Genomic DNA, 72,089 nt, shown 5'->3' on the forward strand with positions numbered 1-72,089 from the left:
CTTGGGAGCGAAACACCGGCAGACCTAGATGGCGTCATCGAGGGCGACCAACGTCTACTGCTCGATGGTGAAGTTTGCGTCGCATGAGGGATCACTAGACTACACGGAGGTAAAGCGAAAGTGATACTGACAAATGTCTGGCAAGAGTTAAATCACATAAACAAGGGCACGACGCGCGCATATATCGAGGAATCTGACGAAACCATCAATGCATTTGTCCTCTCGAATTCTGCCACATCTACCCCGACGATCATAGTTCCCAAACCAGACTTCGACATAAATTCCTGTCTGCCCGTGACTAAGCAGGAACATCTCAGAAGTCTTCTCCGCCATTACAATGACTGCGTTTCGATGTCATCAAGGATTCGAGAAACAGTAGTTGTAAAGTATCGCGTATTAACGGAAGAATGCGCTCGACCATTCCGCCAGAGCCCTTACCGAGTTTCGACGCTAGAACGTGAAGCTATACGGCAATATGTCGACGAAATGCTGTGCGACGACACTATCCAGCAGTCGCAAAGCCCATGGGCATCTCCCTTAGCCTTGGTGAAGAAAAAGGACGGAACCCTACGTTTCTGCGTTGATTATCGTTGGCTGAACAAAATGACGAAGAACGACGTATACCCCCTTCCACAGATACAAGGCTCATTGGATTGGCTCTGCAACGCTAAATACTTCACGTCGATGAATCTCAAGTCTGACTGCTGGCAAATCCCTAGCTCACCGGTGTCGTCTGGCATAGTGGTGGCGGTATATGCGATAAGAGTGTGGTTCCGGAATTTCAGGGCGAGGCGGTATCGACATCAACACCTCCACCAAATGATACGGATTTTATTGACGGTTCGCGGTGAGCCATAGGCACGGTAGCGTTGTGTAGAGCACAGAGCAGCCGAGCAGGCCCATGCAAACGCAACCTTGAGCTGCAGTGCCAAGGCTTCCTTTCTCGAAGGAGTGTTTGTGGTTTTTAGATATCTGAGTGGATTTCAACCATAGGCAGCTTGACCTTCAGGCTACCAGTTGATCAACTCATTCTGCAAATGTAATAAATTTGCTCCTTGTGACAACTCCCGTATTCGGTTCACACCTGGTATTTTTGCCTGGCCTAAGCGATCATTGCTTTAGTGACTGCAGTATTCAGGCCTCTACATCCAACAAGAGGCAGGCCAAATATATTAAATATTATAAAAGCGCGAATTTCTCTGCCATAAATAACGAACTTGCAGATTTAAACATTGACACTGTGTCAAGCTTTCGCAGTCGCACCATTTAAGAAAATTGGTATCTCTTTAAAAAAAATTGCCTACTTGATCGATCCTAAAACATTCCTAAAAATTCTTTGTTTCTTCTTCCGAAGCTCCTTGTTTTAACACCAATCTGAAACTCTTCTTAAACAAAAAGAATATTCCGCTAAGTAAAAGTCGCGATGGCACGCGTACAACTGCGCTCATCACGAATACAACAATGCTAATGTGCAGGCAAGAGGCTTATCCCACAATTGTTCCTACTTGAAGATAACCCTCGGCAGTCTCGTAACATAGTTTGTCGTATCAACTCTAACACGATTCACCTGCTCAATAGCAATGGCTATACTGTTCCTAATGTTGACTGCTTCGATGTGCTTAATTATATTTTCGTTCAGTGCTTTTCTGACTAAGAGCCTTATCTGTGCCAACAATCTTATACCCGTAATAGTCATCTGATACCCGTAATAACTCCGCTTTAATCCACGTTACTAGTGGTCCGCTATCTTTGCACGCATGTAACTCGCTCTCATGGAACAGTGACGTTGAAAATGTAGTTAACGACACTAATCGCATGCTTGGATTTCAACGTCTAAATTTTTGATCCATTCCCTTCGATTAACGAGTACATATTGTACAATTCTAGTTAGATGAAAATTAGAATATGCTTGCTCTATTTCGGACCTATCTAGCCCAGCATTAACTACCGCCCCTGAATCCGCTGAGAACCGCGCTCCCCAATATGTGATATCTAGTTATTCACACTACACTAGCGTTTCTTAATATATAAATAAATCAATAAAAATAAGTACAAGGCTTATGATCTGTAAGAGCATAAGATGGCTGGCCCACCAACAAATGCCAAAAGTGCTTGTTGGAGGAGTATATAGCCAGCAGCTCGTTGGAAAAAAAAGAAAACTCTGTAGCGAGTCTCGGCATGTTGGAGCTTCCGAAAGAGAGAGCCCAGTGAATGCCACTCGGAGTGGACTCGCTGCTTCAGAACAGCGCCAACGGTGACACTGGAAGCATCCACCATGATGTGAGTAGGGACATTGGTTCGCGGGTGGATGAGGAGCACTGAAACGGCGACCGCTTGTATAGCAACCCTGAAAGCAGCTTCACCTTCGGGAGACCAGGAAATCGCGGAGGAGGAGCCCTTGGTCGTGCGAAGAAGGTCGATCAATGGGTGAAGAAGCTGGCTGAGCGTAGTGCGGGATAAAGCGTCGGGAGAAATTCACTACGTCCAGGAGCTCACGCAGCTGGCTTAGGATAGTGAATCCTGGGAAGGATTGCACGGCCTGGACGCGGGAGGACAACGGACGAATTCCCAGCGCCGAGTTGTGGTGAACAGGGACTCGAGCTCTGAAGACGCAAACACGTATTTCTCGTGGTTGACAACCAGGCCGAGTTGTTGAAGGCTTTGAAACAGTTTTCGGAGGTTACGCTGATCATATTGTGGATTGAGACTCGCGACGGGGCGGTCGTCTATGTAGGCAAATGCAGCCGGAAGTCTGCGCCGTATTTCGCCAATGAATATTTGGAACGTTTGAGTTGTGTTACTTAGCCCACAGGGCAATCGCCCATACTCAAACGGGCCGAAGGGTGTAGTAATGGCCGTCTTCGGGATATCGGCAGGCTCAGCGGAAGTTTGGTGATAGGCCTTGACACCCACTTTTCTAAAGATTTTGCATCCTTCCAAGTGGATGCAAAAAAGCGGAAAGCTACCGTGGCAACCAATTGCTATGCAACCAGGTCTCAGTGACGCCGATAACATTCGGGGAATGCGATAGCACCAAAGAGGAAAAGCTTGAATATTTGTTAGATAGGCTTCTTGCCTTAAGATTAATTATGCAAAGTTTATCATGCATGTCATTGTTAAGTCAAGGATTGTTTCCCTGGGAGAGCGGTAAATAATGGTGAGTGATATCATCATGAGCTTTCACAAGAGAGTTGGAAACGTCCCAATTGCAGAGCTGATTATCAACAAACGCAAAAGCCAAATTTTGTGGGACAACAGTCGAAAATATACTCAATAGATGTGACCGATTAGTGCAAGTTAAATCTGTACAAACTGAAAGCGGGTCTGTAACCATTATTACCTTAGATATCTTTGGACCCAATTTTCGGATGGCCAGAATTATCGATAGGAACTCAGCAAGGAATACTGCGGTGTAATCGCCTAGAAGAGAACAAGACCAGTTAAGCTGAATTGAAAAGATGCCAACGCCGGCCTTTTATAGATTGTGTGATGCGCCCGGTGAAATCATCAAGTGAGACGGAAATTGATTAAGATGATCTTGAAGGAGCCCTTCAAGGATGCGTGCAGGAAGAAGTTTTGTATGTTTTGGGAAAATATCATCTAACGTCAGTGTTACCTTGAACGAATTAGGTTTAGCAGTAATCAGGTTCGGTAGACGAATTTGAAGTTTCAATAACAGCCCCTTTACGAAAACAACTTGTGGCTGTTGGTAACGCTGCCAACCTGTTATGAAAAATATTTCAGCAGAATTGTTGAAAACGGGTTGCAAATGAAAGTGGATACATAAAATGCTTTAGGAAGGTACGGACAGTAAGTTGCTTAAATCTGGATTCAAGCGGGATAATTCCAGACTCCAAATATAGTTAATTGTTAACCACGAAACATGTCAGCGCAAGGCAAAAGCACAGCTCTTGCCTTTCCAGTAATATTAAATGCCGTAGTTTGTGTGCTGCACATCCTGAAAAAAAATAACAGCCAAATTCGAGAATGGGGTGGACGTAAAGCTTATAAATCATAGCAACATAGCTCTACGCATCCCTGTGTTTTTATTACTGAACCGGCGCAACAATGCCGTTGCACGTTCCCCTTCCCTAGGATTTGATTCGATTTGTTGCTGCCAGTTTAGCTTACCATCATAAGTTTTCCCTAAATAGTTCAAAGCAGCAACTTGCAGTGTCGGTTCACTTCAGTAATGTAGAGAAATAAAAACGGGATTGGGCAATGGAAACACAAGTAACGACCATTTCGTGACATTAGGCGAAAAAGACAGTCCGTCCAGCCAGAACTCTAGTTCAAACAAATATGATTGCAAAATTTAGTATAACGTATTCATATGCCGTGATGATGAGAGAAATCCAATGTCATGAGCACAGAGCACATCCTGATGAACTGGAACAGAAGGTAACAAAACGTTAAGCAAAAGTGGTGAAAGAACTAATCCCTGTGGAGCGCCTCTCGTCTGCTTATAGATACCCGATGTCACCCCATTCTTGACACAAAAGAGTTCTCTACGCGAAAAGAACTCTTGCATCTAGGTCACTAAATAGTGTGGAATAGTCCACCTAACTAATCTAGAAATTAAAATTCGGTGTTTGACACCCTCATAAGCTTTCGCAATACCTAAAGTTACTAATGCTGATACATCACCTGTGAGGCGACTGCGGCTTCATAAATCAATGTGAGCTGTCCACATGGAACATTGAGGTCTAAATCCTATTTGTCTCGAGCGCAGAAGACCCTGAGAAGTGAAGTCATTGAGCCGTACATAGATTGCTTTTTCTGCAATTTCGACTACATTCCTATTAGGGCACTTGGCCGAATATTGACCAAGATAAATCCGATGTTTTTATTTTTAAGTAAAATGATAACTTTTGCAATTTTTCAAGAGGTCAGGTTCCATGTATATTGTAGCGAACAGTTAAATGTACTCCATAGTTCCTTTAGAAAAGAGTTAACAATAGTTTAATCATAGCAGTTGTGATACGGCCTGGTCCAGGAGCCTATTGCTGTGTAGTTAAGAGGACATCGGTTATTTCTTACATGGATACTTTTACAATCTCAAATGCCGAACATTTAAACCTCCAAGTTCTGGGACACTGAAGGAAAGCGTGCTTCAAGACCTCTTGAGATCTCACTTAGTAAATCTGCCGTTTCTTTGGGGGATAGAGCAGCATAATTAAAACATACCGACTGTGGAACAATTTTTTTCCCTCGTAGACACCGAAGAAAGTGCTTAGCTTTTTTCTGGTTTCGACAAAGTTGAATGTAGCGCATATTTTTGTTCGTCTTTAGCTATCGTCACAGCTCTTTTGAACAGAGCTGCATAGAATTAGAGTCCATCCAACTTATCGGTAAATGGGTATGCTGGAGACTGACTTTTCCACGTTGATTTCTTTCGCCTATAATCCCATGTGCAAGCTTCATTCAACCAAGATGAGATTGACTGTGAAGTGCCAGACATAACTGCAAACTCAGCGGACTGAATAGCAGATTTTAAAAGGAATACCGCAGAGTGAGCTCTCCGTTGCTCATCAAAAGTGGTCAGCGCTGATAAACCGGCATTTATAGCAGATTTATAACTTTTAAATAATGAAACCTCATTGCCATACAATTGGAGCCTGATGTGAATGCAAAATTTCAAATGTAATAGGTAAGTGATCGCTACTTGTTCTATTGTCAAAGGTGTCCCAAGATGTGGGGGGAAACTGACATATGAGCAGAAGAGAAAGTCCGGCCTAACCAGGAAAAGAGTCGCCGACGTAGAAAAGTAATTCGACGTGAATTATGACATTGAAAATGGCTGTCATGCGTCCAATCCCACAGCCTGTTTCCTAAAGGATCCGTTTTAAGTCCCCGAGAAGTATGATGAGAATTAAAGTTTCTTGCCAGGGGCATTGGATTAGAACGCTTCCACCGCTCAAACCGTAGCCATGGACACCACAGGAACCGTCGCCGCCACCCTGCCACCTGTGGCATCCCCTATCCTTCAACAAGGCCCACACTAAAACTGACACAACATTGTGGCAGTGGAACTGCCGAGGCTACCTCCATAAACAACCGGTTCTCCGTCAACACCTCCGTACTACTTCATCTTAACCCGACGTAATCTTGCTCTAGGAAACGCACAATACTTCGGTCAGCCTTCCAGGATATCACTCTTTCACTGCGAACAACGCTCCACACGGAGTCTCCACACTTGTTCGAAAAAGAATTACCGCAATCGAACACGATTTCAACGATCGGCGCACCGAACACCTCATCATTGAGCTCATCCCGCACAGAAAACGAAAGGAAGGAATATTTATCCTGAATATCTACAATACTCCACGTCAACGCCATAGCCGATTTCTAACCCTCTACAAAAAGGCCCTTAACATCGCTGGCAGCAGCCCCCTTATCATCGGAGCTGAATTCAATCTGCCGCACACAGGATGGGGCTTACAGACACAGCTCTGCTGCAGGTCGTAACTTATGGCAAGACTCCCATGATCTCGGGCTTACACTCATTACTGACCCAGCCTTCCCCACTCGCCTCGGCACTTCTACTGGACGAGACACGACGCCAGACCTCACTTTCACCAAAAACGCAGACAGCGCCCATTGGCGCAACACCCAACACGACGTCGGGAGTGATCACTCTATCATCGAAATTACTCTCCCACACCTAACAGCCGTTATGAAAAGAACAAGGGACTTTACTTGGACGGACTGGGATGCGTTTCGTAAACGCCGTGTAACAGCAACGACGGACACTCCCATTACCGACATAGAATCATGGTCGTGCGATCTACTGTCTGATACTAAATTGGCCACCCGCATTATCACAACAGAAGCCCCGACTGAGCGCATGGACAGTAGACTCGCCCACCTTATCGAGGCCAAATCATCCATCCTCTCTAGATGGAAGGGACAACGGCTAAATAGAAGACTCAGACAGAAGGTCGCACTTCTCAGCAAGGAAATTGAAGCACACTGCCGCTTTCTAAGTCAACAACAATGGACAGAGCTCTGTCACTCTCTAGAGGGGCAACTCCACCACCCCCGCTCGTGGAAAATCCTCAAACATTTGATTGATAGCACCACCACCCGCTCATATCAACAAGATCGCCTCACCAAGCTTTTATTCACAGAAAGCAAGACGCATGGCCAGGGCCACGTTAAGAATAGCATATGTCAAAAGTACATCCCATCTGGGCCCACTCAACCTCACGGCTCATACAGAGGGACCTCCAACCCTGCCCTTGATGAAGATTTCAGCGTGGCAGAGATTCATGCTGCCCTACATAAGCTGAACAGCCGTTCGGCGCCAGGCCCAGATGGCGTTACGAATAAAACACTAAGAAATCTAGATGACCCCTCGGTGCAACAACTCACCGAATACATCAACAACTGCTGGCGCCAGGGATCCATTCCCCCGACATGGAAAATGGCTAAAGTAAAAAAGTAATTCTCATACCCAAACCCGGTAAGCCATCTAGCCTCGCCAATCTCCGGCCCATATCGCTAACTTCATGTGTAGGCAAGGTCATGGAGCACGCACTCCTAACCCGTGTAAACACTCACCTCGAAGACACATGTGCTTACCCCCCCTCGATAATTGGCTTTAGACAGCATCTTTCCACCCAAGACGCTATGCTCCCACTTCAGCATCGAATCCTAGATGGCAAATCCTGTCACACGAAGGCGATCTTGGGCCTCAACCTCGAGCGCGCCTTCAATATTATAAGGCACTCCACCATCCTCGAGCGCATCTCCTTGCTCAACCTTGGAGAACGCACTTATAACTACGTAAGGGACTTTCTATACAATCGGAAGGCCTTCCTGTCGTTCGGAGACATTCGATCGGAAGAACTCTCCCTCGGCAGCACGGGCACACCGCAAGGCTCTGTCATTTCCCCAATACTGTTTAATCTGGTTATGCTCGGATTAGCACAAGAACTACAACAACTCGACGGCATTGAACACACCATATACGCCGACAACATTACAACCCGGGCTCCTAAGGGCAGTGGCGGCCAAATCGAAACTGCCCTACAAGACGCCATTGACGTCGTAGAAAATTATCTTGAAGGCACGGGACTCCGCTGTTCCCCTGAAAAGTCGGAGCTTCTCCTACGCTCCGTGGACGCCCCCCGTGGGGCTCCACGACTAAACGCCAATACGAGAAAATAGAGCTCAACCTGAGGGAGGGCAGACCTATACCCGTGGTCCCTTGTATCCGCGTTCTTGGTATGACCATAGAAGCCAACGGAGCTAACTCTACGGCCATCTCAAAGATCCTTCGGCAGACTGCCACTACATCCAGACTGCTGAAACGAGTGACCAACCGGCGAGGGGGTATGAAGGAAGACAGCCTCATCCGCCTTGTCCAATCTTTTATCGTCTGTCACATTACTTATGTTGCGCCCTTTCTCAACTGGTAAAAAGCTGAAAAGACTAAACTGGACATCATAATTAGAGGAGCCTATAAGCAGGCCTTAGGACTAACCAACCACACCAGCACGGAACTTCTACTACAATAAGGTATCCACAACACGCTAGACGAGTTAATCGAGGCCCAACGTCGATCTCAACTAGAGCGGCGTAGTCTCGCGGAAACGGGCCGCAGCATTCTAAACAAGCTTAATATCACCTACCACCGTCAACATGGAGAGAAACATCCAATACCACGCGACATTCAGCAATGGATACACGCCGACCCTATTCCGAAAAACATGCACCCAGACTACAACAAAGAACGCAGGAAGGCACGAGCTACTTCCCTCATAAAAGCTTACGCCAACACCGCGGGCGTCACCTTCATCGACGCAGCTGAGTACCAAGATGGACGGCGCTTTGCGGCAGTTACCACAGAAGGCGGCTTGCTCCGACATGCTGCCAGCATCATTGCCAAAAATGCCGAGACTGCCGAGGAAGTGGCCATCGCCCTGGCCACTCTTGACCCATCCTGTCACAGCATACTGAGCGATTCTCGCGCAGCAGTCAACAACTACATCAAAGGTCGTATTTCTGATAAATCACTCCGTATCTCACGACAAGCCCCGCATTCGTCTGAAAATCAAATCACCCTCGTCTGGATCCCAGCACACGCCGGCGTTGTCCACCCGCACCTCACCAACCTCAACGATGTTACGCACTCCGTAGCACGAGGACTAGTCAATCGTGCCGGAGACTGTGCAGGTGCACCCGCAGGACGCGACCGCCTTACAAGATACAACGACCTTGTAAAGTCATTTTACCTAACAAGAAGAACCTTCCCCACTCCTCACCGCAAGTTAAACAGGGCACAGGCAACCACCCTTCGCCTGTTACAGACGAATACATACCCTTCCCTCACACGCTATCACACTATATACCCCGACATCTACCCAAGCCAGATGTGCAAGGTCTGTAAAACTGAATCGGCAACACTCCCCCACATGCTATGGGAGTACAAACATCAATACCAAGAGCCTAATCCCGTGACCCTCTCGTCGAGATGACATGCCGCCCTGCGCAGCTCCCATCTCGACGACCAACTCTGGCCGACCCAGCAGGCCTACGAAGCGGCGAAGAGGCAAGACCTCGACGTCCCATCGTGGGAAGCCTAGGCCCAGCCGACTGAACTGCTTGTACTCATTAAAGTTCACTCTCTCTCTCTCTCTCTCTCTCTCTCTAAAATTTCGCGGCCCGGACGCACATCTTCAAAAATTACAGTTACTGTTCGGTACATTTTTGATAAGAGTAATGCTAGCAGCTCACCGGCTATACTTGGGCGATCTGAACGAAATGTTCGAAAATTATTATTAGTAAATCTTTGACATGACGAAAGCCATGATTCGTGAAGTAAAATAACATTTGAAATTAGTTTGTGCACTAGATAAAGAAGGTCAACGTAACTGGAGGACATGGAGCCGCAATTACACTCAATAAATATTAATGAAGCTATGTCGATCCTAAAATGGATGGCTTCACAGCAGAAGTCAATGCATCCTGCAAGTAGTGAAAAACTCTATTTCCCTTTTTTCAGCTTAGATTCATGAGAATTATGGGATAAATTTGCGAACCTCTTACGTCTCTTCCTGATGGTGTCAAGCTTCATGTGCCCAAAGCAATGGCTAGTTCCCGTAGATACTGATAATGGAGAACACACGGAAGTATCAGGCGGAACTTCTGCCTGACCATCAAAGTTTGTTTCGTTTGAATTTTGCGCAGTAATACTAGTTGTAGGGCGGCGGAGCTGCTGCAGGAAAGTGTTATAGGTGGAGGCGGTTGAATTTGGCTCTCCCGATCTCGGTTATAACTTCGGCAAAGGTATTCAGGAGTCGCTGCACAGCTATTGGGATTGCCTTGTCAATAGGTGCAGCTGCTTCAGCTGACACTGTGACTTCTACAATCTAAGAAAAAAGAGAGTAAAAAGTGAGTCACGGCAACGTGACTATTTTTTCTTCCGAAGACCCATTTTCGCGCGAGTAGAGTCACAAAACAAGAGTCAACATTTGTGTGTGGGTCGTTTGACTCTCAATAGCATGCGAAGAGTCGTCGTGGAGGATCGCGACTCCTGTGATATTCGAGATGAGTCTGCCGAGAGAAAGATTATAATGCAGGAGAAGAAAGACCAGATAATGTCTTCTGTTTTAGGTAGGCCCTCGGGTTCCTGTCCTGGTTGTAATGCGGTTTATCATTCTTTCGTCCTTGTCATGTTCTGCAATTACATCGAACTCTAAGTATCGATTTGCCTTGAGCATGTTTGCTAATATCTCACACGCTTAAGCGATAGCAGGTTTCCTATGCTAAGGAAGACGCGGATTTGTCACCACTGGTTTCTGACCATGAGTAAATCCAAAAAAATATTGGCTACTAAAGAGAGCGCACCAACGACATAATAAGTTCAGTAGTCGCGCTCAACAGTGTCGATTCTAAATGTAATTGCGCTACGTCAAATTAAATGTTGAGGACTTAGGTTCCAAAATCAAGATCCTGTTATGAGGCGCACGGTAATGGAAAACTGCAGATTTATTTTCAGCAGCTCGAGATATTTAACGTGCACGGAATGCACAGTATACGCGCGTTTTCGCATTCTGCCCCCATTGCAATGCGACTCCTGCGGTTGTGATTGGACCCGTCATTTCGAGCGCAGCAGCGCAACACCAAAGCCACCGGGCTACCGCAGTGCGTTGCGCTCCGCGACGAGAAACAAACATTAGCGTGCGCAGCACTGCTTTTGAACCCCCTAGAAATATAAAAACAAAAATGCAGCAGTTTCCCCCCAATGCTGGATGAACCACCGCACGAACAACTGCATGAACCAAGGTTCGTAGTTTCATCGGCTGAACAAACTGCACTAACCATTCGCTTACTCTTTAAATTAGCAAGCACTGGGTCACGCGCGCACGTTAAAACATGAACAGATCTCACTCAATTACAGCGAAAACGGTGTGATGAAGGGCGCTAACAGAGCGGACAGAATGCTTCTGCAGCCTCTTCCTTCAAAGCGTCCCCGAAACATGAAATGGCAACGCCCCTCAGCTTAACACCCATCGGAAATTATCTCCAAGACAGAGCGAGAGTAGTGCCAGACTAGGCTAGAGCAACGGCAAGAGGAGAAGCTTGCTAAACCAGCGCCTCCCTTCCCCGACTTTCGCGCGTTTCATCACGTGAACACCTATAGATATTTGGGGCACCCATCCGGGCACTATACATCTCGGCTCACCATCGAACACTTCTTTAACGCACACAACCAACGGCACAGGATAGGATTTTATCGCACTTGACTTTACACGTGAGCTCACAGCAACACCGACAGATTTATTTCGGCGATTTTGTCCATATAATTGCTATCGCAAAATTCGCAATAAATATAAAACATTACTAAGCACCAACCACGCTGCTTCTCCATGTCGTGATAGAGCGGTGAACGATATTTCTAGAAAATGTGTGGCTAGATCTCCGCCAAATGACTACGCTCGCATTTGGGGACAGCGGCACACAGTCGCAAGAACTTGTAGAGTAAATACCGGAGTTTTTTTTATTTTTTATGCGAAGCATATTACTAGAGCTCACGTCGCTCGCGGCGTCGCGGCGGTATATAAGCAGCTGCGCTTGCCTCTGCTAGACACTCACGCGGTGAGATGACTCCTGGAGACAGAGCAGCTCGTTGGGATGAGAAGCGAAGGCTGCGGCGTGCTACAGAGACTGTTTCTAGGTGGCTTTGCTACGGCGCAGCGACTACGCGCGCCGCATCGGACGCGGTGAGCGTCGAGCAACGCAGCGTTCGGCGCGACAACGAAATGTCCGCCTGAGCAAGCGCCGCACGCCTGAGCCGACGACACCGGCTTTTCTGCGACACGAGCTGCTTAACGCTGTCGCGTTAAAATAAAGGCTAGTATGCTTCGCATTCTGGGCTTAACCTTAGCTAAGCCACAGCCATTTTTAAATTTATTTATGAATACTGCGATCTTGTACACAAGATCATAGCAGGTGGGAAACATTGTGTTAAGATACCGAATTACAGACACAAAGAAAACAAAATTGCACATAGAAATTCAACAAGAGAATACAGCGACAAGGTCAATTAACAACAATCAATTCAAATGCTCTTGAAATGAATGTAATGATGTCTGTCTGACAACATCATCCGTGAGGTTATTCCAATCAGTGATGGTCATTGGAAAAAAGGAATATTTAAAACAATTAACTCGCGGATTTAATGGTGTTATAGAAAGAGAATGGCGATTTCTAGTTTGGTACCCCGAGGAATAGGTAAGGATATTGGAGGTGTTAACTTTGAGATTATTATTAATTAATTGATAGAAAAACTTTAAGCGACATATGCGATTTCTGTTAGGAAAAGAGGGTAAACCGCTTTTTTTGAGGTCACTGACTGATGCTCGCCCGTGAGTGTTATATATAAACCTTACTGCTTTCTTTTGGATTCTTTCAAGTTTATTTATGTTTCCTTTGCAAAAAGGGTCCCAGATAATTACTGCATATTCTAAGATTCGTCTAATAATAGTGTTGTAGGCAAGGAGGCGTGTACCAGGGGTTGCTAACTTAAGCGAGCGTCGTAAGAAAAAAAAAAAGCTTTCGGAGAGCGTTTGCTGAAACACAGTCGACATGCCTGGTCCAAGAAAGGTTATCAGAGATCCATAGACCTAGATACTTATATTCGGTGACTTCATGAAGAAAATTATTATTAGCAGTGTAGTAATATAGAAGAGGGATCTTTTTAAGTGTTATTCTCATAAATACGGTTTTTTCAAAGTTAATTGACGTTTGCCACTTCTCACACCAAGAAACTATTTTTGCAAAATCATTATTCAGCCTAATTTGATCATCAGTCGAACTTATTTTCTCATACAGCACGCAGTAGTCCGCATATAACTTAATACGTACTGACAGGTTTTTAACAATATCATTAATAAACATTAAAAACAGTAGGGGGCCGAGGACGGATCCCTGGGGAACACCAGAATCGACAGGAACGTAATTGGAGCAAGTTCTATGCAGTTCGACAAACTGACGGCGATCAGATAGGTACGATTGTATCCATGTTAATATCTGTTTATTATTTATAAGAAAACTGAGTTTGTGAAGTAGTTTCTTGTGCGAAACCTTATCGAAAGTCCATAAAGATAACATCAGTTTGTTTTCCTTCGTCGATTGCTGTCGCAAAATCATGGATTGGTTCGACCAGTTGAGTGCATGTGCAATTTTCAATATACGTCTTCTCTCCACTTTTATGCAAAGGCTTAATTCTAGCAGTTTTCCCAATCAGACGGTAGAACACCTTCTTTCAATGATCGAGTGAATAGGACGCACAAATACTTTGAACACCACTCTGCATACTGTTTCAGGAAGGCATTCGGAATATCATCTGGTCCAGGTGATTTCTTAATATCCAGTTTTAATAATAGATTAAAAACACCCTCTTCAGAAATTATAACATCAGGCATGGAAGGAAGGGACATGCTAAAGAGTGGGAGACGCCCGTCATCTTTCGCGAAAACTTTCTTAAAGGTGTTATTAAATGCTGCTGAAACCTGGACATTGTCACTTAGATGTTGTCCATTTATAATAAATGCATCGGTAGAACGAGAAACTGGTGCAATAGACCGCCAAAACTTTTCAGGTGCAATTTTTATAAAACCCGGAAGTTGTTTATTGTAGTATTTTTCTTTATGTTTCAGAATGCACTGTTTTAATTTCTCTGAAACTTCATGAATTTTTGCCTCTAAAAAGGCTGAGCTTGATTTTTTTATTCTTTTCGTTAATCGCTTTAGCTTGCGCTGCAATTGCAAAGTTTCTCGCGTAGTCCAAGGATTGTGATTGTCTGACTTCTTGCATATCACTGGTACAAAACGCTAAGTGCAGTCACGAACAATGTTTTTGAAAACAAGCCACAGGTCATCCACGCTACAAGTGCTGTGCAGAAAACTATAATGAAGATCTAAGATATCAATAATCGATTCATTGTCAGCATGGGCAAAATTCGGAAAGTGTCGAATATCACCCCTTCGGTCCAATAATATGTCTTCTATTACCAAGATTACGGCTTGATGATCAGAAATACCGGCCACTACATTACATGAAAGGTTTTCTTTGATATTGCCTCGTACCAAGAATAAATCCAATATTGATGAAGAATCTTGTTGGATTCGAGTAGGGTTCTTCACAATTTGTAAGAGATCGAAATGAAACATGATATCAAGCAGAGCATCTCCTACAGGGTGCGGAGATTGAACAGAAAAAGTAGCCCAGTTTATGTTTGGTAAGTTAAAATCTCCAGCTAAAATTAACTTATAGTCTGGTTTCGTGTAGCAATAAAGATATTTCTTAACTTCATCGAAGACAGCGACAGAGGAACCGGGAGGCCTATAAATAGCACCCAGGATATATCGGAAATTGTTAGCATATACTTTACAAAAGTCAGCTTCAACTGTAGCAATATCAGGCAGTTTTAAAATCTGAAATGTGCTTTTGAACAGTATAGGCACTCCGCCACCTCTTCTGTCGCGGTCTTTCCGAAATAGTTTATAGTTTCTTGGCACAAACTCGGAATCAAATATTTCTGCATCTAACCATGTCTCTGTTAGCACGGCTATGTCCGGATTATGCGTTAACAGCATACCTTCCAGATGGGAGACCTTGTTCACAACGCTACGACAGTTAATACTAATTATTGTTAATGTCCTCCTATTTTCCTTTTGTGGTCATTTCTTTCTTTCAGAAATTTTGTAGCGAGCATTGTTCGCTGAGTCCCAAGCAAACATCATACCATCTACACACAGCTTGTTAAAAAAAAAAGCTTGACCTTAGCTCCGTTTGATCTCTCTTCCGCTGAGCTTTGCCATAACTTCCTACTAATATTTCGAACGGCGAAAGAAAAGTCTTCCATGATCGAAAATTCTGTTCCCTTGAGCTTATAGGAAGCTTTTAGGACGGAACCCTTTTCGCGGTAGTCTAAAAACTTAATGATTACTGGGCGACCATTTTTGCTCTTTCTTGCAAGCCTGTGGCATCTCTCTATGCCTTTAACAGTAACATCTAGATTTTCTTGGAACACCGTCTCGTTCACCTTCGTGATAATAGATTCAGCAGTTTCATCGCTCTCTTCTTTTACTCCGAAAATGATCAAGTTATTCCTCCGGCTCGTGTTTTCTAGTTCATCAACCTTGTCTTGCAGGTATGTCACGTTATCTTCCAGCTCAGTCGTTGTTGATTTTAACTCGCAAATTCGCTCTTTTAGTTCATTCAAGGAAGCCATCTGAACCTCTAACAACTTCATCTTTTCGTTCAGTCGTGCGATATCTGCTTCAATCTTTCCTTGATTTGTAAAAATGTTGTTGATGGAAGCTGTCATATTACTCTGGCCCGAAAGAATCATCTCCAACATTTCCTTATCAGTAGGACCTGGATTTGACTCGAGGTCGCCACAGTTCAAAAGGCTCTTCCTAAATGAACACACATCCGAAAGTAAATTTCTTATACTAAGTGGGCAAGGCAGCAGCAGTAGGAAACTGTCATCACTTCGATAACATATGGCATGTAAGTATGCACTAACCTGCACGACAAAGCAGAATGGGTTGACCATTGTGTCCTATGTGCTGCTGCCGAGCCCACTGATTGCGAACGCCATGCTGCTGCTTCTTATACCCGCTGGTGGAAGCCTATGATGCGACGTCCCTGATGCCGGCGCAGGCGTAGTAGCCACAATGAGTGGCTGGAAGATGTCTACGGGGCAATCAATGTCTCGTGCAGATACGTCGATGACCAGGCGCTGCATGGCAATTCCTTCTTCTGCGCAGGTACGCGGTGCTTGCATTTGTAGCCAGGAAGCTAGAACCTGCACGACAAAGCAGAATGGGTTGACCATTGTGTCTGATGTGCTGCTGCCGAGCCCACTGATTCCGAACGCCAGGCTGCTGCTTCTTATACCCGCTGGTGGAAGCCTATGATGCGACGTCACTGATGCCGGCGCAGGCGTAGTAGCCACACTGAGTGGCTGGAAGATGTTGTCTACGGGGCAATCAATGTCTAGTGCAGATACGTCGATGACCAGGCGCTGCATGGCAGTTCCTCATGTATGTAGTATTCCTTAAGTTATGGCAGCTTCAAATTCACTAGATTATTCAGTAACATGGGAGGCTTTGTAGTTCTACCTTACATCAGAGCAAACTGCACTCGACAGAAATCAAGGGCAGCCGCACCGTTTTAGCTACGCAAATTACGGACAAATACGCCGCGTCTTCTCACTTCGAGCACGATCCGATAGCCCAACGATAGATATTTCAAGACGCATGTTAAATCCATGGCTGTTTCATTCGTGAACCTTAGTTACGTGACGCAAAATTATCAGTGAGCAACAGAGTTTTCATTTCAACATAAGGAAAGAAAACCTAAACTAGGGTTTTGCACAGTTCTGCGCGTACAAAATTATCCATAGCCGAAGCAGTCAATAGCATGACGCCATTTTGCAGTTGGGTTTCATCATGCGCGAGTACGTTGTTGTTGAGTGGTTCTGAAAGCGCTGTGTTAGGCGCGACTGCAACCAGGCGTTGCGGCAAGTTACGGTTGCAACTTCTTTCCGTCCTGTGTGATTGCGACGAGGGGGACCGCCGCCGGCAGCAGCGTGTCGTCGATTTCGTCTTTGCCGACATCGAGCAAGTGCAGCTCGCAGGACCATCACAAGCGCCCGAAGTGTTGCGGTTTGCACTGCGTCTTTCATTGTGAAATGGGAGATCGCAACGCACAGAGACGACTAGATGCATACGAAAGACTACCAGCGGGGAGTGACCTGTGCCATATTTCTCTTAACGTCTCAGGTAAGCATATCAGCTTTTGTTCCGAGTTTACAAACGGCGCGTACTCAGCCCTTCCGGTATGGCTACATTTGGGCCATGTTTCTCTTGGCAGTTCACAGACATTTCTAGGCACGCATGCGCGTATGTATGCGATAACACTACTGGCAGACGGAAGACTCAGGAGAGCATCTGAAATTATAGCAAAGCTGTGCTGCCATAGATAAACACCGTTCTTAACGACTCCAATGACGAGTGGCCTGCCGCTTCGAAAAATCCGTAGAATACCAAGTACTGCGTAACTTGAAGTGTAGATACAATACTAGCACCAGTGTGGCTTTCGCTGGCGAAGACAGGTCGTCGAAAAGACAGTTTGTGTATTCTGAAGATTTACTAGCGCTTTAGGTATATTACCGCGAATAAGAAAAGCGCTACAACGCTGTACGGCAGTGTCAGGCTATGTTGCAGCACAGATGTTTTCGTAGCGATAAAGCGGCTGCATGCACAAGCGAACAGACACAGCGCTTTAAAAGCGCTGAAACTGAACAAATTTAATGTGCACTTGGCTATAAGTAGAAAACACATTAGCTCACAATCTAAGCCTATATATATATATATATATATATATATATATATATATATAATGTATTATTTTTCTTATTTTCACGGTTGTAAATATTTAAAAGCATGAATTTGATGCAACATTTATATAGTAAATCCTACTAGGCTTACAAAACCTGGGTGTGTTATGTGGTGAATTTGTAATCTTGCTACTGGATTTTCTATATTGAGTCCGGTGTTTTATGAAAAAAACGGTCCTTTTATTTGTAGTTTTATGTTAGTGCGTATATTAGCCAAGCAGAAATGAGTTGGTTGCAAAGTTTTACCTTCCAGTGAGCTGCATCTTAACCCATGTTTATCCTGTCTTGGCTATTGTAATGTGCATACAACAATTTTAAGTATATACAGCTGTAGTTGGCTTAGTCGCTGCAGCATATTTTGTAATAGTAGAAGGCTATTTATTATTTTACTGCTTCCATGCAGAAATAACTTTTTTCTTATACCAAGAAACGCTGACACCATTGAATGAAATGAAGTGTGGAGTATTTTTCTACTAACTTAATCAAAGAAATTTCGTCTGCCATATAACAGAGATTACTTTACCTTGTACTAAACAATGCGTTATGTGCTCGGCTACTGCTGTTGTCTTGTGTATTTTATAATTTTAAAATGTATTTTATTTTATGTATTCAAGAAATGGCGACAGCGAGAAGTCGCCATCTTATCCAGCACGTCATGGGTAAGACAAATCGTAGCAGGCACTTTCGCATATCTCATTAGCATATGATGCTATCTGTTGTAATTTTTGTGTCCACTTTCCTGTCTTCATGCATTTTAGTGTTATTGTGCAAAGGGTAATAGTTTTACATTGAGACAGAGCAATCGCTCAAAGGGGACACATGACTGGAGTAGACAACGCACACAAGCCTCCTTTGTCCATATCTCAATGTTGCGCAGTTACTCTGTTGTTATCTACCAACGAGCGCAAGTTCCTTGTCAGCTACATTTACTAATTATCCTTTATTACATTTTCATTCACAAAACATTGAAAGGACAGAGTTACACAGGAAGACAGAGACTTGAAATGATGAAGAGCCGTAGAACAAGGAGCATCGCTGGAGCCAATGTTTCAACAAAGAGAAGGAGATTTTTCTTCTCAAATCCTTGGCTCCAGTCAATTTTCTTGTTCTATCACTATTTACGGTTAAAATAAAGCATTATTGCTCTTGCTCATGTATTATGCATTATGGAATAAAAGTTTGCAGGGTGAAATATCAGGAATCTCAAAATTCTTGTATATTTCAATGCTAGAGCGAAAGCCAGAAAAACAAGATGTAGGGAACCACATTGTTATTTTTCACTACCCACTTTGGCCAGCTTCACTCCACGCTTGCACTTTGTTGCATTAACAAGCACTGGAATTCGTTAATTGAACTAGCTTGGTGATTTACTTTTGTTAAGAGATTTTGAACGTGTAATAATGCAGCTTAAGATAATGCATGTAAAAATATACAATGATATTTTAAGGTGGCAAGCTTGCAGTTGACTAGCAGATCACTTGATGGTATGAAGTCAGCTTTCAACCGAGCTTCCATACACAAATCAGCTGCACATTCTTTTTTTCATTGCTTGGAATTTCATAAACATAAGTACCGTTTCTTTTTTGTCGGGGTTCTAGTTGGGTTGTAGGACCTAACTGTTTACCTTTATTTGTATTGGTAGTCATATTAAACAGACAGCTGAATTTTTCTTGTAAATTGTGACATGGTAGGACTAAGAATATTTGTGCAACTTTGTTGCAAGTACACTCTGGCGGCTCCGGCCCCTGCGTCCTACCACCACCATGTCCCGATTACGTCCACTAGGGAGTTGGCAGCCTTAGTGATGATGCCAAGCAGGCTGACAGCCAACAGAAAGATTCAGGTAATTAAGCGGCGTTTGTTTGAGTGAAGTGGCTTGTAGCCTATCAGCAATGAAAGAATTCCCTTCGAAGCAGTTTAGACTCCCTGCTATATGTGCAGGGATGATCAAGTCCATGCATTCTGTCTTAGCCGCCAAGAGGCTATTGTATTAGACGAAACGCGATGCAAATTTTGAGACTGCAGGAGACCACTTGTACAATTTTTTTTTGCTTAACACAAAAACTATTTTGATAAAGCTTTACCAATTAAAAAACAATATAATCTACTCTCATACATGGTATTTGGCATAAATTTACTAGGGCTACCTGAATGGTAAGTAGGCCGATAAACGTACACCAAAAGTGACTTTTTTTCCAAGTTCATCCAAATCTCTGTGCACTGCTGCATAATTTATCGTTCTGAAACGAGTTCTTGCACACAGCACCAATCGTAAACACGTGGACTACATAAATTTGCAGCTTTTGCTGTAGGCCAGTTCTGTGAAAATAAAGTTATAAGCCATTTTGTCTATTTTTAATCAGCCATAATAAACTCAGCAGTGGCTAATAAGCAGTTGAATTTTTGGTGTAAGCCCTCTCTTCATTGTCCTTGAAAATGTGGCTCTCTTAATGAAGGCACCAATTTTTGGCTAATCCATTTATAATGCATAGTTTGGTACTTTACAAAAAATTTGACAGTGTTTACGCCAGTAAAATTTTTTTGCTGCAAGTATTACGTGAAATTGAGATTTGCTCGATATTGAAGGGCCTCCAGTTTTCAAAAAGAAATTCCAAGTGGTCGTGTGCCAGGTTGGGACAGCTGGCATGGAATAGCCGACTTACACAAATAGGGAGGGCCATGTACACTTCACTGTATATTAAGATACTATTATTTAAACACAAAAGAAAAAATGAAGGATTCCATCCTATAAGCAGCTCTTCACATTCATTTACGCTTTTGCACATTTATATACCTTGACTCCGGTGACTTGTGTCTATTTTCATTATCTGCTATGTGCAGATGGTAAACTTCAGATTTGCCGTACGGTGCAGAATATTTTGGTGCTTATATATATGGATCTGTGTTTTTCAGGTTGCCTCAAAATTTTACCCAAGCCATGCCACACACTCGGGCCAGGATTCTTGCGAACGACGTATAACCAGCCTCAACGCATCAGTGTCGAGTGAGTCCGGAGATCAAGGAAACCTGCTGTGCAACCAGCACGCAGCACTTGGTGACCCCTCTACATGTTCCATCTATTTTACAGCTGTACCTCAGTTTCCATCTATCCAAACAGCATCACCAGCTGTGGCCACTTATCGTACTATCGATGAATATTGGGGTGGAGTGATTTGAACAGACATTCTATTTGTCTCTTCAAATTCTTTACAAACACTTCTGTTATAATAATTCGCATATGTCTTTAGTACCTAGTTTTTAATAGTTCCTTTCTCTTAGAATTTTCACCATCAACCCTGCTATTATAATGTATACCTGTCTTTATGCCCCGTTTCATGTAGTTCTTTTGTGCTTGTGGATGTAATTGATAGGTTCTTAATTCTTGTTGTACAGACTATAAAACGCGAACTTACAGCATTTTTTCTTCCTTTGATAATCTACAGCACTGCAATGTGTTCAAGAAATGTAACATAACACGGGCACTGGTAAAGGATAAATTTAAGAGCAATATAGAGTACTTATTTCAAGCACCCGTTATCTTTGAAGAACTCAAGGATATAGGAGCACAAGAAACGAAATAGTAAACTAGAGAAACATGGGTTCCCCTCATAAGTCTGGTAATAATGTGACTTTCTTTCACTGCAAAGATACCAGTGGTACTCACATACAAGGTTTGAGACATGAAAGCTATGATGCCCATGGCATTTCTCAGTGCTTATTTGCCACACTGACGAATGTCAAAGGCAGCGTAGCTTTCATGCACACATTGGTTGTATTACACTTTTTGAGTATTGCATTTCTGAAACACATAGGTATAAAGCAGTGCTTTAAATAGCGGATGTATTTCCTGATTTTCAGAATTTGTTAGTGCAAGAGTAATGATACAGATCATGTAAAAATAATTTCACAGACTATATGTCCATGGATGTATGCTTCTTCTGACGACGTAGCAGTGCCATGTGGTCGGGGGATGAATGTCTTTATTTCAGATTCAAATATTGGCGTCCAGGTCTGGGTTAGTCTCCTACACTGAGTATTCAAGGTCAGAGCCCATTTACTAGAGGAAAGTGAATTAAACCAGGAATTTTAAACATCAAAAGATCTTCGGGACACTAATGTTACAATCAGCAATGTTCTTTGTGCATTGATTTCCAAATTTGTGAGGATATGTTTTGACTGGTTTCGTTAATGCGAGAACAAATATTTGTTTATTCTCACACTAGAGTTGACTGCCCTCAGTGGCATACAACCCCTTTACAGGCTAAAAATTTAATGTATTATTAGGCCGTTTTTCGTTTTCCGCGCTCAGTGTTAAGGGCTACAAACGGTGATATACAACAGAATGCAAAAAAATGACTAAGGAATGACAAGCAGGGCGTGGGGCTTTTTACGCAGATGCGTGCGTGTGCTATATATAAAACTCCCTATGGAATGCGTCCAGGCATTTTCTAACCCTTTGGTAGAAACACTGACACCCACTTATTAAGGGGAAATGCTCCTCGAAACTTTTTTTTTATTTTTACTAGAGATTTGAATATACTGCCATTCATAACGAATTTTACGTAGATTTGAATTGTCATTGGTTTTTGTGTAGCTGGTGTTTTTTAGTTATGTCCTACGTAGTGGCAAATATTTTTATGGGCACTTTCTCGTGTATGAAATTTGCACAAGTAGTTTCGTGTTGTATCTTATTTAGCTAGTTGTACACCGCAAAGTGGCGATACCTATTCAAACAGCTTGTACATTTACTGGAAGTATGCAAAACTTTTAGGCCACTTTAAATAATTGTGACAATTTGCAATTTCGATTAGACATCAGTATTCTGCATATCTTGACGAGTATGTATGCCAAATTTCATTTGTATAGGATAATTATAAGTGCAGAAGGTTATTCTGATGCTATTGTGAGAAATATTGAAGTATTCTCAATAAGGTTTTTTCGCAATACGCGAAAAGTATACAAGATTAGTAGGCAGGCCTGCCTGCCTGCCCACTAATCTTGCACAATTTTAGTAACGTTACTTGCTGTTTGAATAGATATCGCCACTTTACAGTCTACAAAGAGCTGAGTTAGGTGTAGCACACTGCTTTTTATGAAACTTTCATACACAAGAAAGTACCGGCAAGTATCACTATGTATTTTGCCATTGCGGAGGACATAACTCAAGAAGCAGCTAAACAAAAAATAATGGAATATATGAAATCTGCATGAAGAACTCTACAGTTGGCTCTCTTTTCAAACGTCTAGTGCAAATAATAAAAATATTTCTAGTAATATTCAATCAGCAAAACGTTCCAGTTGCTACAAAGACCTACAATATAGCGACGCAAAGTTTAAGGCAAGTCCTCTTGTCGAAGCGACTCTGGGGTGTCTTCCCAAGGGCTTCTGTTAAAGACTGTGAATTTTCCTGCATTTGCCAGAAGTGCAATACTAAAATGTTTGGGAATGTGCAATTGGTATTCGCACACTAACGGAAAAAAGACAGTTCTGTGAAATGTAGAATTGAGTGTAACTTTATTCGACATTTACATTTTGACTCCATAAATTATTTTGTGTTTTGTACTGAGTGTTTCTGTGGTGACTGCGCCTAATTATTCAACATAACTGCTTCATGACAGTGCGACATTTTTCACTAACAGAAATTTATAGCAGTAGCAGGCATTAGAATTATAGTACTCAATAACATCTCCTTTGTAAGAACTTAGAATAGCACAAGTTCTGAGGTACAGATACCCAGAAAGTAAACGTGAAATAGATTTCTCTTCAACACAGAATTATACCACAAGGCTTAGTGAAGGCTTTTTGACAAAGTAATATCTGAAAGAGCAAAACATGTTCCACCAAGTATGGTGACAAATCTTTCAGAGCTACCAGTCTGAGAACTCCTACAGACTAACAATACCTTCAGCACTTACTAGCTTTAATAATGGGTTGTGAGCATTTTGCTGGAATTAGTGAAACTTTAATTATTGTGATCTTGTTTAAGAAGACATTTGGAATTATCATGCAGTTCCAATCTCTGTCACTTTTGCAAATATTTTCCAATTATTTTTAAGGCTACAATTTTTGGTAATAATAGTATTCATTGCACAAAGAGCTAGTACATGGCATTTAATAATAAAGGTACTGGACATTGTAGATTTTCTGTCTTCAGTATTTGTTCTAGTCCACAGCTGTTTCTTGAAATCTGAAATGTTGTACCCATCCCTTTGTTAGTGATAAACGGGAAATCTGTCAGTATGTTTTGTTTAAGATACAGCTGAACAACCCAATATTTAGGCTATTTGCTAATTATAAATTACAACAACAATAGTGCAGGACTATAAAAACAGATTGATGCTGACTAACAGCTGTGCCCAGGTACATCCACGCAGCTGTGCCATACAATGTGCATGTATTCAGAAGAGCCAAATTCCCAAGAGAGAAAGCAAGAGTAACTCATTGTTCGTCATCTTGTACAAGCAGAATATGTTCCAAATGTAATTTATGCTCAGTAAATACATAAATCAGTCATGTGAGGTGTCTCACTTTAGGTTGCAAGTTCGAAGTTCTTGTAATCTTGCTTGTCTTTATTTTGTTTCCTTTGTGAGCATGAGTGATTTGGTTGCCTTGGCACATATTGTCAAAACTTTTTCTTCATCACTGGGAATCACAAAAGTTCATTTACACGTAACATTCCCAGTTACTGATAGGGTCAGCTTCGAGCTTAATTCTCTTATCTTTCATATGTTTATCTACCAAGTAGTTTTATCGTTCATTGAAACATATCCACGCAATGCACAATGGGAACCCAAATTATAAATATCTGTTCTTGCTTTGTACACTGGTCTGGTGTTTCCGTAAGCTAGCATTGGTGCAATGGCCTGTCTACACCTGCAGAAAAGTAGGGAAGTGGCTAAAGTTAAAGGTCAACAACATAATGAAGACACAAAGCAAAACTATGTTTGCAATTGTCCCCCATTACCAGAGTTTCGCTTAGAATTTGAAAAGAAATTCACACCTTGCTATGGAGTGAGAGTTGCTTGGGCACCAAGTGAACTGCGTAGCACCTGTGCTAGAGTGCACAACAAGCAGAAAATCATTCCAGATTGGAGTGGCAGTGGTAAGTTAAGCACAGATATTTTATCTCACGCACCATTATAGTGGCTTATCATCTGCTCCTGTTTTGTTTTGTGGGAACGCATACATTGAGAAGATAATTTTTTGCGCCAATGTTACGGTAGCGGGGCACCAGAGAAAGGTAGAAATCGACAACTGGTATTCACACTTCGTCGCCCACAGTGTATTATCTGGATTCGTTTCGCTCTACATGAGACTACTGTGGTAGATAACCATAAAAACAAAAGAATTAAAATAGGTATGTGTCAGCCATCCTTCCATGACCTCCAGTTTTTATAGAAACACTTCTTTCTGTATATGTGCCAAGCCGTAGGGAGGCTTTACGTAAGTCAGTCATGCTTTCCAAGGTAAACAAAAATCGGAATAAGCACAATTAAAAGAACATTGTATGACTGATTTGTAAATGTGGCACCTAATGTAACTTATTCATGTATGTGCTGAGGGCAGATTAGAGCCAGTGCATAATCTGCTCTTACAGGATGACTTGTGATGAGTGAAAAAAGCATTCCTCACATCTTCCTCTTTGTTTCTTTTGGATCTTGGTGCACCATGTGCATTGTTACAGGTGTGTACATGCAGCTGGGTGCAGTTTGTTTACGTGTTCAACTTTCTACCTTGTTCTCATCATTCATGTGCTCTCTTTGCCGTAACAAAATACAGCTACCTGTGCTACATATTTTGTCAGCGTGTTTGCATTATGGCAAGTTTTGTATTAGTGGTTATTGCAATCTTTGAAATTTTCTGTGTCAGCTATTATACTTCGTCTTGGAAAAGTATGTCTGTCAACATAAATGATAAGTATAAATGTGTAATTAAAATGTATAATGATTAGATTATATTATTAATGAAAAGATTATAGATAGACATAATATAAATGTTGCTATATTTATTTTTATAATTGTGTCAGTTATGAAGGTTTTATACACAGTTGCATGTTGTATGACAGAATAAAATTGATGCACAACTTTTTAATGTGGTATTATACAGATCTATTTTCAACTGACACTGACACACACAAGCTGTGTGGGAAAAGTGCCAACAAGAGTACCACAAGGTAAGACAGCTGTTTTTACTATTAAATTGGATTATCGGTTGCCAACGAGTTATTTTCAGCAAGCATAGTATAATGCATAGATTATGTAATCTAAGTTGGAATATTGTTTTTATTGCACTTCATTATCTGGGTCTCCTGTGTACATAAGTACAGCCTTTTTATTTGTTATGTGTAGCTTACTTGCTTAGGATGTTAAATCCTAAAATCTAAATAATAACACGTCTCGGAGAACACTGAAATAGGTTTAACTTATAAATTTTTTGACATATTATAAGAGACGTGCAGTGGTGAAATGAACTTCTACATGAGTTACGTAATATTTTGGGGTCTCTATATGATTCTGATTGGCATTGCAGTGTCATGCATATGCACCGACAGGCTACGTATTGGATCTTTATTTAAGACTGTTTTGATTGGTTGGCTATTGATTCAAGTTTAATAGTAATGAGTACTGTCTTGCTTTCATGGTGATTCTGTGCTGACTGATACGTTTGAATTTTCCAGAAGAGGATAACACAGGGTGATGAAATATTAACTTTCTATTCCTAACCTGCCATGTCCTTTTTGGCAAGTGTGGTATGGATTATTTCTTATTATATGTTGTCTTTTCACAGTAGTCATCTTGAGAACTAGCCGTAGTCTCGTGTGCATGTACAGCAAAAGTTGGTGACATATTTTGAAAGGCGGCTCGACGCTGCCATCCGAGAGTCAAACGACTTACATGGATTAGTTATTTTAATCGATTTGCAAGAGTCCTGCACCACGCACTAAGTGTAACTTGACACACACTGCTGGAGTCATCAGACTCATCAAGAATAGTTACCCGAATCTTTCAGCAGTGGTCATATGACTCTTTATCTTGAGTCGTCTGACTCATGTAGAATAGTTAACGGACTCCCTCAGCACTACTCTGGTAACCCTTTTGAGAGGGTTAGGAGACTACTGCAACAGAGTGTGCATGACTATTGTGTGTGGAGTCACGTAACCACCTTGTATCGAGCACAAATAGTCTCGGGACTCTGTGCCGAACGAGAGTTCGGGTGCCTCCCACAAAGTGCCTCCATTATGTGGTGAGTCTAGACTCGCCGAAAAGAGTAAGAGATACGCTTTTTTTTTCTTGGTGTGTAGAGAGGTAGACTCATGTGATGCAGGGGCTGCTTAACCAGCTACACACTGTTTAGTCGCTGTTGTCGCTTCCATGCGGGAACGATGAAGTTTTTCCACGATGTCAAGCATCTCAATTTCATGGCCTCGTGCGGGGCAGGTGTCATCCGCAGCACCGTGAGAGCCATCGCATAAGCAACACCTCGGAGTATGACCATCGCAGGCTGTTGTGGATGTGAGAGCCGCCACAATCACAGCATCTCACTGAAGATCTGCAGGCATTAGCACTGTGCCCAAATATCCAACAGTATCAGCACTGTAGTGGTTTAGGTGTCAAATCCTCCACGCGGAACAAGTACGGCCAAGCCTTTTACTTCAGACGGGTGCATTAAACCGGTGAACGAGACGATAACGGTCTCAGTTGGAACTCGGTTATCACCCACTGACTTATTTCATCTGTAACCAAAACCACCCCAGCAGGATAGAGCATATTCAAGAAGGCCTCAAGTGTGATATCGGTGGGTACCCCCAGAGCAACGCCCATTATGCATGCGGGATGTGAAGGCACGGAAGCGCGAATCGCAACGCTAGTGAATCTCGGGCAGTTAATCAAAACGTTGAAGCACTGAACATTAGATCAATGCCGTTCTTGCCAAAACTCCTCACCTCCGAAATGTCAATGAAGTATTCGGTTATACCGCGCAGCCGCTATTGGAAAATTTCTGATGCGCTCAACCTACTGGATCCACCATCTGTGGGAACGATCACCACAGGCAAGGTGTTGACTCCGTTGCGCAGAAAACACTCCACAGGCACTGACTCAGTGGGACGACTAGCCGACCAGGGCGAGCCCTCTTCGGAACGGGAGACCAGCATTCACGGTCCCTGGCAAAAAAAACCACCTATACAAGAAACCAAGCACAGCAACCGTTAATGCGTGACCAATCCCCTTTCGCATACGAGACAAGATGATCACTTGGAAGCCTGGTCGTGAATTTCGAACCATCAGAACCCTGGCGCGGTCGGGGTCGAGCAGCGTTCGAACAACGCTGCCGAAGTTAGTCCTGTTGCGATTACACACGTTGACGTTTCGTTCTTGTCTTCTTTACGTCGATGTTCGCTTTGTCCGACGTATCCACTCGCTGTTGTTTTCGCACTTTTTCATTCACCACAAAAGTATTCGTAATAGAGCGCGCATTGGGCCAAAGCTATATGTACAGCAATATGGAGCAGCAGAAACAAATTGGCTGCTGCATTGGCACGAGCTTAAGACTAATTATGACTCTGGGACTGGGCCAACATTAGAATGGGATTCACTCTGCCAGTGTTGAACCGGTGTTGGTGGCAGTGTCTGCCAGAAGTGGGCCGTGTTAAGTGCAATGCTGGTGCGTGGCCTTGCATTCCTGTTGGTTCGAGCTGCTGCTCACATTCGACGCTGTTATGCACAATGGACAAATCGAGCTAAGCACAATGCGCGATCGGGGGGACGAGGCTCAGGAAGGCACATCGATCCGTGCAATAGATAGATAGATAGATAGATAATTGATTGATTGATTGATTGATTGATTGATTGATTGATAGATTGATTGATCTTGAAGTGCCCAAAGTGCATAAAAAATGATGATCGCATTAAAACCAAATTATAGGCAGGTCAGTTTTCCTGAGGTGGTCAAGCCCGAAGTTGAAGGCCTTGTGTTTAAAGGCAAATTTCCCCTGAAGTAATTTCGTCTGCCACATGGCGCAGGCATTGAATTTAATCACCCAATTATACTATTGGCATGCAATACTTACCTACTGAATATGTGTTGTCAGCTGCCGAAAAAATATTCTTGATTTCTTCTGCATAAACAATGACGTCCAGGGCTAGTTCACCATGTGGCTAATTATGCTCTCCACGCAGATACGCGAAGTGTAGCTTCACGTAATCAAGGTTTACCTCACAATAGTTGGTAAGTCCATAACTCACGTACATCTTTGACGCCAACTCAAACACTGGGTATATCCCGGCCTCGGCGGCCGCATTTCGATGGGGGCGAATTGCGAAAACACCCGTGTACTTAGATTTAGGTGCACGTTAACGAACCCCAGGTGGTCGAAATTTCCGGAGTCCCCCACTACGGCGCGCCTCATAATCAGAAAGTGGTTTTGGCACGTAAAACCCCATAATTTTTAAACACTGGGTATTTAGAAGCAGGTATATGCCCCTGTAGACAACTTGGAGATAGAAAACCTTGGGCATTTGATATGTACAGCTGGGAATGTACCACGGGGTATGTGCGTGAAAAGGCAACCTGGGACATTGGGTATGTGTAACGGAGCATGTAGTGCTAAGTATGTGAGCACTCGCGACCAACCTTCCAGAATGAGTATAAGCCACTGTAGAGGTTCTAGGGTAGGGAAGCAGAACAAGGGATAATAAAGGACGAATTCTCAGCAAAAGTAAACTGAAAAATTTATGTACAGAAAGTGAAAAATTCGGCTGCACAAGCAGCGGAGTGTTGATTCGAAAGTAAACTGAGCAGAATCGGACTACCGCGCGCATTGAACTACAGAGAAGTGGCGAAGATGGGGGAAGGAAGAGGAGGAGGAGGAATAAACGTTTATTTTTGAAACAGTATCCCGAGTACGCCCCGGTTCGATTGTACGTGGGAGGTGTCAACATTCCAGGAACCCTTTGGCCTTCGCTGCCTCTTTGGCCATAGCGACAAAGCGTCGTTGTTCTTCCCGCTCTTCGCAGACGAGCTTGGCCTCCCACGTTTCGATGAGCCCTTCGCTTTCTTCTCTGGCGTTACAGTCGTTCAGTGAAGGAGATGAGTTAGTGCCTAGATGCCATGGACACTCGAGAATCAGGGGCACGAAAGTGTCCGGTACAGCGCACATTGGGCAGTGGTTTCATTGTAGCGTTGGGTAGAGTCTGTGCACGAGTGGCTGAGGAGTTCTGTAGAGAATTATACAGTACCAGTGGCACCCACGAGGATAATGGGAGAGAGAATAGTCCAGAGGAATATGAAATTCCACAAGTAACGGCGGAAGAAGTAAAGAAAGCTCTGGGCGCTATGCGAAGGGGGAAGGCAGCTGGGGAGGATCAGGTAGCAGCATATTTCTTGAAGGATGGTGGGCAGATTGTTCTACAAAAACTGGCCACCTTGTGTACGCAATGCCTCATGACATCGAGCGTACTGGAATCTTGGAAGAACGCTAACATGATCCTAATCCATAAGAAAGGGGACGCCAGAGACTTGAAAAAGCTTACTGTCCGTTGCCTACAAAGTGCTTACAAAGGTAATCGCAAATAGAATCAGGAACACCTTAGACTTCTGTCAGCGAAAGGACCAGGCAGGATTCCGTAAAGGCTACTCAAGAATGGACCATATTCATATTATCAATCAGGTGATAGAGAAATGTGCGGAATTTAACGAACCCTTATATATAGCTTTCATTGAATACGAGAAAGCGTTAGCACGTGCGCAGCCTGCTGCGCACGTGGTAATGCATTAAGTCATACAATTGGAGGCGCCATATTTCTTGCAATACATAACGAGCCGCAGTGTGAAGCAAACGCATGTCGGTGTAGGTCGAACTCCTCAACACACATGCGAGGAGCTAATGCACTATCTGAACATTCCTGGGTTCTTTCTTGCGTTGTTTCTTTCTTTTTTCTTTCTTTCTGTCTTTCTGTCATTCCTTCTTTGTTCTCGATTTCTTTCTTCTTTTGTTCGTGCTATCTTTCGCTCGTTCTTCGTTACTTCCATTTCTTCTAACGTGTTCAGCCATTGAATCTTTACTTGCTTACGGAGGTATGAGCAATCCTTGATGTTATATATATTCTGGTATGAGGAATTGGAACGAGCCTCTTAACGCTTTCCCGTAAAGACATAATTACAATTCATTAGCGTCATTCGCGAGAAAGCGTTTGATTCACTCGAAACCTCAGCAGTCATGGAGGCATTATGGAATCAGGGCGTAGACAAGCCGTGTGTAAAAATACTGAAAGATATTTATAGCGGCTCCACAGCCACCGTATTCCTCCATAAAGAACGCAGCAAAATCCCAATCAAGAAAGGCGTCAGGCAGGGAGATACGATCTCTCCAATACTATTTACAGCATGTTTACAGGCGGTAGTCAGAGGCCTAGATTGGGAAGATTTGGGGATAAGAGTTAAGGAAGAATAACTTTATAACTTGCGATTCGCTAATATTGCCTTGCTTAGTAACTCAGAGGACCAATTGCAATGCGTGCTCACTGACCTGGAGAGGCAAAACAGAAGGGTGGGTATTAAAATTAATCTGCAGAAAACTAATGTTTAACAGTCTCGGAAGAGACAGCAGTTCACGATAGGTAGCAAGGCACTGAAAGTGGTAAGGGAATACATCTTCTTAGGACAGGTAGTGACCGCGGATCTGGATCATGAGACGGAAATAATCAGAAGAAGAAGAATGGGCTGGGGTGCGTTTGGCAGGCATTCTCCGATCATGAACAGCAGGTTGCCATTATCCCTCAAGAGAAAAGTGCATTATACCTGTGTTTTACCAGTATTCACCTACGGGGCAGAAACCTGGAGGCTTACGAAAAGGGTTCTACCTAAATTGAGGACGACGCAACGAGCTATGAAAAGAAGAATCATGGGTATAACGTTAAGGGAAAAGAAAAGAGCAGATTGGGTGAGGGAACAAATGCAAGTTAATGACATCTTAGTTGAAATCAAGAAAAAGAAATGATCATGGGCAGGACAAGTAATGAGGGGGGAAGATAACCAATGGTCATTTAGAGTTACGGACTGGATTCCGAGAGAAGGGAAGCGTAGGAGGGGGCGGCAAAACGTCAGGTGGGCGGATGAGATTAAGTAGTTTGCAGCGACACCATGGCCACATTTAATACATGAACGGGGTAGTTGGAGAAGTAAGAGAAATCTTTGCTCTGTAGTGTGAGTAACAAGGCTGATGGTGGTGATGATGTGCATGAGTATTTCGTGAGTGTAAGTAGTACTCTCTAGTTTTCTGAGTGTTGTACGTTCTTCTTTGTAGAGTTTTGGGTGACGTAGTGGGTACACCCTGCGTTCCAGCCTGTAATGAAGGATGGCTGAGTAGGTGATGATTACGGTCTCTTGCCCTATTGAAGCTGACCGCAACTGAAAGTTCACGTTGTGTGGAGAGAACGGAAGAATTTCGCAATGCAATCGGCACTTTAATTGCTTCAGTGCTTATCCTATTAACGTGAACGTTGATCGTGAGGTGCGCTCTGGCCAATTTTTTCAATGTTAAACTGATACGACTACAACTAATTTTCTGGTGTTAACCTATATTTATAGGGTTGGAATAGGATATTTCACAACCACAACCTTACCACCAGACATATACATTGATCCTCTTTACGCACAACAAAGTAGCCTTGTAAGAAGCTCTATCTTCGGAGACCAATATTTGTTAATAGAGGCACATATCTACATGTGTACTCTGCCTTTGTGTTTTGTATTTTGCAGGCAATTCCTCATTCCCGAACAATTTCGACTCATTTGCCTAAAAAAGTATCTGTTTAATTTACTATTGGGAGAATGTATATGCTCAATTTGTTGTCCATTTATCGCTGGTTGCATTTTGTTCGTAGGAAAAGCCATCCTCTTTAACTGTTACACCGCTTATTCTGTATTGGATGTTTCTCAGGGAAATATCTACAAGAAATGCAGAGCGAAAGTGAACCTTTATTTTTTTTGTCTAAGAACAAATACAGTTAAGCATGTTGATGCCATTAATATAGAGTCACCTTGAGAAACAGCTCTATATTGCTTTATTTAAGAATATCCGTCATTGTGGATTATTCGAACCCAGGACGTCGCAATAAGCGCAGGTAGAAGATACTAGAATGGGAACACCTCGGACACATGATTTAGCATGCAGGGATGAATCGGATCCGACTGCTGCCTGGTTTTGTGGAAGGGTTGTGACGTAAAAATGTAGCGGCCTGCAATGCTCTGAGATGATTCAACATCAGGTGACGGCTGATAGTCTGTCTCCGTGCTAGAGCCATAGGTGTTCTTGACTTGTGAGAAATGGAGAGTACCACAATGTCTGCGTTTGTGTACTCATGGGAAGGCTAAGGTAGCATAGAGACTATTCGCAAGCAGTCATTCCAAAAGAGCACGACCACTTTCCCCGCAGGACTCAACATAGAAGGTGCCCAAATAAGTACATTCGTCTTATTAACATTGCTGTGTTGTAATGCACTTAATTTGCTCTGGAGGCTCCTGTCTACATTAAGGACAAACTGAATTATCACCGTGCTTTGAAGCCTACTTAGTCGACAGGTCAGTTAATTCAACGTTCAGTGCTTTAATTGTGCTGTTGCGTGCGGTGTCAACCAAGCTCTGCTATAAAATACATTTTCTAAAATCCCCGTGACATCATTACCATGTGCGCCTCGTTAACACAAATAAAGAAGATAACGTAAAGCATTGTAACACATGCGTGATACAGGGAGCCCATCAATGGTCGTAACTGTTCAAACCCCATGTTTCTGTCATATTTTTTGTTCTGTTAATATGTGATGTTGACATGTTATATTTCTAACTGGCATGAATTACGCTATAGTCCTTCTAGGGATTCTGAAGCCAGTAGTTATTCGAGCTGAAGACAACGAGTGGTATCCTAAACCTTTTAAAGTGTCACAACATTACCAATAATACAGCTTTAGTAGGTGAAAATTCATATATATGTAGGACAAAATGAGACTCAACTGGGGCATCCTAGTACTAGTACAATTACGTAAGAACTCTTCATTCTATTTCTTTGACTAATATTCCACCAGTTATAGTCAAAATCAGCAGCATGTGACACTCCTGTAACACGTGAAGGGGAAAGCCAGCTGCGGACGTGGTAATGCATTAAGTTATACCATCTGAGGCGCCAGATTTCCTGCAAGACATAACGAGCCGCAGTGTGAAGCAAACGTATGTCGATGTAGGTCGAACTCCTCAACGACACATGCGAGGAGCTAATGCACTATCTGAACATTCCCGGGTTCTTTCTTGCATTTTTTCTTTATTTTTTCTTTCTTTTTTTCTTTCTTTCTGTATTTCTGTCATTCCTCCTTTGTTCTCTCTTTCTTTCTTTTGTTCGTGCTATCTTTCGCTCGTTCTTTCTTACTTACGTTTCTTCTAACGTGTTCCGCTATTGAATCTTTGCTTGCTTACGGCGGTATAAGCAATCCCTGATGCTATATAATTTCTGGTATGAGCTACTGGAACGAGCTACTTAACGCTTTCCCGTAAAGACATAATTACAATTCATTAGAAGACGTAACAAAATGCTACTTCAGTTCTATTCGATCCGTAGAGGAAGAGGATAAAATATTTATTATACGAAATGAAAAAAACTAGTGTCGACAGCTTCTGCTTCTCCTTACTTCCGTGTTACGCCAGCGAGGGGGACTCCTCAATCAAGGAGTCCTATGACTGCCTCCGCCCGCCCGGCCAGCCACATCAGCATTTGCGATTAGCAGAAGGTTGGGAGTGTTGGGGCAAGTCCATGTGGTGTCATACAGCGAGGCATACTCTCCACAGTCCTGACACTTGTGGCAGCACATGGTGGGTTGTATGTTTTAATAAAGGCTTAGGTGAAGTGTTTGGTCGCCGTTTCCGCCAAGCACGTTTCTCCTCCCGAGCGAGGGTCTTATGATGCAGGAGCTATAAACAGCGCGACATGCGGTAGTGTGGGGGGAGGTTGAAACATGTAAGATACATGGGTTCCATGGGGTCTCCAGTTTCCGTTGTGCGGGGCCCGCATGGTATACTCGGGCAGCAACGTGGGCCTGCTGGTTCGCGTTCAGAGAATCATACCCAGTAGTCCATAATAGAGCCATGGTTGGCGAGGGTAGATTGGCCGCAGACGACTGCGTAATATATAGTTTCATTTGAAACAGCGCAGATAATAATATTCTTCAAAATGAACTCAACCTTATTGAGTCCTGGTGTAACACTTGGTTAATGTCCCTAAATGTAAAGAAAACTTCATTAATATCTTTCGCCCGCAGGCCGCATTACCAGCCAGCTCAATATATCATTTCCAGCTCCAAAACACCATCCACTGAATCTGATAAATACTTTCGCGTAATATTTTCAAGCAATCTTTCCTGGTCAACCCGCGTAACAAACACAGCTAACTCCGCGAATCGCGCTTTGTGCTTTCTTCGTAGGCACTTAAGACTCGCTCCCACATCAGTGAAACTAGTAGCTTATCTTGAATTTGTTCGCCCAACAATAGAATGCGCATGCGCTGTGTGGGACCCTCATCAATCTAACCTATCTAATATTCTCGGATCAGTCCAAAATCATGCAGCTCGTTTTATTTATTCTGTGTATTCTTACCATTCCTGCGTCCCAAAGCTTAAGGCTCATGGTCATCTTACCAACCTTTAATTGCGATGTCACATATCTAGACTATGCCTTTACCACACATTTTATAATGCTCCCTTTCAAGTTCCAGCTATCTTGACAGTTCATCTCTTCTCTAGCCGTACAAACTATCCCATACCGGCTTACCCTCCCCCAGCGCAAACTATCACTCATCTTCACTCCTTTTTTGTGATGACCGCACGGGACTGGAAGCATCTACCTGCAAATGCCGTGCACCACTCCGATTCACATCAATTAAAGCCGGCACCGGAGTCACACTTTCACTGTAATTAAAAACCATCCCTCATGTAATACCCCAAGTTGGACCCATGAGGTTTAATAAATGAAATGATATGCTGAAGGGGACAGCTGGCATCAGAGGTCAATTCTTGGAAGCAAGAATTCAATTACGTTACTGTTGATAAGTATCTGCCTGATGACAAAAAGTTTTTTTTTGTTTTTCAGTCGGTCACGCCCAGACCGCGCTCTCTTGTTGACTGTCCCCAAGCGTCAGCACACGGGCACGACATCGCGAAACAAATAGCGGAAAGCATTAGTGTGTTCTGAATGAATACAATTGTACGCCCGTGAAAAGTAATCTCGATGCTGTGTGAGGCTCACATTTTACCAGAGGATACTAGCTCTACTGTTATATTATTGTCATCGGCAAAATAACTGCATTCCATACCGCAAAGTGTTAAATACTGTGGCACCATGAGGCTTTGTACTCCGTGCGAGATGAAAAAACCGTAAGCTGACCCTTCCGAACATTCCTTGCTCTCAAAGAGGAAAGCAAGCAGCAAGAACGAGTTTGGATTGAAGTGTGTACACTCGTTGCAGTCATCTTGCTGGGCGCGCCGCCGTGCGGTCTCCCCGGCGACAAGGGATATTTCTGCAAGCAGCTGAAACGTTATGACTTCACATGGCGTCAGCTGTCCCTTTGCTAAGCTTCTGCTCAAGCTGTCGCGTTTTACGCGTGAAGCCGGAGTTCCTGCTGTTGGGCGATGTCTCACTCACCGACGTTACCAATGACAGCAAAGGGCGGTGACGGCGCATGCAACATCCCACCTCTTTGCTCGTGGCCGGTAAATGAAACTGTGCTAGAGCAATAGGGACACTTATTATGCGATTTTGCAATAAACTAAGCGTTTTACTGCGGCGTTTGTTCTGCGGTGTTTTTGCATTTATATTTTTATAGTGCAGGCTGACATAACATTTATATTTGGCGTCCTTAAGTAAAGGAGCTAAATGAAATTACAGAAATTAGCATATCTTAAGCCGAGCGCTGCAGCAGCATCTCCGGCGCAAGAATTAAAAGAGCCTATTAGCATAAGCAGGGTCACCTCAGGACTTTTCAGTCCGGATTCTGATGTTTTGCGTCAACAACTGATCTCTTAAATCTGAGAACTTATAGCAGACAAATTTCATCATGCAAAAATAATTTGCAAAGCAGGTTGAGAGAGTTTTGAATATGCTTCATTATTGCAGACATCTTGAAAAGTGAAAGAACTTAAGCTTCGCTACAATACACTTACATCTCAATTGGCACAACACTATTGACTATGTGAGATCTCGTGCTAATAAAATGTTACAACTGCTTGGACATGTTACCCTAACAACACTTTCAATATTTTGCATTCATTATTGAAATAATGAAGCCCTTCATGCCAAAGTGCATTCCCATTGTCACTTGTTTTTTTTTCTTTTTCTTTATTCTTTATTAAATGATTACCCCGCTTAGCCTGAAGGGGTTTTACAAAGCTGGATACATTTCCAAGAAACACATCTTCATTGACATAGTAGACTTGCTGACTTGATAGGCGATTCCATTCCTTAATGGAATGAACAGGAAATGAAATAGCATACATATTAGTTTCTGTGCGGTATTCTAGAATCCTGAAACGATGAGCAGTACGTGCCGAGACATAATGAGGCCTGTGTAAGTATATTTCCGTTCGAATACTGGTTTTACCATGAAATATTCGATAAAGGAGTTTAATTCGTACTTTTTTTTCGACGAGAGGATAGAGTTATCTATCCAATTTCATTTTTCATATTGGTATAGCTATCGTTTCTGGAGTACCGGCACAAGACAAACCTTGCAGCTCTGCTACGGCCTTTTTCCAGTTTATCACTTAGTGTTTTTTGCCAAGGGTCCCACATGGCACAAGCATATTCGAACATTCGTCGAACGTATGATGGCTAATCAGTTGATTTCAAAGAAGGCGGCATGTGTCTGAGATTTTGCTATGTAAAATTTAAGGTCCTGGAAGCCTTCACAATCTATTTATACACGTGAGCATTCCATGAACAATCGGCTGAAAATGTCGCACCTAAGTATTTATAGTGTAATTTTTCCCCACTATGTTATTGCTGACGATATAAATCGAGGTAAGCGCGTTTTTTTACATGTAAAAGCATCATGAGCGCATTGTTTTTAGTATTTAAGCTCATTATCAATCCCACAACACATGATAAGTCACTTTGTAACAGGGGAACGTCATCTTCTTTTCCAATTTTGCCATATAAGGCTCATTCGTTGACAAACAACCGTATAACAGCTGTTTCCTGAATAAATGTAATTTATGTATCATAAAAATAAGAATGGCCCAAAAAGTGAGCGCTGTGGGACACCCGATGTGATACCTACGAAACTGGATTTCCTGCCATTTAATACTACGCACTGTCCGTGGACCGATAGATAGTGTTCGATCGAAGCTAGAACTGTATGGTCAATATTTAGTAATGCTAGTTTCACTGAAAGCAAAGGGGGTGAAACAGTATCAAACGCCTTTGGAAAATCCAGGAAAAGGCAATCAATTTGGCTATCGGTGTCGATATGAGATACAAGGTCATAATAAAATTGAATAGGTTGTGTCGTGCAATATTGGCCGTTAAAGAACCCATGAAGTTGTGAAGCCAGTACGTTGTTTGCAAATAAATGTGTTATCTCTTCATATAATATGTGTACTCATAATTTACGCGGGGTGGACATAAGTAAAAGGGGCCCATAGTTATTTACATCTTTTTTCCACCCACCTTTATGAAATTTCGACCCATCAGGCTGTATTTAAGATGAAATAAAAAATTTACATACGGTACAGACACTTCCCATCGTTAAAATAAATCGAATGAAATCGCCTGCAGAACCACGCTAAAATGCATTTGTATGGGTTCGCGAACATACGAGTAAAATATTGCTCACACGAAAACGATAGACATTCCCTATGTGCTACTTGAGTTCCCCCACAGAAATTCTACTTATTACACTGCTAAGAAGTGGAGAAATTCTTGTTGCTTATTTACGCAAACAAAAAGAAATCCGCCCACACCTAAACGCTCCTTATGAATGGTGAACGCGAAAGAAGCTATGCCGAATTGAATGCCGCTGCGCGGTCCTTCGAGTCATAAACTCCTCGCGGGGAAGCGAGTGCGCTGAGACGCTTGGCCAGCGCCTCCTAGATAGCACACGGCCAGTGCACTTTGCTCCATGACGTCATACTACCTTACCCGACTGCCATGGAGTCTAACGGGGACGCTCCCGAGTAAGCCGCGGTGATTTTCACGCCACAGCTTTTATCCCGGTGCGCATGGCATTGGATATTTTGGTCCAAGTAGCATGACGTCATAAAGCAGAGCACACAGACCTGCTATCTATGAGGCGTTCACTTGGCGCTATTTGATTTGGCCTTACCGTTTCTCACTTTAGAAGGCCGGCCGGAGTTTGGGCGGAAAGGGTACGCCGATAATAGAGGCTTCCGAGCGCGAGGATGACATGGCGTCGTGGCGATGCTTTCTCCCCTCAAGCAACACCTCATGGCGCTCTATCGCAACAGCTGGTGCTCACTTTTGCCCGTTTGGCCCCGCGACGCGCGCTCGTGAATTGGTGTCACAGCCAATAGGAACTAAGGCGCCATGTTTCCCTTGTCCAGCCGACAGATGGTGTCTTGTTCGCTCAATGGGCCATTTGATGGGAAAGAGCCAAATATAGTGCTCATACTTTTAATTTCAGACGTTCAACATATGGTCTTTAAAAGCATAATGAGTGACATTTCATCGCGTAAATTTAACTAAACTGCTGGAGTTCTACCTAATTATACAGCAAGCGTTACCTCTTTGTCATGCTCTCGAAATCGAAACGTATCAGCTTTGAAAAGCTTACGATAACGCCGCCTGCCCTGCGAAGCAAACCTATGCAAATGGAAAGCTTTGCCTGTCCTGATCATCTCAGTAAACTGACATTCTCTGGCAAAAACATTCTTTCCCGGAATGAAGCATTAGGCCTGAGTCATCATCGCTTGAATATATTAATAATATTTGCCCAAACTAAACCAGAAAAATCAGTAATAATAACACTCATCTTATTACTTTGCACAAACGTCGGGATAATGGACTGATAAATGTTCAGTCGGCCTTGTTATATTTTTAACGGCTAACAATCATGAGCAAACACGCTGTACTTGTACGCTTGCTTTGCATACTGGTCAGCCAAACTTTCTCTATTCTATTTGATGCTTTTTCTTCTCTTTCATGAGATAATCTGCTTGTAGCACTTAGTGCTAATACTGGCTACGTTTTCCTTCTTTTTCTTGTTATTTCTTGTAGTTTTTATAAAGCCAATATATTATCAACCTGCATGTTTGCTTTCTGGTCTCACTTATGAGTGATAGTCATGCAGTCTATTCCTACCCTATGTAATACCCCCACAAGTTTTAAGGCAATAAAAAATATTACGAATAATTGTAAAGTTTATTTCTTTCTTATCTCGCGTCAAACCACGTTGGCGAAAACAAGGTGACGACCTGCTGGCGAGTGCGAGTAAATGAAGAGAAGAAGAATAGGTCATTAGTTTGGATCAGCTCTTCGAGTACGACTGCAGTTTTCGCTCCGGTAATGTTGCGACATTGTTGCATGTGCTGAGTATTGCACTATAGCCTCATAATTGGGACACCCGCGAGCAGTCCTGCATCCAGCCGCGCACGACATCCCCACTTCGAGACGCCTGTGCACAGATCTAGTTTCCCCCTGTAATGTCTGAACCCAGAAATCAGCCTCGTGCAAAAAACTTTCCCAAAGGCTGCTCAAGAAATGGGAACTTGAAAGCCAAAAGCATTTAACAATGCAGAACCCGCGACTGTTCGCGAGCTATCACGGTAATGCGTATGAAGATGCGAAAGGCTGGCTGGATGAGTAGGAACGCGGAGCCATGCGCAATCGCTCGCATCCTGAACTTGATCTAACCAACGCATACTTCTCCCTTCTCCGACGCAATAAGCTATGGAAAGAAGAATGATAGGTGGAACGTTAAGGGATAAGAAAAGAGCAGATTGGGTGAGGGAACAAACGCGAGTTAATGACATCTTAGTTGAAATCAAGAAAAAGAAATGGGCATGGGCAGGACATGTAATGAGGAGGGAAGATAACGCATGGTCATTAAGGGTTACGGACTCGATTCCAAGGGAAGGGAAGCGTAGCAGTGGGCGGCAAAAAGTTAGGTGGGCGGATGAGATTAAGAAGTTTGCAGGGACGGCATGGCCACAGTTAGTACATGACCGGGGTTGTTGGAGAAGTATGGGGGAGGCCTTTGCCCTGCAGTGGGCGTAACCAGGCTGGTGATGATGATGACTTCTCCCTTTAATGGAGCTGAAAGCATCCTTCAAGAACTGCGAGGGACATTTGTAAAGGTGGGATAACTTTCGCTGTCGGTTATTTGAGGCTTTCAGGAACACGAATCGACATGCTAATCTACAATGGCTTCTTGAGACACAAATCCAAATGTGAAAGGACGGTTTCGCAATGTTAGCCGAAGACATAGGACGTTAGTTTCGGCGCATGAATCCCAGCATGTCTGAGCAGGAGGACAATAGCATTGAGGGAAAGAGGGAAAACGAAGATGCCTGCAGATCCGTGCCCACCTATACTCGACAGTGAAGTGCAGTCACCGGGAAGAGGTTCCAGCATGTCTTGTATCAAGAAGGATGAGCCATATACAAGCCCTGTCGCATACTATTATCGCTCTTCGGTAGGCAGTGCAGTTGGCTAGTGCTACATTCCAAACATGACCAAAATTATCCTGTGTGACTGCCCTACATACGAAGACGAGACGAGTGCCCTTCGTACAGCTTTGGAGCGCTTAGACGACCGTCCTTTAACAGAGGAGGAAATCTTGGGCCGGTGGCCTTGTACGTCTATTATGTGGGAGGCCACAAAGGCACTGCTGCGCTTGTTGAAATGCACCACCCTGTAGGACCGTCTGTGACTGACTCAGTGGTGCACTCTTCTGTGCGTACAAGTGGAGACTGTGACCTTCTTTCTTTCTTCTCCTTCAGCCCCTTTCCCGCTTCCCCAGAGCAGCGTAGCCTACCGGGCTCAGCCTGGTCAACATCCTGCCTTTCCCTTATGACTTATCTTTCTCTCGCTGCCAATAGCAACAATTTCTACTCGGCGGGACAGACGACGACGAGGCTCTAAATCTTGGGTAGGCAACGCTTCCCATACTGCAGAATGCCACTGCTCTTCGAGCCATGACGCCATGCTAACTTCAACGAGTGCCATTGAATCTAAGGTGAATCTAATCTGACCTAATTTCCTGAACACGCCGAGGTCACTTCGACGTCACTGCTTTCATCAGGCCAAACGTGGCCACGAAACTTTCGGTGCATGATGTCATTAAGTAGAGTGCTCAGGCCTGCTATCAAGGAGGCATGCGGCGGAGGTAGCCAAACAAAGCTTTGCTCTAAAGGTTCGCAGTTTAGGCGAAGCATTCCCAGTTGAAAAACACTACAGGAAAATTCAGTCTGTCGTATTTTGGGACGTTGTTTCTGTAGTTCTGTTGTACTGTAGTACTGTTGTCTGTAGTGTGACGTCCTGTATTAGAGAGGTCTGTAGTTCTTGATCAATATTTAATTAAAAAGTGACAGAGGCCTACTTAAGGCTATGTAAATTTGTTAGTACAAAAAAGAAAAATATAAAAGTAAAAAAAAAATTAAAAGAACGTCCCTGCCGAGGATTCGAACTTACGACCTCACGATTCCGAACCCGGCATCTTACCACTCAACCACCCCTCTTTTTTTTCTTTGTTCACAAAATGATATACATACATAAAAACACGTTGGCCTACTTGGACCACCGTGACAAGCTAAAATTTCTTGAAATTCACTAATTCATCAAGAATACCCAACCAGTCAGGCGGATCTGCCTGTACACGATATATCTCACGTATGAAAATAATGCTTTCAACAAAATTTTCTCGAGTTGAGCGCGCATTGACATCGGCGTGCGTTACCGCCATCCGTGTCTTCCAAAGACTATGGAGGCCCAGGAGCATTATCATGTCGTACGGAAAGCCCTAATGGCTGTCTACCGGCAGGAAACGTATACCCTGTGCTGTTATCGGCAGTTCCTTTTTAAGAGTTCTTTGCAAGACGTAAAATTGCATCCCAGCACTCAATGAAGGCGTGCTCAATGGTCTCCGGCTTGTTACATAGCGCACAGTTTGTCGTCCATAGTACAAATATTCCTTTGTCGGCTATCCATGTTTTGACCGTAAGGGTAGATGTATGCAATTTGAAGAAGAACGACTTTACGCTTGCTGTCACTGGCATCCTTTTAACTCTTTTTAAAACATCTTGTCCTGGGCCTCCATAGTATTTCATTCGGTACAATGGCACTGGCATCATAACTTCAACTAAATCCTTGTAAAGTTTCTTTCTTGTTGCTGTGCTCAGGTACTGAACGGAAAACCGAGCTTTTAGTATTCGAAGCGAGTCGACTACCTGTTGCAAGTAGCCTTTAAGCCGATAGTTTACAGGTTGTGCACTAGACACAATAAATTCAGGCAAAACGCTTTTCAAACGGATCTGGATCATCGTACGCAAGAATGAATCACTTTGATCTCGTAAGAAGACAAAACGAGAAACAATCTGTCGTAAGAACAAATGTGACAACCCAAGACCACCATCTCGAACAGGACGAAACAAGTTGGTACGGCTGACCCTTTCCCAAGTGGAACCCCAGATAAAAACAGCAAATACTCTGTGTATTTTCTGTACATTCACACGGGTCATCGACAAAAATTGGAGGACATACCACACTTTGGCAATTAAAAACAAATTACAAACAGTTGCCTTTGCAAACATTGACAAATCACGACCCTGCCATCCTCCGGTTTTCTCTTTTACGCGCGACGTCTCATCCTCCCAGTACTGCGCGGCACTTTCGTAGTGCTCAAGCGGCACCCCCAAATATTTCGAAGGAGACACGGTCATTTGTAAATTTGCAAAGGCAGACGGTGTGTTGTCCCAGCTTCCGTGCCAAAATCCGATGCTCTTGTCCCAATTGATCTCGCATCCGGTTTGCCTGCAATATCTTTTAGCATCGCTTATCGCCTCTAGTACACTTTGGCGATCTGTACAAAAGGTTGCGACGTCATCAGCATATGCAAGCACTTTAACATGGGACGATTCAAGCTTATAACCATTGATTTTTTCGTTACTTATTAGAGATAAAAAGGTTCTAAATAAATTGCAAAGAGCAGCGGTGACTATGGACAACCTTGCCTCACTGATGATCTGAGTTTAATGTTCTCAGTTAGTGCCTTATTCAGCACGATGTTTACTATGCAGACATTGTATATCATTTTTAGACAATCGAGTATAACTGTGCCTATGTTAACCTGTTCAAGGATACAAAAAAGAGCTTCATGGAACACACGGTCAAATGCCTTTGCTAAGTCCAGCTGCAACATAGCGACCCGTCCGCCAAAAATGTCACAGCACTCAAGAATACTACGGGCTACATGCACATTTGTAGAGATAGAGCGACCTTTTATGCCACATGTCTGGTGTGGTCCGACTAGAAATTTGATGACGCTCTGCAGTTGTTTTGCCAGCACTTTCGTATAAACTTTGTAGTCGGTGTTCGTGAGCGTTATCGGACGGTACGCGCCCACAGGTAGCAGCGTAGCATGGTCGTCGGTTTTAGGAATCAGCACCACGTGAGCAGCCCGGAAAGAGAGCGGCATTTTTTTCGTTTCGTACGCCTCCGTGAAGACTGCGTGTAAAATGGGCGCCAGTTCATCGGCATAAGCTTTGTAGAATGCGGCACCGAGGCCATCTGGCCCAGGTGTCTTCCCCAGCGTTAGTTCAGTTATCGCCTGTTTTATTTCGTCTACGCTAATGGGTTTCTCCAAAAGGGCTCGAGTATCACCATCTAACCGTGGCATTAAATCAAGAGTATCCTGTGTCAACGGAATGCTCGCACTTCTTTTTACACCTATTAAGTTCTCATAGTGCTCGACAAATGCACGCTCAATTTATTCAATGTCGCTAGTTATAGTGTTCTGATACGTAATTTCTCTGATTTAATATTGTGTTGCGTATCTCCTTTCGTCACACAATGCGCGCTTATTAGGAGTTTCCCCGAACCAGATCTTCTCAGCTCAATACTACGATGCGCTGATGTTTACATTTTCATTTGAAGAGCAAAGTTCCGCTATCACTCCACCGCGTCAACTGCCGCATCTCTCGCAGAGAAAAAGTGTTGTTGCCATCGACAGGTACATCGTGGAGTGCTAGAACTTAAATTTTGATGTGCGATATCCATATTAAATAAGAAATTCAGAAATAGACAACGGTGACTGTTAGGGTTGTTACTGCTAATTTCGACAGTTGTCGCTCGTTCTTTACATTTTCGAGCACGCATATAATTCTTGTGTTCAGTGCAAAATAGCTACATGAACATTCGTGGATGAGTGCTTTTTCTGACAGCATACTGGCTTCTCACGGCAGCGCTGTACCAGAATAATGAGACCAGAGCGAGACAGCTTTTCACGCAACTTTAAGGAACAACCCAATACTTCCTTTTCGCTTCGCAAAAGCTTATGCAATATTTTGGGGAAATTAACTAATGTGTCAGCGTAACGGCACATGTAAGTCTACAGGCCTTCGTGCCACATCTTACCAAATAAAGTAAAACGGATACGCAGCCATTCCCGCAGATGGTATGATTTTGATGAGGCCGGTATGGCGTTTCTAGTGCCTCGTCGTAAGGCACAATTATAACAATTGGCCACGTCGACTTTAATACCGGTGTCGGTGCTATCAGCATTCCCGACTTCAGAGAAGCACGACTGAATACAGTGCAAGAGAAAGGTACAGTGTATACCACCTATGCGAAACTGACATACAATTTTAAAGCGTCGCGACGGAAAGCTCTTCTGTCGAGGCGTCAGAACTTATGTCGCTGCGACAGAAAGTGGCAAATTTTTGTGTAGTACCGACAGAGAGTTCCTGTTGCGACGTCAGAATCGCTGTTGCGATAAAACGTTGTTGTTGCGACTTCATACACTCTTGTGGTCGCGACAGAACGTTTCTGTTGCGACTACAGAACTCTTGGCCGTCGCGACCGAGTGTTTCTGTTGCGACGTCGGAATTGCTGTCGTAACGTCAAAGTCGCTGTCACAATAGAAAGCTGTTGTGACTACAGAATTCTCGTCACAACAGAACGTTTCTGTTGCGACTTCATAACTCTTTGTCGTCGCGACAGAATCTTTCTGTTGCGACGACAGAATTTCTGTCGTCACGTCAAAATCGCTGTCACGATAGAAAGCTGTTGTGAATACAGAACTCTTGTTGTCGTGACCGAAAGTTTCTGTTGCGACTTCAGAACTCTTCGTCGTCGCGACAGAATCTTTCCATTGCGACGACAGAATTTCTGTCTTAACTTCAGAATCGCTATCACGATAGAAAGCTGTTGTAATGACTTCAGAACTCTTGTTGACGCGACAGAATGTTTCCGTTGCAACTTCAGAACTCTTGGTCTTCGCGACAGTATTTTTTTGTTGCGACATTCGAATTTCTGTTGTAACGTCAGAAATGTCTGTCGCAACTACAGAAAGATCAGGAACTTTTGTCGAACAACAGAATTTTCTGTAGTCGTGACATAAATTTCTGTTGTTGCGACAAGAGTTCTTGTTGTCTTTTTCAACTGGGTTGGCATCGACAATAACGTTGAGGATATTACAGAAAGGCTCTATCTCTTTGGGTAGTATTAATTACAGTAAACATCGCTTAGCTTATGGCTCGTGGTGTCACGTGCCGACAAAGGCACGTGGGAAAAGTTTAGGCGATGACCGCCTGCACCGAATTTTGAATGATCTGGGAGGCACATTTCGCAAGCCATCGTTTCGTGTTACAGCTCGCTTTCATATTACACTGTGCTGTGCCTACGAAGCTACGACCATGACTCTGAATGGAACAATCGAGGCGCTCGAAGACAGCTAACATTTTGCACTTAGAACAAGGACACTGCGCAGAAAGTTGAACCCCTCATAGGTCATAGTTGATTCGTATAGCACGACGCTCAAGAAGGCGGACGAAATTTATAGCACTTCCCTCGCTACTCTCAAATGGCAAAATAGACTGTGTTATACTTCTTTCCCGCATTCTAATTTGTGAAAAGAGAAGCTTGCGTGTCAAGCCTCCCTCCTCTTATTGCTAAATTAACGGAATATGATGCGAATTTGAAGATAAGTTCCTCACAACACATCTCCATAAAGTAAAATACTGTACGGAATTGTAGCGAAACACATCTGTCATCGACCCGCTAATATTACCATCAGCATAGCAAATAGCAGAATTAGGAACAGCAGTAACCAGTAGCAGCAGTAACAGCAGCACAAGTGTCGAAGGAAAAGGCAGAAATAGTTTCGCATTAAAAAAAGGATATGCGGTTCCAAGCTATGTTTTATATACTTTCTTCGTTGATTGACTATATATAAGTGGCCTTGATGTTTACATCGAATGTTTGAGTTCTTGAGCATTTATCGCCATACGAGTGTGGCGAGTTGATGTTAAACGCTACTTGCATGCCCTACTTATGTTTTTCTACGTAGTATACGCAGCACACAGCGAGACGTGCTTGCTTTAGGCGTTGTGGGGCGCCATTGTTCATAGTCGCGAGAAGGTTAGCGCCGTTACTACCTCACACGGCGCAACGTATCGCAGAAGAAGTGTTCAACTTCAATGAAACAATGGGGCTCTGCATGCCAAGCCCAAAATTTAATTAGGAGGCACGAGCAGTGGGGGACTCCGTTTGAATTTTCCTCACGAGGGATTTTTTAATGTGACCTAAGTATAAGTGCAAGAGCGCATTTGTATTTGACCACGCGGAAATCTGGATAAACACAGTCTAGAGGGTATTGTGGTGACACACAAGGTTGTCTAGATGCCCCTGTTACTAATAGATGGAAAAGTCCAAACGAGTTTCTCGCAACGCCTTTCCTCTCCGCCACAATTCTACCGTGTATATATATATATGTCTTGAACCATTTCTCGGCGCGGCATGCAATAGAGCGTCATAAGAAGCAGCAGCATTGGAAAATTTAAAAGAAGACACCAAAAAAGCTTCACTTTAAAATTTAGAGGCTTCTGTCCTGTATAAAGTACAGAAGTGGCCGATTCGCAGGACCATGCGTCCCACGCCTTAGGTTAGGTGAAGGTCCTGGGTAGCTGTCCAGGCTCTGCAAGTGCTCGGTCGGTGCTTCGAGAAGGTCCGAACTGTTCCCCAGGCGATGATTCAGAATTGTGTCTGTGGCTGGGGCAGTTGTATGAGGAACAGGCCCGTATGGTACGACGTACCGGACGTCCAAGTAGCCCGGATCGCATCGTCAAGGTGGCACCCATGCGGATCCTCCTTACCCACAACCTCTATCCGCGACTTCTGCCGGCGCGAAATTCCAGTCCCCACTAAGCAATGAGTGGACGCGTACTGTGCCGGAGTGATCACATGTGCTGAAGCAGGCTATCATTTGGGGACGCATGAAGACGCAGCAGTGGGGTTCTGACTTCTACTGGACGGCAGGTGGTATCTTGGGTCCGGCAGGGCACGTGCAGCCCGACGGGTACACAGCACAAGTTGGTAAAGCAATGCACTTCACAACTAATATCTAGAGAGCCGGAGACCTTTAGTAGCTCTGCAACAGCGTGAGTGAAATATGTCGATATGAGCAGTCAATCCACCTACACGCAGTGGAGCTTGGGTACCATGGCTATTAAACTGTCCCGTATATCACGTGCTCAACTAGCACAGATGAAAATGGTGCCTCTGTAAGGCAGGAACTTCTTGTTACTCGTCAGGTAGCGCGGGGCATACTAAGCTGGTCTGCAAAGCGCCGCCATCGATACTTGAATCTGTGTATGCTTTTAATGAGTTACGGATGGCTACACGGGAAATTTGGCCTCCAGGTGGTTGCATTGCTGGAGGCGAGGCACGCTTCGGTTGTCGCTGACTTGTGCCTTAAACCATCGAGGAATGTATTGCAAGTTGCAACAGGCTGTGACAATGTTAGATCGTAGTCGAACTTGAATCTTTAAGAGGCGAGGCATTCTATGTTGGTGGATGATGGTGCATTGATCGTATTTAGGCCTGATTCCGCTACAGGCGTGAGCCGAGTAAGGCGCGTGGATGCCGGCATGGCTATCGGTTGGCAGTTTCAAGCAGGTCTTAGTCTTTCAATACGAGGGGCTAATTGATGTTGATAGACAAGTCGAAGTTGCAGGATGGATGAAGAAGCATTCCCGGTCTTTAAACAAATGGGGCGGATAAGATGCCTAGTATTAGCGCCTCATGTGACTAGTGAAGCGAGCCCACGCTGTCGCAGAGCCCGACACCGAACAAGCGCATACTCGATACAGTAGCGAGTACGTGGTCGTTTATGCTCAGCCTAATTGGTGTCTGCAGGAAGAGGGAGGTGGTGACCACATCTATTGATGATGGACAATAATGCAATATAGTTAGCAGTAAGTGTCAAACGTTAATGGGCACAACATTATGAATTCCTGTTTAAGATAATCTGGAAACCATCTCGTTGGCGTTCCAGCTCTGCAGGAAGTGTCCATACGTCCGCACTCTCACGATATCCACATGCACAAGAAAGAAGGAATCAGGGATCCTGGGGAGTTCCTACGCGAGGCAATAGGGGAACAATAAACAGTATAGAACGTTACCTAGTGAAGCGAATCTAGCAGTGTTATCGGAGGAATCAGAGGGTAGTAAATGGGATGTAATAGGGCTCAGTGAGGTTAGGAGGACAAAAGAAGCATATACAGTGCTAAAAAGCGGGCACATACTGTGCTACCGGGGCTTAGCGGAGAGACTAAAACTAGGAGTCGGATTCCTGATTAATAACGAAATAGCTGGTAACACACAGGAATTCTATAGCATCAACGAGAGGGTGGCAGGTCTTGTTGTAAAACTTAATAAGAGGTACCAATTGAAGGCAGTACAAGTCTATGCCCCTACATGCAGTCATAATGACCAGGAAGTCGAAAGCTTTTATGAAGACGTGGAATCGGCGATGGGTAAAGTCAAAACAAAATACGCTATACTGATGGGCGACTTCAATGCCAGGGTAGGCAAAAAGCAGGCTGGAGACAAGTCAGTGGGGGAATATGGCATAGGCTCTAGGAATAGCAGAGGAGAGTTATTAGTAGAGCTTGCAGAACAGAATAATATGCGGATAATGAATACCTTTTTCCGCAAGTGGGTTAGCCGAAAGTGGACGTATAGGAGCCCGAATGGTGAGAGTAGAAATGAAATAGACTTCATAACTCTGTGCGAACACTGCCATCATACAAGATGTAGACGTGCTTGGCAAGGTGCGCTGCAGTGACCACAGGATGGTAAGAACTCGAATTAGCCTAGACCTGAGGAGGGAACGGAAGAAACTAGTACATAAGAAGCTGATTAATGATTTACCGGTAAGAGGGAAAATAGAGGAATTCCAGATCAAGCTACAGAACAGGTATTCGGCTTTAACTCAGAAAGAGGACCTTAGTGTCGAAACAATGAACAACAATCTTATGGGCATCATTAAAGAGTGCGCAATAGAAGTCGGTGGTAACGCCCTTAGACAGGAAACCAGTAAGCAATCGCAGGAGACGAAAGATCTGATCAAGAAACGCCAATGTATGAAACCCTCTAACCCTACAGCTAGAATACAACTGGCAGAACTTTCTAAGTTAATCAACAAGCGTAAGACACCGGACATAAGGAACTATAATATGGATAGAATTGAACAGGCTCTCAGGAACGGAGGAAGCCTAAAAGCAGTGAAGAAGAAACTAGGAATAGGCAAGGATCAGATCCGTGCGTTAAGAGACAAAGCCGGCAATATTGTTACTAATATGGATGAGATAGTTCAAGTGGCTGAGGAGTACTATAGATATTTATATAGTGCCCGTGGCACCCACGAAGATGGTGGAAAGGAGAATAGCCCAGAGGAATTCTAAATCCCACAGGTAACGCCAGAAGAAGTAAAGAAAGCCTTAGGAGCTATGCAAAGGGGGAAGGCAGCTGGGGAGGATCAGGTAACAGCAAATTTGTTGAAGGATGGTGGGAACACTCTCCTAGAAAGATTGGCCGCGCTATATACACAATGCCTCATGACCTCGAACGTACCGGAATCTTGGAAGAATGTTAACATAGTCCTAATCCGTAAGAAAGGGGACGCCAAAGACTTGAAAAATTATAGACCGGTCAGCTGACTGTCCGTTGCCTACAAAGTATTTACTGAGGTAATCGCAAATAGAATCAGGAACACCTTAGACGTCAACCAGACGACCAGGCAGGATTCCGTAAAGGCTACTCAACAATAGACCATATTCACACTATCAATCAAGTGATAGAGAAATGGGCAGAATATAACCAACCCTTATATATAGCTTTCATTGATTACGAGAAAGCGTTTGATTCAGCCGAATCCTCAGCAGTCATGGAGGCATTACGGAATCAGAGTGTAGATGAGCCATATGTAAAAATACTGGAAGATATCGATATCGGCTCCACAGCCACCGTAGTCCTCCACAAAGAAAGCAACAAAATCCCAATAAAGAAAGGCGTCAGACAGGGAGATAAGATCTCTCCAATGCTATTCACAGCATGTTTACAGGAGGTATTCAGAGACCTGGAGTGGGAAGAATTGGGGATAAAAGTTGATGGAGAACGCCTTAGCAACTTGCGATTCGCTGATGATATTGCCTTGCTTAGTAACTCAGGAGACGAATTGCAATGCATGCTCACTGACCTGGAGAGGCAAAAGCAGAAGGGTGGGTCTGAAAATTAATCTGCAGAAAACTAAAGTAATGTTTAACAGTCTCGGAAGAGAACAGCAGTTTACGATAGGTAGCGAGGCACTTGAAGTGGTAAGGGAATGCATCTACTTAGGGCAGGTAGTGACAACGGATCCGGATCATGAGACTGAAATAACCAGAAGAATAAGAATGGGCTGGGGTGCGTTTGACAGGCATTCTCAAATCATGAACAGCAGGTTGCCACTATCCCTCAGAAGGAAAGTGTATAACAGCTGTGTGTTACCAGTACTCACATATGGGGCAGAAACATGGAGGCTTACGAAAAGGGTTCTGCTGAAATTGAGGATGACGCAACGAGCTATGGAAAGAAGAATTATGTGTGTAACGTTAAGGGATAAGAAAAGAGCAGATTGGGTGAGGGAACAAACGGGGGTAGATGACATCTTAGTTGAAATCAAGAAAAAGAAATGGGCGTCGGACGGACATGTAATGAGCAGGGAAGATAACCGATGGTCATTAAGGGTTACGGAATGGATTCCAAGGGAAGGGAAGCGTAGCAGAGGGCGGCAGAAAGTTAGGTGGGCGGATGACATTAAGACGTTTGCAGGGACAACATGGCCACAATTAGTACATGACCGGGGTAGTTGGAGAAGTATGGGAGAGGCCTTTGCCCTGCAGTGGGCGTAACTTGGCTGATGATGATGACGATGATGAAACAGTATCGCTGCCGACACCCAGTACCCGCTATACACAACGATTCGAAACCAGCGGTAGGATACTTTCCTTGGCGACATGGGTACCGAAGGTGCAGTGTTCCAAAAAGAAGTTCACAAAGTAGCATAGTCGCAGCTTAAGTTCCAGTCTTTGCATAACGCAAATGATCGCCTGGGGACTAACGTTGTCAAGGCTTTATAAACATCTCCTGTAAAGAAAGCACGAATGGTGCTTGTTTTCCGGCCGCAAGCACCGTGGACGACAAATGGTCCAGGCCATCTTCCATGCCCATGTGTGGCCGAAGCCAATCTCCTCTGGATAGTACCAGACGTGCTTTTCCTACAACCGTGAGATGGTCGTTTCCAGAGTTCGTTCAAGAAGGTTGCACAATGTCTTGTTGAGGACGATAAGACGAAAATTGACAGTTTGTACGTTGGCGCACGTGGCTTTGACGTTGGCACAACTGCGGCAAGCTTTCGCATTTCCGGCAGCGCTCCGGTATTACAAATTACGTTGAGTAAATGAATCATCTACACAAAACATGGCAGGGCCACGGATTTTCTGAAGACATCATGGGAGATCCAATCAGGGCGTACCACTTTGCCTACCGCATGGTCAGTGGCTGCCTAAAGCTTTCCATTATTAACGAAGCTTGCATGCGTTCGGTGTCTGTCTAATGAAAGCTGCGCCAACCTTACAAGGAAGGTCATACGGACGGTCTAAAAGTGTCGGGGTAACATCGTACGCTGGGAGGAAAGTCCTTGCTACTATGGGCGTCAGCTGTCTGGGCGTACAGCTCGAAAACAGGCACGCACTGGCGGCTGGGCTTAGTGTGCGCCCGTCAATTTCCATGCTCCGAAACGTTTGCAGATTGAGGCCGACAAAGACCGGCCAAGCGATGCGCAACAGTGCTTCCATTGTTCCCTGGACAGGCCCTGCTCATAAATGCGCGCTAAATTGCTCAATTTATGATCGCACAAATTTCAGCAGTGGCTGGTTCTCCATCTATGGCTAGGTCTGGACGACAGAGTGCTGCTGCCATACGTAAAATGCGTAAATTTGGCTAGTGGTCTGTTCTCATTGACCAGGCTGGAGAATGTGACATCCTGCAGTGCTGTAGTTAGCACCTTTATGGAGTGAGGTGGCGTAGCCACGATCAAGTTTCTCAATTATTTGCAAAAAGTGTGCTAGTCGATAACGTGGCAGCGATGGTGGCTTTGGGTGACCTCGCTCAACCGGATCATCAGCACGTCGCAATCTTCAAATGAACAGTTTCTTTCTTGGTCCAAGCAAACAGCCTGTGCATTGAGGTACCACGAGGGCTCCGAGGCGATCGGTAGGGCAAATGTCTGTTTTAGCGGGAAGTCCAAGGATTCGGCGTACTTAGGAGCGTAGATCGTCACAACACTGCCTCTTGCACCAGAGAAGCAGTAGCGCCGCGACCGATGAGGCACTATGAACTCTCCCCCAACGAGTACTTTGGGGCCAGTTTGAGTTGGGTGAAGAAATACCACCTACGCCATGTGCGATAAAGGAGCACTGCCGCTGTGACGACACGACAATCATATCAGTCCCTGCGAGTGCCAAGTCTGGCGCCACTTCTTGCCACACGTTACACCAAGACAGTAGCGGATCCATGCATCAGGGCATGGTTCTAGGACCACTATTATTCCGAGATCTTACGGAGTAACATTTCCTCTAACATCAGACTCTTCGAAGGCGACTGCGCCCTATATCGTAAAATTACCAACCTGTCTGACATTCGGTCAGTTCAGTCTGATCTTCATCGAATCAAAATGTGGAGCAACAAGTGGCTTACGCCATTAAAAACGAGTAAAAAATCACTACTTTTCATCAACAGCAATATTTCCCACCACCGAATAATTGTATACCTCAGAAATTTCATTTGTGAGTGCAGACAAGTACCTAGTAGCTAATTTTTGGTCAGATTTAACATGGTCCCTTCACATAACGCACGTTGCTAATGTAGCTAACCGCATTCTTGATTGCGTACGTCGTAACATTTATTTAGCATCTCCTTCGTTCCGACTCCTTGCCTATCAGACACGAATCAGGCCAAAACTTGAAAACGCATGCGCACTTTGGGACCCTCACCAATGTAACCTCAATAAAATGCCGGAATCTGTAGAGAACCCCGCAGCCCGACTCAGTTTCTCAGAATAGGCATATCATTCTAGTGCCACCGAAGTAAAATGTCGTGCAAACGTTGGAATGTCGTCCATCAGGCCGCGGAATAGCAGGTCTGTGCCTATCCTTCAAGTTTTATCACACGTCACCCTGTACTGCTGCCATCAAGCCAGCTCATCGCCATTCAGACCGCATCAATCACAGAAAAGCTGCATACCCGCCGTCTGCTCCAACAACTGCGCGCCTGTGTTCATTTTTTGCCTAAAAATCACAAGGTTGCAATCGCCTTCCTTCTGACGTTCCGGGACTTCTCTGGTAACTCCGACTTCAATATAGCGATCGAAAAATTGTATAACATTTAACACATTTATAAATAGCCCGCCCCTCATGTAAAACCCCTTGACTGGGGCCTTTGAGGTATTCTAAATAAATTAATGAGAAAATAAACAAATAAGTAAACAAATATATAGTTATAGTAGTCCCGAGATAAACGTAGATAGAAATAAAGATAACAACTCACATATTTGTGTTATATTGTTTTGTTGTTTTATTTTATGTTGTTTTTAGTTATTTACGACTCCGCTGGCCATCCATATTCATTGTGGAATGGCTCTGAATTAATAATGGTCAATTCAGAGGTTAAATACGATCTGAATAGCAAGTACCTTTTAAATTAGACTATATGTTTCTACTTCATTTCGCCTCTTGACACGCTGAAGATCGCCTGACAAGCCACGGAGATTACAATGGTGAAGAATTCCCGGTCTCCTCTATTCAGTGTGCCTATACACAGACAATCCTTTTTTTACCGTATGCTGTTGTTTATATTACCTTCCAATAATTGCTTGATTCCTTCTCTCGAAAACTCGATGGGTTCAACAGGGGCTCGAGCAGCTTTTAAAGAAACACGCTTATTCCAGTAGGGAGTATTCACTTTTGCAATCAACTTATTTAGAATATTTGATAACTTTTCTCTTACATATATAAAGTCGATATATATGTCTATGTACCGTCAGATTTACGAATATGCACATTGGTCATCTGCATCTCTTCGCGTCACGCAGTTAAGAAACCTGGTGTATTTCGCTATATTATTATTTTCTTTGCTCATTGTCAGTGATCAATATTCCAGCAAGAAACGCGACTGAAATGGCACGATGTCAATGAAATTTTCTTACGTAGCTTCATGTGCATATAGGCGGTTTCTGTGTCACAATGTTAAAAATAGCAGTTCACATGGGCAATTTACAATTGCTACCGGCTGACAGGAGTCGTAAGCGTACGAAACGAGGAAAACCTAAAAAAATATTTTGCTGCACAGACTTCCTGCGAGAAAAACTGGGCGTCAATCTAACGTCTGCGTAACGAAGGCGCGCTCGCAAACAAACGACGCACCTGACAACGCCAACAAAATTAAAGACATGTTGTACATCCGATGCCTGAAATATGCGCATGAAGTAAAATGGTGTCAATGTAAGTAAAATAAAGTATCATTAAAGGAGCGCACACCGTAATCGGCCTGAGCAGTCGCAGCGAAATTACGTTGAATATGTCGCGAAGCGCGTCCCAGCCCCCGTCCAGTTAAAATCCCTCAATAACTTCAAAGTATCGACAGGCTTTGATACAGCCGACGACGCCAGTGATAAATTGAATGGTGACATGTGACCGTGCTCCGCCCCTTTGCCGCCATGAAAGTTCCTGCGCGGTGGGCGAACTGCGCGCGTTTCGCCTGTTGTGCTATGCACATTGCGGCGATAATTTCGTTCCCAGAGGGCCGAAATGCCTTGTTGCTGTGCGGTTGGGTGCCGAAAGCGCACGAAGGATGGCAAGAAGCTATTTTGCATACGGCGCTGCAACCAGAACCTTACCAGAAGAAAAGTGTGGTTGCACAGAATTTAACGGATGGACGTTGAACCGTCGCAAGTGCACGACTATGCGAGGCAGGTAACGTAGAGCGATACGAAGGGGCGATAGAAAGTACACACGTGCGTGTGTTGAGCTGTGATAGTATTTCACTCGCGTGCATGAATTTTGATGGCCGAAGTTTGTGGTGAATATTTATTTTAGTTCGTTATGAGCCCGCTGAATAGCTCAGTATGACCTAGGATGCGAAGGAGCGAAATGCCTTGTTGCTGTGCGGGTGGGTGCCGAGATCAGACGGAGGACGGCAAGAAGTTATTTTGCATCCCGCGCGGCAAACAAAACCAAACCGGAAGATAAATGTGGTCGCATAGAATCGGACGGGAAGACAGAACCGTCGGTAACTGCACGACTATGCGACGAAAGTGACGTAGAGCGATACGAATGTGCGAGAGAAACTATACACGTGTGTGTGCAGAGCTGCGATAGTATTTTATTCGCGCGCATGAATGTTGACGGCCGAAGTTTGTGGAGATTATTGATTTTAGTGCATTATGAGCCCGTTGACTTAGCAAGTGCAGCATGACCTAGCATGCAAGTAAATAGTGTCGCAGAAGCGCATTAACTCGCTGACAAATATCCGCATTGCGCTACGTGCGCAATTTCAACAAATTTTAGCAGCGAATTCTACTTTTATGCTTCCCTGTGTTTGTGCGCGCGTTATTAACGGCGCTTCACAATATGTCCAAAAAGTCATCCAACTCTGCATATCCTAATCGTATTTGGTGCATTGCATATGTGAATAAATATATTTCTAAGTGCCCACATTACTCTGCTTTTGAAAACAAATTCTGCATAGCCACTGCTATCGGCCATCAAATAATAAAGTGCAATACAATATATCAAAGTAGATTACATACAGCTGCGAGCTCGTTCCTTCCAAGTTTCCCTTACACTCGAAGATGTTTCCCTTACAATCGAAGAGAACGCCAGAACCGATACACTGATTGCAAGCAAAACACAGTGCAGTAATTGCTAGGCCAATCCACGAGCGTTTCGTATAAGGGCCCTCTAATTCTTACGTGGCTTTGGCGGTGCACAATGGCGAAAAGGCATAAACACAACAATGCGCGTCATGATTCAAGTTTACGTGGCTACGTCGCACGGTTCACAAAAACAGCCAACCGCATTCACACACGCGCACATACTATGCTCGATGTTGGTGTGCCGCGAGATTAGATCGCTCTGGCAGCCCGAACACGATCGCGGAGACCCGCTGACACGATACCACCACTTCAGAATGTCACGACAGTTGCACTGCCTCGTAGCATTGAACCGCAAGACACAACAGTCGTCGTGTGATCGCTACACGACAGACACACTCAGCGTCAAGAAGACTGTTGGCGCACTCATTTCGACACACATACACAAGGTCTTAAGTTACCGTGAGAGTCGCACGTTTCAGCGACGTTATGTCGAAAGCTTTTCGGTCCAAGCGACTGCCAGCCTTCTTTATTACACGAATTCTTCGTTCAAAGTAACCGCTATGTGTACGCAGCACACTTACAAGCAAAATAATTAACAAAGCAAACGGGATTAAGCGCAAGCAATCACCAAGGCTCGCGCGGTGATTGATCGCAAACGAACGAAACGTAAACATGCGGAATCGAGGCTATCAAGCCCTCATTCCGCTCCCTTGAGTGTTTTTGTTACAGCGCTCATTTGAAATTAAAGGACTACATTTAGCATTTCGGGCCCTTCTTTCGTTTTTCACCACAGTCAGGCACCAGTAGGTTTTATTTCCGCGCGTGTGCAGACATTTTTTTCACCGCACGAATGCCGCGGCGCCGCAGTTAAGCGTGGGCGCCGTCTGCTACAGGAACTTCCTAGGTGGCGCGCACGGCAGATGTCGCTATCTTAAAAATTATAGAGGGACCTGACGTCCACATCGTTCGCAGCGCACTCGCACTAGTCTTCCCCACGCGGCGCCTTAGCGGGAGGGCGCCGTTAGGCCCTCTTGACCATTGTGGGGTACACTCGAGTGTCCACGTGTCATTCAGGCAAAGCCGCGACGATCGTGTTACCGGCAAGACTTCGCGTCGACAGCGACGTGGCAATGTTCTCGTGGCAACGACGTGGCGTTCTCGCGTCCTGCCTGTTGAGATTATAGGATCTGATGGTTGATTTATTTGAAGTCACTATTTCACAATTACAAAAGCAGTTATAATTGTTCTCAAAATCCTTATGCTCCATAATAAGACGCAGGTAGCGGATGCGTAAACTCGTCCGCACTGGGTCCCTAGCCTTCGGTAAATGGGAATCGATACCAGCTTGCCACCCGCTCGCTACGATTTCGGCGGCTGGAGAGGATGGAATGTTGGTGCTGTTAAACTTCAGAACAATGTTTCAATTCGTTCGGAGAACGAAAAAGTATAGATGTTAGCGGTCGCGTTTAGGAAACTGTTTTGCATATGCTACAAAATTACGTTCTTGCTCCGCGGTTCATGCGACCAAACGACTGTCGGCAGTTTCCCGGCCTCCTTGGCACAAAAGTCGGCACTGCGACGACTCGCAATCGTCGGTCGCGTTCTTTTTGCCTACAAAAATAAAACATTCTTTAATTACCTTTTTTGTGAGTACTTGTTTTGTGAGAAATGGTTCAATCCGGACAGTTTATTTCGACCAACCTAGCTAATTCAGCAATCGTACAGTTGTATCGGACCGCCATGACTTAAAGCGAATCATGACAGACTTGTATCATACATGGATTAGAAGGAATGTCCAAATAAAGTATTTAAGGGCATTCAAGAATCGCATTGCTGCTGGGAAGGTGTCCATATAAGGTCTTGAAAGTCATTCGAGATTGGTATTGTTGTTGCAAAGCTGAAATTGTCTGTCTTGATGAACATTCAGGAATTGTTTTGGTGTTGGAACGTTGCAAGTAGAAACGCTTGAGGGACCTACATCGAAGATTCATATTGTTGGAAGCGACCTAAGATAATTTCATGAATAACTATCAAGAAGCTGGTACGCCCGACAAGTTCTCTGAACGATTCCTAGACAATTTATGTCAACTGCCGGCAGCCCATCGGTTTCTGTGACGGCAAATTATGCCGCCTTCGCTCGTACCCTACTGAACACGTCGGCACTGCTTACCGACCCCAGACAAATGGCGTTGCCAAGTGGCTAAACGGAACATATACCGAAATGCTTGCGTTGTGGGCTTCCGAACACCACCGCCACTGGCAGGTCGTTCTGCCGTATGTGAGTTTTCAATGTGCGAGTAACTCGTCCCTCCGTGAGCGTGCTTGTTACTCCCAGCTTTATACTCAATCTTTGGTGATGACCTTTCCTTGCTTCTTTCTGGAAAGCATACTTCCCAATCCAGTGCTGTTGCCAAGCGCTCATGATGCAATCCCCCGTCCATAATATTTGTCTTGATGCAATCTACTCGGCTGGCTAGGCTCGTAGTTTGGACGCATGCGCCTCACAGCCCCCAAGGCTTACAAAAAATATCACTATGACAGGCATCACGGGCCATCGTGTTCCGTCCTGGTTGCCTCGTAGTAATATAGTTACCGTATAGTCGTGTCGGTGATAAGAAAGTCGCAGTTTCGCCTGAAAGCTGAAGCATTTATTTCGTTGGAAAGTTATTAGTGCTTTGAGCTGTAAGCTTAGTAGAATCTTAAGCTGTGTAAACTGCCGTAAACGTTCGCTTCCGAACTGAATTACCACGCACGTCGTTAAGCGCGCGCAGCCAAACATGAAAACATCGCACTCGATGACCGCGAAAATGCGCTGTCCGAACGCTGGCGTAATGGGGGACCTTAGCAGCGCCGAGCGCTTCCTTGTGCTGCCTCTCGCTTCAAAGTGGACTGACCACGGTAGAACAACGCACACATGAGGCAATCCGCTATCTGGGTTCGGTAGCCTGCGAACCCATCGTGGAGAACCTCTAAGAGAGAACTAGCGCGGCAGCCCTGCGCTGTCGCATGCAAACTAGCAGCCCCAGTAGAGTGGTGACACGCGCTAGTTTTCGAGCCAGTCCTCGGCACCTCGAATGTGTCTCCGTGAAAGGATTCTGGCGTCCGGGGTGAATCAACGGCGACGTGCGGAGGGGTTACTTGAGTAGCCATCGCAATGGTACCTAGGCTGACTGCCACCGCTGCCCTTGGTGTATCGACGAGAGGACCAAACTCGAGGGCTACACTTCGTATGCGGCGGCTCGTGCATTGGTGGACAGGCGTTAATTCCGTTGGCTCCAAACTTCGGGGACCCGGGCTACCTTCCGTGGCGCTTGTGGGGCTTGGAATCATACCCCGCACCTCCACCAGATTTGTAACCAACAGTAACGACAGTCGTTTCTATGAAAACTAATTTATTCTGGCCAAAACTGTGGCCGTCACACAAAACCGACTGTGCACTCAACAAAAACGTCCCTCGAGCTTCGCTTCTTCGAACGTCGTTCTCCTCTTTGTTGCCTCCTGTCGCGTGCCAGTCCGATTCTCGCGCACGAGCCGCCGGTTTGTCAGCACCGGTTCAGCGTTGCCTTGCGGTGCTTTTCTTGACGCTTGCGGTGTGGCGGCTCTTTTTAACGCAGTTGGGATGTGGTGATAGTCTTTTGTTCGCAATGTTTGCGCCATTAGGCCCCTCCGAAGAAGCATCGTTCCGATGCGTAGAAAAGGCCTATAGAGATGCCAATTGCTTTAAGAAGGACAGTGGTCAGAGAATGGCCGGTGCTAGGCTTGATCGTACGTGCAAATACTGTTAGTTAGTGCCTTTCGTGGTAAGGCTTCAATCGTACTACGTGTACGACCTCTGGGCGAGTCCTGCGTCGTGTGGAGCCGACTTTGCCTTTAGGAGTTAACTCGTAATTTAAGGGACTTAGCCGGCGAAGTACTCTGTAGGGGCCAAAGTAACGGCGCAGTAACTTTTCTGAAAGACCGGGCGTACTTATAGGCGTCCATACCCACAATTTGTCTCCGGGGTTGTACTGCACCTCTCTTCGCCCTAGATTGTACCGGTTTGCGTCGACGTATTGCTCTTGTACGATACGGTGCCTTGCCAGCTGCCGTGCCTCTTCTGCCCTTTCTATGTACTCACTAACGTTGGGCTCGGCTTCGCTGCTGTTGTTTACAGGTAACATCGTGTCTAGCGTCGTTGTTAATGTCCGACCGTGAACAAGTTCAAAAGGCGTGAAATGTGTCGTCTCTTGTACTGCAGTATTGTACGCAAAGGTAGCATATGGTAGAATACTGTCCCATGTCCGATGTGCGATGTCCACGTACATTGGTATCATGTCAGCGAGCGTTCTATTGAGCCGTTCAGTAAGGCCATTGGTTGCCGGATGGTACGCTGTGGTTTTTCTATGAGCAGTATCTGTTAGTTTCATAATAGATTGCATCAAACGGGCCACAAACGCTGTTCCTTTGTCTGTTATGAGTACTTTAGGTGCGCCATGTTGTAAAACTATGTGTTAGACGAAAAGCTGAGCCACTTCAATGGCGGTTCCTTTTGTAAGAGAAGATGTCTCGGCATACCGAGTCAGATAATCGGTTGCTACCACAATCCGCCGCTTTCCTGAGGTTGAGACGGGAAATGGTCCAAGTAAATCCACTCCTATTTGTTCAAATGGCGCTGCTGGTGGCTGTATAGGTTGCAGAAAACCTGCTGGTTTGAGTGGTGGTGTTTTGCGTCTTTGACGATCTCGGCACGATTTGACTTAGTGCTTGACTGAATTCAACAACTTCGGCCAGTAATATTTCTGGCGGATTCTCACCAGAGTCCTACTAATGCCTAAGTGGCCAGCTGCAGGATCATCATGGCAAGCCTTTAAGATCTCAGGTCGCAGCGATGATGGTACGAGAAGTAGAAACGTCTCACCACTGTGCTCGAAGTTTCGTTTGTAGAGGACGTTGTTCCGGAGGACATACGAACACAATCCGCGGACGAAAACTCGAGGCACTTTCACCTCCAGGTACTCGACGAGCAGGAGTAATTCCGAGTCAGTACGCTGGTGATGAGCCATTTCCGTCGTATTCACAGCCCCAAGAAATGGGAAATCTTGCTCGTATTCAGGTGACGTAGCTTCGATTGGTGAGCGTGATAAGCAATCAGCATCATTGTGCTTGAGACCGGACTTGTAAACGACCGTGATGCCATTCTTCTGTAGACGCAAACTCCATCTAGCGAGTCTTCCAGAAGGGTTCTTCAAGTTCGCCAGCCAGCACAATGAATGATGGTCGCTGATGGCTCGAAACGGTCTGCCATATAAGTATGGCCGGAACTTACGGATGGCCCATATAACCACCAGGCATTCCTTTTCTGTAGCTGAGTAATTGGTCTCGGCTTTTGATAAGGCACGGCTTGCGTACGCAATAACTTTTTCTTCTTCATTCTGCCACTGAATAAGTATGGCACGGAGACCAACGTTACTCGCGTCGGTGTGGATGTCCGTTTCGGCATTTTCATCAAAGTGGGCAAGTATAAGAGGACTCTGCAAACGCCGTTGTAGCTCAGAGAAGGCGTCTTCTTGTTCTTTCTCGCACACAAAAGGGACCTCTTATTTTGTTAGTCGTGTGAGTAGTTCGGCAATTTTATAAAAAAAAAATTCTACGAAACGCCTATCCTACGAAACGCCACGATACGTCTAATAGCTTTTTTGTCTCTTGGTTTCGGAAACATTTCTACTGCAGTGATATTCTCAGGATCAGGGCGGACGCCTTCAGCATGTGTCCGAGAAAGCGAAGCTCACGAAAGCCGAAGTGGCAGTTCTTGGGTTTTATGTTCAATCCCGCCATAGGAATAACACCGAGAACTGCTATCAGTCGCTCCATGTGCTGCTCGAATGTAGTGGTGAAGACCATAACATCATCAAGGTAGACAAGGCACGACTTCCATTTCAGTCTGGAGAGAACAGTGTTCATCATCCGCTGGAAGGTGGCGGGCGCAGAACACAGACCAAATGGAAGCACCTTAAACTCGTGTAGACCCTCCGGTGTCACAAATGCCCTTTTTTCGCGATCTCGCTCGTCCACTTCTATCTGCCAGTACCCGCTTTTGAGATCCAAAGAAGAGAAGAAGTAAGTATTGCGTAGTTTGTCCAAGGTGTCATCGATGTGTGGGAATGGATAAACATCTAGCTTCCTGACGAGGTTCAGTTTCCTGTAATCAACGCAAAATCGTAGGGTGTTATCCTTCTTTTGACAAGGACTACCGGAGATGACCACGGGCTATTGGATGGCTGTATTACATCGTCTTTGAGCATTTCCAGTACTTGACTTCTTATCGCTTCTGTTTCTTTAGGAGGCATTCGGTATTGATGTTGGCACACTGGTCTTGCAGGTTCTTCGACCACAATGGGATGTTTTGCGACGGGAGTACGACGGACTTTCGATGAAGTCGAAAAGCATTCAGCAAACTCTGTGATCGAGCTCACAATCTTACCTCTTTGTGGTGATGAGAGCTCTGGGGCAATGTCGATGTAGGTATCAAAATTGACAGAAGTTGGTGATACTGCATCGAGTGTTGACACATGCGAAAGTTGCGCATAATCATGAAGAGACGCTATGGCTGTTCCCTTCGCCACGTGTTGTGCCTCATTGCCAAAGTTAGTCAAGAGGACATCCGCGCATACGTTACGCAGGTGAACTACGCCTCTTGCCACGCATATTTGCTTTTCCAGAAGCAGCCTGATATTTCCGTCTGGAAGTCCCTCATAGTCATGAAATACGTCGCTCCTTACAACGACGGTCACACTGCACCGTAGCGGCACCGTCACGTGTTCTCCACAATACGGAGAGAGGAAATATGTGGCTGGTCTGTATCAGAAATGGTAACAGCATTTTCTGTCGAAAACAACACGCGTGATTCATGCAAGTCGGAAATTGCGCCATTCGTTTGCAAAAGTCCATGCCCAGTACCAGCTCACGGGAACACTCAAGGACAACAATGAAGCTCGTGATGTATGTAAGGCCTCTAATTCCGATTCTTGCTGTGCACATTCCTACGAGGTCGACTAAGTGTCCCCCTGCTCTACGTATTGCAGGTCCGGTCCAATGGGTCAATACCTTTTTCAATTTTCCGGCGAGTACACTGCTAATAACTGAATGGTCCACACCAGTGTCTATCAACGGTCACTTCCATGTCGTTGATCATGACGCGCAACTCAGAAGTAACGGCGCCATTGCTGCACTTATTCGTCGTTTCGTCACTGCCGTCGTCTTGTCGGATTGGCGATGGAGGGCATTCGGTGTTCCGGGCGTCAGCGGCCTTGCCTCCACAGGTCGCTGGCTCTAGTTTTCTCGTCGCGGACATTTTGAGCGACGCCTCGGTGAAATGGAAGCGGGACGCGGAATGGGCGACCTATAACGTATAGGCGCTGCCGATCGAGGTTCATGTTGCGGGGATTCCGAATAGTTTGGCGCGGAGAAAAAAATTATTCAATTTCATCAGGGCGCTAACTGTTTCGAGGGCAAGGCGCATTAACAGAGAAGCCACGCAGTCCTACTCGACGATACTAGTATTCCCGGTAAAGGAGACCACCCTCTCCACAGTGGTAGCAGAGGGGACGCCGGTCTGCAGTGCGCCATACATCGCTTTTCCATGGTCTTCTTTCTGCCATGGGCGGCACATTGCGAGGAAGTACCTGGAGTATTGTGGCCGTTCGTCCAAATTCGGTGCGTCCTAGGTCCTGACGTGAAACTTGGGCGTACGATATCCGCGGCTGACGCTCTGGTAGTGCGCGGGGCCGTACCTGAGGCTCTGGCTCACAAATTACTTGCCCGACGTCTGACATCGGCAAATGAGCGTATGACATCGGCAAATGAGGACACTGTAGGAGAGCTTTGCGCCAGCTGCAGTTTCTGCAGCTCTTCCCTTATGACGGACCTCGCCATTTCGCGTAGGATGTCCATGTTGCTGGGGAGGGCTCCTGACCCAACGTCAAATGATGCGACGCTTACATCTCTGTTGTACTGCCTCGCACGCTGCTGCAGCGTCTTCCCCATCGTCGTCGCCTCTGATCGAAATTCGGCTACAGCGTGGGGCGGATTACGAACCAGGCCGGCAAAGAGCTCCTGTTTCACACCGCGCATTAGGTGTCGCAAATTCTTGTCCACGGCCATGTTTGAATCGGCTCAGTGGAAGAGGTGGCCATGTCCTCAATGTACATGGTCAAACTTTCGTTGTTCCGCTGGTTCTTCCCCTGAAGAGCGGCTTCTGCCCTCTCTCTGCGGTCCGTGCTCGGGTACTTAGCAAGCAGCTCTCGTCGGAAGTCGTTCCACGATGATAACGACGCTTCGTGGTTTTCAAACCACGTACGTGCAGATTCCTCCTGCGCGGAGTACACATACCGGAGTTTCTTTATTTCGTCCCAAGCGTTACATCCGGCGACACGCTCGAAGTTTTCGAGCCAGTCCTCGGCATCCTCGAATGCGTCTCCGTGAAAGGATTCTGGCGTCCGGGGTGAATCAACGACGACGTGCGGAGGTGTTACTTGAGTAGCCATCGCACTGGTACCTACGCTGACGGCCGCCGCCGCCCTTCGTGAATCGGCGAGAGGACCAAACTCGGGGGCCACACCTCGTATGCGGCGGCTCGTGTGTTGGTGGACAGACGTTAATTCCGTAGGCTCCAAACTTCGGGGACCCGGGCTACCTTCTCTGGCATTTGTGGAGCTTGGAATCAAATCCGCACCTCCACCAGATATGTAATCAACAGTTACGACAGCCGTTTCTATGAAAACTAATGTATTCTGGGCAAACCTGTGCCCGTCAACAAAAACAGACTGTGCACTCAACAAAAACATCCCGCGAGCTTCGCTTCTTCGAACGTCGTTCTCCTCATTGTTGCCTCCTGTCGCCTGTCAGTTCGATTCTCGCGCACGAGCCGCCGGTTTGTCACCACCGGCCCAGCGTTGCCTTGCGGTGCTTTCCTGGACGCTTGCTGTGTGGCGGCTCTTTTAAACGCAGAGGGGATGTGGTGGTATATATATATATATATATATATATATATATATATATATATATATATATATATATATATATATATATATATATATATATATAATGCCACACATTGTAACAGCTGCCACTGAATTATAAAGTAGACGCAGACGCGAGCGAGTCCACGCGCCATGCGCCGGCACCTGCTTTTAGGGATGCCAGTGAAGAAGAAAATGAAGACCTTCCTATCTGTGCGCGGGTGCGTGAGTTTTTTGTCTGCTCAATTGAGGGTTGGAGACACGGGCTGAGCACTTTATTTTAAGGTTGCCTTTTTTCTTTGCACGTACTCTTTAAGTGCAGAATTTACAACTTCCACGAAAGGACACAAACGGGACAAGCGCCCGTTCCGTTCATGTCCCTTTGTGGTTATTGTAAATTCTGCGCTTACACTGTAGGTAGTACGGATTACCAATTAGCCCGAACCAGCGCTTTACTCTGTTTTCCTAGAGCGTGGCATTTCTGGCGGAGGCGCGGGGTAACCTCGACATAGGCAACAGACCCCTTCTTGCAGCAACAACATCAGTGCCTTACTGGAGCGGGTGCACCGTGCCAGCTGGAGAATGCGTGGGCTAGACCGCGAGATTGTACCATCTTCAGGGAGGACAATGACTATGCTGGAAGCTATGGGTGCCTCAGTACCGACTCACTACACGCTGTGGAAACCGCGATAGCCACGTTTCTTTCACGGCAATCTTTTTTAAGACGTGGAATACTGGCAGGACGACTTTAAGCGAGTAGCAGATTTTAACGAGTAAGGCCAAAAAGTAAAATTAAGAAACATAGACATCAGCCTCGAGGACGGCGCTCGCACCTGTGACCAGAACCGCGAAAACGATCTGACATCAAGACGTGAGTTACGCCGGCTGCCCTTAGAGCCCCAATCGCCGCGAGCGACCAGAACGGGCCCTCCAATCACGCGCGCAGAAGCCTAATGAAAGTGTCACTATGTATGTGGAAAACCTGCCACGTCTCTTCAGGCAAACTGATCCTAGCACGGTTAAAGCCAAAAAGTTCCTTCATTTGATGTGTGGTGTCAAAGCGCAGCTTTTCGGTGGGCCTATTCGTAATTTGCCGAGGACGGTCGCTGAGGTCCTCACGGAAACCGTTGCTTGGGAAAATGCGATGAAACAAAGGTCTGACCAGTAGCATCGGCAAGTAAACGCTGCCGTGACAACCATCCGCCCGGGAGCTTTTGCAGGTGACATAGAAGTGCTCCGCCAGACCTTCAATCACCGCGAGCTCGAGCCGATGTAGATTTGACGACCCATGTATCGACAAATTTGACGACGCCTGTACCTAGCCAGAAGAGAACTTCTCAATGAACATATATATGTTCGTCGACGGTAGAATTGTCAGTGCGCTAGTACATACTAAGCTGATAACTCGAATAGCAGCGAAAAATTGGCGAGCGTTCTGAAGAAAACTCTTATGACTTGGGCTGGCACGCAAGTTTGTACAGCTGGCGGACACGTCGCACCGCTTGTCCTGACCACTGCTAGAATAGGAATATGGAATTCCACGTTTCTCGCTAGCTGCATTGCTCTGCGGGAATGTTCTCGTGATTAATAATTGGAATAGATTTTTCTCCAGGCATATTGTGCCATCATCAGCCTCGGGAAGCGTTACATCATGTCTTCGATGAAAGCTAGGACGCAAGATTTTTGCCTGCCGCCTTAGAGCCGGTCTTCACGTTTCTGACCACAGCGTGACGATACCGTCCCATTGAACCGTCACGGTTCAGGTGATACCTGAAGAGGTGGGCAAGGTGAAGTCCTAGCAGAAGGTAACATGTCCCTTTTTGCTGAACTTGGGAATTTCTACGGCACAAGATGTCGCTGCACTTCGGGATGGCCGGGCTGAGGTATTGTTTACAAATCTGGCAATGAGCATCGACACTTCTTTCGCAGCACTGCCATCGCCCACACTGACGCGTAAGAGGACGTCATTGAGTGTTTCGCAGCTGAAGAAACCCACAGTGAGGAGGCCTCGCTCACAGGCATGAACGTCAACAGCGAGATGCTCCAGGAGAAAACGAAGGTACTGCGGCAGCTATTATCTGAATTCAAGGCGTGCTTCGCTTCTTCGTGTAAAGTTAGTCAAACGTCAATCACCCAGCACAGAATAATCACCTATGACGATGCCCGTTCTATTCACCAGCAGTTGTACCCTGTCTCGCAGAAAGAATGCGAGGCAATTAAAACGCAAGTAAGGATCAATGCTTGACGATAGCGTTATAAAGCCTTCAAGCCGTCCGTGGTCACCACCGGTCGTACTCGTCAAGAAGGATAGCACGCTTCGCTTTACTGTTGCTTACCGAAAGCTCAGCAATGTCACAAATGCCACGCATCAATTACTCTCTCGAACGGCTACGGCGACTTAGGTATTTTGCATCTCTTGATTTGAATAGTCTGGTGAAGATTGAGGTTTAGCAGATTGAGGACTTTGAATAGGTTATTGGCAGATTGTGGTTGACGAGCGGCACTGATGAAAAGTTGTCTTTGTCACTCCGGGCGGTCTTTACGATTTCCGGTTGCTTCCGCTCGGTCTCTGCTCTGCTCCAGGAACTTTCCGAGAGCTGATGGACACTGTGCTGGCCGACCTGAAGTGGCAAAACTGCCTCGTCTTCCTAGATGATGTGGGGTTTCAGGCAGCCTTTCTAAACACCTTATCCTTATCCAGACACCTTATCCGACTACGTCAAACATTTGAGGCAATGCGATCAGCTAACCTTACAGTAAAGCCATCAGAAGGGCCACTTCGGCTACCACGAGCTGAAGTTTCTCGGCCATGTCGTGAGCGCGGAACACATCCATCCCGATCCCGACAAATGACCGCTGGGGCCGCTTTTCCAACCCTTACGAATAGGTGTCTATCTGTGTGCGTAATAAAGACGCTTTATAAGTAATGTTTCATAGATTGATGAAGCACTTACTCGTCTTTCAAGAAATGATACGCCGTTCATATAGAACACTGAATGGGAAACAGCTTAAACCGAGCTCTGCCACTGCCTGGCTTGGCCGCCCGTTCTTGTACATTGTGACGAACAGGCCAAGCCTGACGTTCCCACAGACGCCGCTAACATTGGTCTGGGCACCGAACCCCTACAACGACAGGACGTTGTACAGGGGGCAAGAACGTTGGCATGTCTACTGGTACCTTCACTTTTATTCTGTGCAACATTTCGTTTTACGTACCGTTTATGCCTATGAAAACAGCGTTCGCACTTTGTGCCCAAGTCCAAGCGTCCTGTTGCTGCGAACACTGATATGACGAGGACGAAGGTGCTGTTTGATGCTTGACGAGGGAAACGTGGCCAGCAGAAATAAATGGAGCTTTGACAAGTACTCCTAAAGAGATAGTTCTAACTCCCGTTGTCAGAAATGTATCCCAGCTTGTAGCCAGCGCTTGAGTTCATCTAAAGGGCACAGAAGGCGCCGAAGGAATCACAAAGCGCGTCTTGAGCATGCTTAGGCCAGGAGTCATATAGATTGAGTGAAGCATGGCCTTCAATTAGGAGCGATTTATAAACACGTGCGCAAGTTTGCCTATTAGTGGCGCGGTTTATTTCACCATCTGGCATGTGCGCTTGTGCTTTCTGGCGGGAACGTGCTTTCGCTCATGCGTGCTGTGTGACACACACGCCATGTGCCGATGTGACTCACCCGAATTGACGCACGTCATGTGACCCCCGCCATAAGCTGATGAAAACGTTCTTTGGCATTGTGCAATGTGTGCGCAAAGTTGCCTAATGGTTAGAAAACTCGGCCCTCAGGCACGTAGACCAATTCCTGTTTTGCATGTTTCAGCTAATCGGCAAAATTACAATGATAGAAGGAGATATGGTCACCAAATACAAGAACAGTTGTTTAACAACTCTTCGTTTTAAAACTATCATAACAGATGACCAAATTTGTGGAAAGATGGCTGTCATTCACTCATGAAGGGTCGTACACGCAGTAGAAGCAAGATATTAGCGTTATATTCGCCGCTGTGCTTCCACGTGGTAAACCATGCAGGTCTTAATCATGTAATGCGAAATGGCGGCCGCAAGAATGGGAATGAATCGATATCATTATTTACAGGTTACATTCAGTGTTTCTATTTTGGCATATTTGCATTTGAAATTCATCAAGCCGACTCAATCAAGCACAAGTTCTTTTGTCCCACTTGGCCACATGGTTAAGCCACGTCGCCGAATGCTTGAGGGCGACGGCGGCAATATCGGGCGACGTGTCCGGGACTGCAGCAGGAATAACAGATGGGCGATAGTCAGGCGTCTTCCAAAGATTATCTCTCGGTTCGGTCCAAGATACAGCATGGGCTTCCCGTGGCACCGGTTGGGTCTAAGTCGAGAAAGGCGCCAGCGCAGGCCGGCGTACAGCCTGCGCATACGTGAGAGGCGCGGCCACAGGCAGGGCTGGCAGCGAATACGTGACAGGGGTGGTACAGGCTGGCACTGCCACTGCAGAGTTGAGAATCGTGGCTGCAGGCGCCTGGTGGTGTGCAGAAGGGGCAACTTGGGCATCTTCTTGGGAAATGAGGATGTGGGGAGTGTTGGGAAGACGGGAGATGGGCTCCTAAGTGAAGGGGACTAATAAAATTGGCGGGAAACTTCCTCACGAACGAAGTCCTTGGCCTGCTGAAAGAATGAGGATTGGTCGGACATGCTGTCAAGGCTCGCCAACGAGTCGTCGCTTCGCGGAGGATGTGGAGTCGAAGCGATTTGCTTCCTTAACCCATGATACCTTTGGCTAGGCGGACGCCCTCGGAAACGGTGCGCGGATTCCGGGCTAGGAGCATCTGGAATGCGCCGTCATCAATGCCTTTGCGTATTTGCTGAATTCTGTTAGCTTCGGGCATGGCGGCGTTGACTACTTCCACGAAGATCCATGACGTCTTCAGCGCAGCTCGTGAACGTTTCGGCCGTCTGCTGTGCTCGGGCGCGCAAGCGTTGTTCAGCGCCCAGCTTGTGAACAGCGAGTCGCGTGAACACTTCCGTAAAGGTTGTCTTGAAGACTTACCATGTGGGTACGTCACTTTGTGGTTGTGAAACTAGAGTTGGGCAACACCAGCCAGATAAAACATGACGTGGGTTAACTTGGCTGCGTCATCCGACTTCTTTTGCGCGCTCACCCGTTCGTATTGCGTAAACCCGTCTTCCACATCTTCGTCTTCTGCACCGCTGAACATCTTTGGGCCCCGTTGTCGCGCAGGTCACGGACTGTGGCGTCGGCGCCGTTTGGGATTAGCTATGTAGTCATGGCGGGTGGTATCGTTCTTGATTGTAGCTCCAGGGCTTCACACAACAGGGTTTGAAGCCCCGCACCTCCACCAATTGAGAAGAGGTTAATTAGCGGCTCCCCATGCAAAAGGCACAGAATAAAGCGTTTTCACCACCACCAGCGGGAACGGCGAGGCAGCCCAAAGAACCGTTCAAAAAGACGCCAGCAACCAGCAGCGCGAGCAGAGCAGAGCGGAGCGTTGGCGATGCGGCTGTACAGCGAGAGGAATCTTCTTCACGTATTCACGAAGAAAACCCTAAACTTGCCATATCTTTTATTGAGCGGAAAGTCATCTGGCCTTAACATTTTTCACAAAATCTGTTATTGTGGCGACAATTTGAGGGATGTTCTGTTTCATCAATCTGATTAATATTTTCATGGACCTATCATCGCTTCAAGGTGGGCG

The sequence above is a fragment of the Dermacentor variabilis genome, chromosome 3 (genome assembly GCF_050947875.1).
Source record: "Dermacentor variabilis isolate Ectoservices chromosome 3, ASM5094787v1, whole genome shotgun sequence".
NCBI lineage: Eukaryota > Metazoa > Arthropoda > Arachnida > Ixodida > Ixodidae > Dermacentor > Dermacentor variabilis.